This window comes from Pinus tabuliformis, chromosome 3_1 (genome assembly GCF_031772625.1).
Source record: "Pinus tabuliformis cultivar Carrire ecotype Pingquan chromosome 3_1, CPIR1, whole genome shotgun sequence".
NCBI classification, from domain to species: Eukaryota; Viridiplantae; Streptophyta; class Pinopsida; order Pinales; family Pinaceae; genus Pinus; species Pinus tabuliformis.
The window spans coordinates 4,854,149-4,926,237 of NC_142301.1; the positions used below are offsets into that span (position 1 = coordinate 4,854,149).

At 37.2% G+C, this 72,089-nt stretch overlaps 1 pseudogene across 1 annotated transcript; it reads right to left on the reverse strand.

Annotated features, from left to right (window-relative positions):
* Positions 1-20,428: 20,428 nt before the first annotated feature.
* On the reverse strand, positions 20,429-49,456 carry LOC149185491 (F-box/kelch-repeat protein SKIP4 pseudogene; annotated as a pseudogene). Its single transcript, XR_016255628.1, has 2 exons — positions 49,037-49,456; positions 20,429-21,664 (listed from the first exon to the last, which is right to left on the reverse strand). The product of XR_016255628.1 is annotated as an F-box/kelch-repeat protein SKIP4 pseudogene (transcript).
* Between the last annotated feature and the right edge of the window lie 22,633 nt (positions 49,457-72,089).

Consider the following 72,089-nt stretch of genomic DNA (forward strand, 5'->3'; position numbering starts at 1 on the left):
GAAACAACGAAAGTCAATACAGAATAGCATATTTGCTAATAAACATAAAGAATTATTACAAAGGTTCAATTATACATCTGAAACATTGGCTGAAAAATAATATTTTAGGAAAATACAAGACGTTCATGTTTATGATTTTTCAATATGCATTCAAACTTGGTTTAAAATAGATTTCAGCCAAAAACAAATCAACAATGTGTCCAAAAGTAAGTGTGTATGCAAAAAATGCATAAAGGCATTAGACAATGACAAAGTTATCAAATTTGTAGTTCCAGAGCGAATTAGCCATAATAAAAAAAAAAAAAAATCATAGTGAAAGAACTTTATGAATTGGAGCAAACACTATATCATTACAATTACCATTTTTGCAAATATGAGAACTTGGACAGCATTTTAGAACACCGCAATTGGCATTCACTGGTGGACTAATCAATGTCCCTGCCGACATATCTCGAATTCAAATTGCACTTCCTCGTGACATAAATGAATCTAGTATCGTAGTCATGACAATTAAAAGACATTTAGTTTTTAAAAGCATACTTGTTAGAAAAATATATGTTCATAAACTCATGAAGGCACTGAGACAGTTGTGTAAAACTCCACTCTATAGACTAGAGAATGTTAGAATAAATGAAGATTGGAAACAAGTCTTTAATTAAAACAATGATGCATATATATGTGGGACACAGACAAATACAAAAAGCAATGATGATAATGATTATTGTGATCAAGAGTTGGTAACAAAAACATTATTACATGGAATTAGAGATTAGATAGTATTTATGATCTTCGTAATAATCAAATAAGCATTGGTCTAGGTGAAGGCTATAGGTACTTCAGAGGTACTACCGAGTATGGATTATGGTACAGGAGGACAGAGGGAGTGAAGCTCAAAGGCTTCACCGATGCAGATTGGGTAGGGAGTCCATTAAACAGGAAAAGTACTTCATGCGTTATCTTCAGTGCTGGTTCTGCAGCTATTTCTTGGTATAGCAGGAAACAAAGGTATGTGGCACTCAGCTCAGCAGAGATTGAATACATGGCTACAAAATTCAAGCAACATGTGAGGCCATATGGATGAGGAAAATACTTGTGGGTGTTTTCAGTCAGGAGATGAATCTGACAGTGATATATTGTGATAATCAGAGTTGCATTAAGCTCTCTGAGAATCTAGTATTTCATGACAGGTCCAAGCAGATTGATATACGGTATCATCATTTGCGGGAATGTGTGCAATGGAGAATTATGTTACTACAGTAAATCCCAACTGAGGAGCAATATGTTGACATCTTGACAAAGGCATTGTCAAGAGGTAAATTCGAATTCCACAAGTGCAGGATAGGGGTGGTGAAAAAACCCTTTCTTGCTAAGAGGGAGTATTAGAAAGTGTAGCAAGAAAGGATCAATTTGACTTTAGCCTTAGTCAAATTGAGTAAATCGAACTTCCACATCAGAGGGACAACTATGAGACAGTTAACTAGTGTGACATGGCTCTTGTCACTCAGTTAGATCAACAAATTCAAGTTAGTGGGCTTGGATTTTAGTTATGCATGTGTTGATTCCTAAATTTTAGCAATCTAGTTCAATTATTTTTAGTTGTGCTCAGTTAACTGACCTCTAACAATTAATAGAGTCAGTTGTGCAGTGAGACAGCGGTCTAACTCAGAGATCTATCAGTTAACCGATCAATCAGCCGAAAATAGCCCATACATGCATGGAATTTTAATTTCCCATCTAGAGTGGAGGAGACAAGGCTAGTGTAACATTAATTGTATACTAGTTGAGTGTACAGTTTTTGCATGTAGTCAGGGGATCAATTTCTTGGGAATTTTGCAAGGAAATAGGGAATTCCCTATTGTTTAGGAGCTTAACTTAGCTCAGAATTGCGTAAGGAAATAGGATGTTGGAGGAGGCAGAAATTGGCTAAGTGTTGACTAGAGGTACTCATTCAACAGAGAGAACAATCTTGCTTTTGCAGGTGGTGTTCAGAGTTGGAGCATGCAATTGTAATAGTTTCTCTATTAAATTGATTAATGAAAAAAGACATTAAGGGGGTTTTTTCCCAATTGGGTTCCCTTGTAAATCATTGAGTACTTGTGGTTTTGATTGTTTCATGTCTATGCATGTTGTTCTAAACTGTGATTTCCATTCCGTGGGTTAGTAGAGTAGAAATTGTGTCTCCTAATTTTAGTTCGATTTCTTGAGTAGTTGCAATTTCTATCAAATCTCTACAAAAATAGTTGCTTTATCCACCAAAGAGGTAGAGTACATTGATGTCTCACATGCTTGAAAAGAGACAATTTGGTTGAAGGGTCTACTATGTGAATTTGGAAGAATGCAAAGTAGTGTAATTGTATTTTGCAATAGTCAAAGTGCTATACTTGGAAACAAATCCAGGTTATCATAGTAAGACTAATCGTATTGATATTAAGTACCATTTCGTAAGATAGTGTATTGATGGAAGTGGTGTAGATCTCAAAAAGGTCCACACTCAAGAAAACTATGCAGACATGTTTACAAAACCAGTATTGTTAGAGAAATTGTGATGGTGTTTGGATTCTCTTAGCTTACAAAAGAGGTGATGAAAGGACATTGGAAAGGTCAAGCTATGAGGAAAATTATTGTCAAGGTGGAGATTGTTAGAGTGTGACAACAATTAAAAGAAAATTTAAAAAATGTAATTTACTTAAGTAAATTTTTGTTACAATTATTATAATGGTGTTGGAATTTTGATATAAAATATGGACCTCAAAATTAAAAATGTGATAACAAAATCAACTTTAAGAAAACCAATAAGATTCAATATGATGATGTCATCCCTAGAGGAGAAAAAAATTGAAGGGAAAAGAAAAAACTACTTTTTTTAGTCATATTTTAAACGTATTTCCATGTAGGTTTACTCAAATTTCAAGTGTGTACACTTGTTGGATGTAGAATAATATTTTTCATCCAATGAGTATTGTCTACATACTTTTGAGTGGATCCACACTGAGAAAAAATACAAGATACATGAAAAAACGTATTTGAAACACATTTTTTCATGTATCTTGAATTTTTATCAGTGTGGATCTACTCAAAAGTATGTAGAGTGGGTACTTGTTGGATGCGAAATCTAATTCTACATCCAACAAGTGTACACACTTGTAATTTGAGTAAACCTACAAGGAGATAAGTCAAAAATACAATAAAAAAAATGTAGCTTTCTTTCTTTTATGTGTGTGTATATATATATATATATATATAATTCTTATTTTATTATTTTCCTTAGGAGACCCATTATAGACCTCAAAATTCCCCTAATAGATGGTTATCATAACCAAATTTAGTGATGCCTACTTCATTTAGGAAGCTCGAGAGGCTGAAGAGGTTGTAAGCCTTATTATAAAATAGTGTCTTAATAGGAAAATCATTGCCTTTCCCATGGTTGTTTCTTTGAGTGATCATCAGAATTTTGCCATGTAAAATCTTGTCTGTATCGTTTATTTATGTCATTATTTCTATTTTGAATAATTGTACATACTCTAATACCAACGGTGTGCTTGTTGTATCACTTACCATGGCATGCCCTCTAACATAGCTAGCAATGTATGAAAGATATTGTCAAGTACTTTTAGAGGTTGTTGTGGTGTGTTATGTCATGCCCTCTAACATAATCAATAATGTATGAAGGCTATTGTAAGGTATTGTTAGGAATCTTGCCAATAATAAGTAACATATGGCATAGCAAATGATAGTGACTAAATATTTGCAAGTGATCATAGGCTATGATCTATGCAATATCCAACAGTATGATAAATATTATTTAATACTAGACTTACGAATGTATGATGCATGTTGTTCAACACTAAACTTAGGAGGCTTGTCAATAATAATGAGTATTCAATTATAATGACTAAATACTTGGTAATTGATCGAGGTTATTTTCTATATAAATGGTACTCCCATATGGAGAATTTAAGTTTAATTGGTACTCTAGTTAGTTTAAGTTTGCAACTTCATCCCCATCAACAAGCATGTGTGTTGGAAGAATTTGTCACTGATGTCAAAGGTTGAATGTGCTAACATTTGTTTGATGTTTTGTGTGAAAAAAATAAAGTAAATTTGGGTACAAGGACCCTCTATATTTATGGCCCTTGTCAAACCATTTCGTTTGATAGGTGGCACATGTTGTGGATCCTTCTAGTTGGAGAGATATTAATTTTTGAAGTTTGATGCCCCAAGATGGGCTTTGCACCAACACATTTTCCCCAAGGGTTTTGGCCTTAACATTCATTGTTTCCCTAAAAAGAAGATCAAAATTTATAAATTAAGAAGCTTAAATTCATGGGTCCAATTTTTCCTTAAAAGGATATTATAAGAAAGGAAAATTTTATTTTTTTTGAGTGTCCTAAAGCCTCCTTGTTCAAATCAGCTCTAGGAACAGTCATGTCTTTTCAAGGAAATTCTTATTTTTCTAGTTCATATCAGCCCCAACTTAGGCCTCCCTCGAACACACACACACACACACACACACACACACATATATATGTTCTAGCTGTGGTCAAATGGATGCAAGATTTCAGTTGATCTGAGGTAATAAACCAGTAGGAGTAATTTGATGCCTTGAGCTTTATTAAATACTAGAAGAAGAATATCGAGTTGCTAGGATTCTTATGTTTCATCTTTCTGTTGGATATTTTGTTGGAAAAATATGAAGATTTTGATCTAAAGTTTCATGGTCATTTTATGGGGAAAAACGAGATTTGTTCGAGGCCTAATTCGGCCTTGTTCTAAGAGTTGTTTTGGAATGAAAATCGTCCTTGTTTAGGGAAAGATTTTGAGGCTAAGTGTGGCCTAGTATAAGGCCTTTGGTGGCTTGGTATAAGGCCCACTGTAGCCCTCCCTAAGGCTGAATTTCGAACTCCCTCTAAGGTTCAATTTTAAACCCTTTTGAGGTCTCTTTTTCACATATTTGAATCTTTATGACAACCTCAATCAAGAAAAAATTGTAGCAGACTTGATATTTGGAGCAGAATTGATATTTGTAGCAAACTTGATATTTGTAGCAGACCCCTTCTTGGAGCAGACCTTGATAATTGTAGCAGATCTTTGGTGCTTGTTTCGGAGCATATCTTTGAAACCTTTGTTGTGAAGGATGGAGTAAGGGCACATGTTGTATTAATGATTTGAGGTATGAATTGTATTTGATTGTATGTTGGATATGGCAAAGGGACAATATTGAGCTTGTTTGAATATTGTTGTATTTGGGTCATGGTCCCTAGTACAAGAGCCCAAGAAGTATTTTTTTTTTTTTTTTTTACTCTAAAGGGTGTCATGGTGGGGCTAGGGAAGGAATTTGTACATTCCTTCAAGAATTTATCGCCTCCTTTCAGTGGGAGTTGGTAAATCTTGGGATTATAGCCCTTCTAGTCATAGCTAGTAAATCTGGAAGAGTAACTTCCCTTGTAATATAAATATATTGTTCTTATATATCTTGTTTTACTTTGATGTGATGTGATTGGTTAATTTTTTTTGTGCTTAAATTGTTGAAATATATGAAATATTGATTCCACCCCCTCAGCGTTTCCAACAATGTGTTCATACGTTCTAGTGAACTCATCAAGTCCCTGCTCTACCTTTATTAATTCCATATCCCTATAAATAAAATTCTCCCTTGACAAGTCCACCACCTATTTCTTGACAACTTTTAAGCCACCATGAGCCGTTCACATGTCGAGGAAGCTTTTGGTGGGTCATAGGGAGTCCACTCTCCCTTCACCGACTAGATAAACTCCTCCTCCCCAATCCAACTAGTGTTGAACTTAAAGGGGGTTCCTTAGTGTGGATCATTCACTCCTAGTTCCAAGGCAATAGGAGAATAATCTGAATATTGTTTTGAACTAACCTAGGATATATACTTACTCACCTTCTAGAGCACCAAATCCAAGACCACAAAATGGTCCAACCTCTTGAAGGCAGATTATTCCCCCTACCAATTGTTCTCCCAAGTTGGCCTTACCATTATTGATTCAACATCAACCATCCCACCCAATTCCAACTTATTCTGGAAATATACTGGAAGTCAATTTGACTGAGCCAAGAGACCCCATACCTCTCAAGGGCTCAGAGTAAAATTCATGTCACCCCCCATAATTAGATTATCCACCTTCAAGACTTGTAGACCAAAAATTTTACCTAGAAAATCCCCCTTCCATCATAAGGGTCATAAATTTTGGGAAGCATGAATGTATGATCTAGACTCAAGAATAATTTTGTGTAAATGTTAGATTCAATAGCAAAAACATTTGTTAAGGAGAGCTTAGAACTCCATCCTGTAATCAAACTAGTAGACAAGCTATTGGAATCAACATAAGCAAATTATCAAGAAGTGTAAATGTTTTTTAAACCAAAAATCAAAAGACCCCTTTTCCATAGTTTCTTGAACATAACATCTGAATTGTATAACTCAATTTGATGCTTCAAGGTCAGATTCTTGGTGAAATTATGCTCGGGGAATAATCTCTAAGAGGCTCGAAGAAAAAAAATTATTTCCCTTCGTTAATCAATTTCACAACCTTAATTTGATCCTTTTTAAGTGTAGATATTCTACCCACAGTCAAGGCCCCAAGGTTTTAAGGGAATCTTCCTCTAGCCCTTTGACTAAGAGAAGCAAGTTTGTGAGTTCTTTTATCATGGCCAAAGGAACAGTGACAACTCCCTCTCCCCAAAGACGAAGAGCAAGATTTGTCTATTCCATCTTGAGATGGATCCAAAATTCAAAATGAAGTATCTTAGTCCTCTGAAAGTTTAATTGTTTAAACGGACGAAATAGGATCACCTAGGGGTTCCTACCCAGGGATTTCCATGACATTGGTCGTCAAAACACTGCTCTCCCTAACTATTTCATCACCCCTCATATTGCTCAGAACAACAATAAAAAGAATAGGAATAAAAAAGGAGTCTAACTTACTTGAATGTTATGTAATGCCAAGAACAGACATGACCTTCTCTTTAGGCCCTAGGAGAAAAAGTTGAGCTTCCCACAACCAACCTACAAATGCTTTCATTAGAGTCTTAAAACATCAACATGCCCTCAAATAAGGAGATATAAATGTCCCCTATAAGCAAGTTATCATCTTCACCATTCTGAAAAGTATGCAAGACCTCCTTCTCCTACCATGCCACCATGTTGACCTCCTGGCATCCCAAAGTAGTAGCCACATCCCTCCAATCCCAAATAGGAATTACTCTACACTTGACCCCAAGCATAAACAACTTCATTTTACACCACACTTTCCTCATCATCGACATCCCATGGCCCTTTCCAACATGACTGTAATCATGACAATGAACACACCTGAAGGGGACATTCAAGTGGTCTAGCCTTTGCCCACATCATCTTTCAACTCGTACCAAATCTACCAATTCATATAACCCTCACCTAATATCCATATCCACCAACACTTTTACGACAAAGTGCGACAAACAACCCACATAGTTATCATCAATCAATCATAATGGTCTTCCACAAATGGTCTCCAATTCCCTTATCACTAAACCTGACCAAAACTCCATGGGAAGATTTGTTAATTTGACCCAGACGAGTGTACTTTCAACAAAGTCCTCTTGTGGGTTAAAAGGGGGGTCCATGGCTTTAATAGCAATAATGTAATGTCCACAAAGCACAACTTCTTCATAATCTTCTTAACTTCATCCAAAGATTGAAAAATAAAATCGAGCCAACCTCTCGAGATTAAGTGGAAAATCAACATGTACCCTAAGAGTGGAAGTCAATTCTCTCCTAGTCATCGCCTTACCAACTCCACCTCTGACATTCTTCGAAAGAATTTGCCCACGATTTTTCCCTCAAATCTACAACTTGATCCATCATAATATCTTCCCCAACCACCAATACTACTCCACTACCTCTACATTAACAGTAAATGTAGATTCTAAGCAAACACACATTAACAAATAAACCTACAAATCATATGATGATAATAAAATCAGTTCAATTAACATATATGTTGAAATAGAAATCTTTGAAAAATCAGTTCAATTAATTAAGACCTAATAGAGGCGTCATATTAACTTGGAGAATCGTGCTTTCAGGGCCACATGGAGCAGCAACGTAAGCTTGGAGCTGACATCGGACAGATGGATTAGCAAAGATTTGATTAATGGGGAAATTCAAATGTGCAAAACCATAATCTCTGCTCCAGAGTACAAATTTGGTAGAGGAAAATGCTTTGAAACTCAAAGGTTCTATGCTCAGTTCCTAATGGACCCGATCCAAGTGGTTTTGGTGAATGTAGCAGCCTTCAATGTGACAGGTTCCCAGAATGCGGTCGGGATGGGAGACTCACCAAGTCTATATATGGAGCGCTTAGGAGCCTATGATACCAATGAGAAGGTAGATCAATTCCTCATTGCGTTGAGTCGTCAATTACAGAGATTACAAGCATAAATGGAAAGAGTTGACGGTGAAGTCGATGAGGAGCTCAGTGTTCACATGGCCAGGATAGCAGGAGCATTGGATTTCTTAATCACCCTGACTTCTCGCAATGTGGAGCTGAAACTGATAGAAGCCAGAGCGAGCAATGAGTTTCTCTCTGATCGGCTGGGGTTGCTAGAGTTAAAGTTGGAACGCTAGGGTCGACAATTTAGGGAGAAGGGTGGAAGAAAATGGTATGGCGCGCGTTCAGGAAAACGACGCAAATCAGGAGTTAGTTGTGAACACGAAGAAAATGGAGGATAGCACTAGTGTCGATGATCCAGGAGAGAGCCACGAGCAGGCCATCGTGGATGATGACGGAGACCAAGTCGCTTCGCTACGGAGGACCTGTAATGTCTTTCAAATTCTAATATGGTTATATGTTTTGTCGTTATGTAGTGTTCAATGGAGTTTTTTTTGGAGATTTTATAAAAGGAATGTTTTTAGTACAGTAGTATGTAGTCTCAAGGAAATCTCTGGTGTAATGGGCGGGAATTATGGACAGCAATTGAAAATCTCATGGCACACGCTGTAAAAGATTATTGCCTTCAAACCATATTATTATAATGCCAAATATACCCGTTTCTTTTTTAAAAAATCAACTCTATTATATAAACATAAATGAATTTTATTGTACATTTTACTATTAAAAATAAACAAATATATACACAAACATTTTAAATAGATAGCCAATTGAAATTGAATGTTCCTTGTGTGCCTTGTTGTTTAAGAGCCCCTTGAAGACTGGATCAACTTTAATTTATTATATATAAATTCTAAAATTTAATTTAAACACAAAAATATATAAAAACTTTATTACATATAAAATTGTATTATTACAAGTTTTAATTTCAAGTGTTTTATTTTTATTTTAAATTACATATAATTGTGCCAATTCCGTTTGGGGTAGTTCAAGTGGCGATGGTCATAGAATGAAGTTTCACTGAACCGGAGATTTTGGGTTCAAACCTTGTATTACCCTCCCCCGTTGTGGGGTGAATAATGGACATGTAAAATCGAAAATAAGGGAGCCTGCCAAGCTTAACTAAAAAAAAATTGTGCCAAAAGGCGCTCTCCATCCCAATATGAAAGAGATGTTGTACTGTCATGTTCTATCATGTTATGTATATTGACTTATATATATATATATAAAAAGGATAAAATAATTAAAATAAAATTGAGATAAAATAATCAATTTATCGTTAGCAATTTTTGGGCTTCAGTTTTTGACAACCCATGGTTTTGCCAATGGTGTGTGTGTGTATATATATATACACACTCTATCAACCTAAATCTATCTTAACTCTGCATCTACCAAACATCGAGAAGGATCAAATCTTTGCCAAGTTTTGACAAGCCATGGTTTTGTTAATGGTATTCTTATGTAAGTTGAAACATATATATATATATAGTCAATTTACCATTGGCAGTTTTTGGCTCCAGGTTTTGCCAATTCATAGTTTTTCCAATGGTATTTTTATGTAAGTTGAAATATATATATATATATACATATATATACATATATATTCTACAAGTGTAGATCCATCTTAACTCCGGATCTACTAAGAGCCAAGAGGGATCAAATTTGATCCAAAATTAAAAAGTGAAGGTTTCATGAAATGATTTGCAAGCTAGTTTATGTCTTTTAGGGAATGGATCGTGATTGCAAAAGCACATAAACTTAAGTTAATTTTGCAGAGATTAAACAGTTAAAAATGGAAAAATATGTAGCATCAAACACAACAAATTGATAATGGAGTTCACCCCTCCTGCACTACATCTTTGTGTCCATATTCTAATGGTGGTTTTTTTATTTATATGCTCAAATCCTCAATACATCATCATACAAGTTTCAATCTACAAAAATAACATTGTCATTGCATCTAGAATACCCAAAAAGCCCTGTCTGGGCTCTTCTTGAGCTCAAAAAGGTATGCAAGATAGGCCTCCTTGAAGTTTTACTGCAAAAATGCTCTACGAACCAGTCTCTCTCTGCAAATCTAGCAACAAAAGTGACATAGCTCGTTTGGTTGGTGTGTTCGATCCGCAACAATCAATGGTGGTTTGTTTTTTTTTATATTAAATTTTAAAACAAAATTTTTAATAGGCCCTTTGACCCTATTGAGCCTTACGCCCCTGGTTTCTCGCGATACCACGTGGCCTCAAGCCATAGGGACAAGTAATATGCCACGCACCCAAGGCCCTCTGATCATTCTCCCGATAGTCACATCGTTTAACATAATCGTGGGTTGTTGACCCAACCTCCCTACCCATCTCCAATACCTTTGTCGGGTCCTATGCAATCATGTGGAATTGTGGGTCGGGGCCTCCTCGATGCTCTCACCTCCATCAGGGGTGGTCACGTAATGAGTCGTGTAACCAAGTGTCGATCCAAGCAAGCTATCTCGTTGGCCCGGTGTTAATGCAAAACGACATACGGTTGGACTTTAAATATAACCTGTCGACAATAAGCAACAAGCAGTACTCATGGCCCATTGGTTGGGCCAGTACTCAACCCTGCAAGTTGACTTTTTTATTATTTGCCAAAAGCTTCAAAATGCAAGAACTTCCTCATACGATGTCGAATTGAGGCGATTCAAGCGTCATTGGAATCAAAACGACGAGACCTACAATTTGGCGTCAGTATCAGAATGTTTTGATCACTTTCATTTTTTAACATATTTTTTATCCCGTAAATCACTCCTCCCCACTGGAAGCTTTTGGGCCACCAAAAGTCCGTTTTTATTCAGCGAGTAAATGAGGGTATAACTCCCTCACTTTCCCGATCTCTATCCACCTTGATTTTCTTGGATTGGTATTTTTGAGCCCCACACAGAGATACTCCACATTGTCTTTACATGAAGTTATTATCCTCCTATCAAAAACAAAATCTTCCTGCAACTCATTTAAATATTCTGGAGCAAATTCTTCTATAGATGGAAAATGAACCTTCTCTTCTTGATCAACGATCATAGGAGGCTCATACAATCTCAAGTTTTCCACATTCACAACAGAATAAATTTGCATGTAAGGTGGAAAATCTAATCGAAGAGCGTCGTTACCAATCTTCTCTAAAATTTTGAAAGGACAATATCTGATTGACTTGAGCTTTTTACCTTTACCTTGTAATATTTCCTTGCTGATGTACAATCAAACTTGATCTCCCACTTGGAAATCATGATCAACGTGATGGTTATCATGTCTTGCTTTGTACTTGGTTTGGCTTTTCTCTAGTTGTTATTGTACCCTTTGATGCACTAATTGGATTTGTTCAATGAAATGTTTGGCTTTGTCCACGTCACTATGTTCATCTACTGCAATGTCTTTATCAAAGAGAAATACAAAGGAGACTTTGGAAAATAACCCAAAAAAACTTCAAATCGAGATACTTGTGTAGATGAATGCTCGGCACGATTGTAGGTATGTTGGATGTAATGCAAATGCTCATCCAAAAGTTTAGGATGCTTACCACAATATCCTCGAAGGAGATGCACTACTATTTTGTTCAATACTTCTGTTTGAGCGTAGGTTTGTTGATGAAATATCGTGCTCTTCTTCAACTTTGTGTCCATGAATTCCCATAAACTTGACCAAAACTTCTCGATAAATCGAGAATCTCGATCAGAAATAATCAAAGTACGTAACCCAAAATGAACCCATACATTTTGGAAGAAAATCTTTGCAGTTTTTTTAGATGTAACATGTTTCTTAAGGCATCAACACACATTTTTTGAACAATCCACTACAACATATAAATAATCATGACATTTCCTAGACATTGGTAGTCCCCCAACAAAATCCATAAAATTCTTTCCCAATGACGAGAAGGGATAGGAAGTGGAGTGTACAAACTCAATTTCCTATTGCTTGGCTTGTTAGTAGCACACATAAAACATCCTTTTACATATCTTGATACATTTTCATTCATATGAGGCCAATAACAATACCTCTGTAATTGAGCAATTGTTTTACTTACACCAAAGTGACCAGAAATAAGAGAAGTATGGGCATCCCTTATTACATTAACTTTTTCACCCTATGGAACACATAAATTGCTAAGATGATACAATAACTTGTTATGGACATGATAATCCAACTCTTCAACATGATTGCCTTGATTCAAAGTTGCATAAACATCCTTAAAATCTTCATCTTGCGCTGATATTGTTCAATATAACTTTCATGCATGATTGAGTTATGTTTAAGAATAACGGATGCACTAACAATAGACCTTGATAACATATCTGTAACTTTGTTGTATATACCTTTCTTATACCTGATTACCAAATGAAATTGTTGCGGGACTCCCATCCATCTAAAATGTCTAGCTTGTTGTAGCTTGGTTTGCGATTGTAAATATTACAAAGGTTAATGGTCAGTGTGAATAATCGTTTCTTTACCCATCAAATAGTGCTTCCATTTTTTCACACTTTGTACCAAAGCATACAACTCATTATCATAAGTTGGATAGTTAATCACTGCATTGGAAAAGGTTTTAGAATGATAACATATCGGTTTATCATGTTGCATCAAAATTGCTCCCATAGCATATTTGCTTGCATCGGTTTGAATTTCAAATGGCTGCTTAAGATCTGGAAGTGCTAAAACTGGTATTGTATTGATTTTCTCTTTCAAAATATCAAAGGATTTTTGTTGCTTGCCTCCCCACTGAAAGACTTGCTTCACACTTGTCAAAGCATGTAATGGCGCTGCAATGAATGAGAAGTTAGCGATAAATTTTCTCCAATATTGGATGGCTCCCAAAAAGCTCCTAACTTCTATTACATTATTGGGTTTAGGCCAATTCACAGTAACATCAACTTTGGAGGGATCAATCTTCGATTCACCACCTCCTACAATATGACCAAAATAAACCAAAGAGGTCTTCCCAAATTCATATTTAGACATCTTCAAATAGAACTTTTCCTTTTTCAAGACATCTAGAACTTGCTTTACATGTTTGACATGATCTTCATGAATCTTACTGAAAATCAGAATATCGTCTAAGTAGACTATGACAAAATCATCAAGGAATGGTTGCAATACATCATTCATAACTCCCACGAATGTGGCAGGTGCATTCCAAAGCCCAAACGGCATAACTAACCATTCAAACAGACCTTGTTTTGACTTGAAAGCAGTTTTCCAAATATTATCTTCAGCGATCCTTATCTGATGATAATTGCTTCTCAAGTCTAACTTAGTAAAATAAACAACATCCTTTAACTGATCTAGGAAATCATCAATGTGAAGAAGAGGATAGAAATTATTTACCATGATCTTGTTCAAAGCTCGAAAGTCCACACACGTGCGCCATGTACCATCTTTATTCGAAACCAAAACAATAGGAGACCCACAAGGAGAAGTACTATGTCTGATGACCCCTTTGTCAAGTAGCTCTTGAATTTTCTTCTTAATCTCTGCATTTTCCAAAACTGACATTCTATACATGCGAATATTTGGAAGTGGTACATCCTGCTGCAATTGAATCTCATGTTGGATTCCTCTTTTTGTAGGTAACCTTCAGGTTCCTGAAACATCTTGTCATAAGTGTTAATTCATGCTTGAGTTTAGAATCACATCCTGAGAAAGTTTTAGATTCATCAGTATCTTTCACTTTAGTTGAATTGAGGCTTCTGTGATCCATAATATTTATAAGTAGGACTTCGGCGTAAATCACATAAAGAGAGACATTTGTCGACGCGTTTCGAACCAACTAGTGTGGTTCATCGTCAGGACAAGTTGAAAAAACAGATCCAGCTTAGCAAGTTAAATATACTGAGCAGAGCCTCCAACGGCTAATCATCAACAACACAAAATCCTTACTAGCATTCACAAGCCTTTTCATTTAACCTACACTAACAAGAGATAAATTCATCTTCTTGTGGTGTGCTCTAACAATATAGTCAACTCCATCTTTGAAAATATGATATTTGTTCTCATGATCATAGGATATGGGTTTTCAGTCATATAAATATGGACTCTCTAAGACAATCCCACAAATATCAAGTGGTACAACATCAAGCTCTACCTCATCTATAAAATTAGCCGTGATAGAAAATTTGAGTTTACATTTTCTTGTCACTTGCAATTTGGCATCATCACATACCCATCCCAAAGGATAAGGTTTTGCATGAGGTGTAGTCTCCAAAATTAAGTTTTTTGACAATTGCTTCACAAATAAGATTGACTTGAGATCCACTATCAAATAATGTGTCAACTTTTGTATGTTTTGTAATGACCCTAATATGGAAAAGATCACTTATTTCTTTATCATTTTGAGATTCAACAAGCTTGCTAGAAGAACTAATACTTGCATGAGAAGTTATACCTTTCATTCCCATGGTTGTGATTTTGGTTTAATCCCCTGAATCAGATCCTAGATCTTGTTGAGTTGTAGCAGCAATCTTTTGTTTCCCCTTGTTATTGAAATTCTTTGGTCTCAATTCTGGATGTAATTTCCAGCAGTGGTCTTCATCATGGCCATCTTTTGAACAATGTTTACAAGTAAGTTTTTCTCCCTCTTTCTTGACAATAACATTCTTCTTACCTTTTCCTTTAAATTTCCCCTTTCTTGTCTCCAGATTAAAGGCTTTCTTGTTGGACTCTTGAGAAACATTCTTGCCTCTTGATTCTAAATGAGTTGCATGAACACATACTTCATCTAGATTGGTGGGATTAAACATAAGTATATTATGTTCCAAATAACTATGTAATCCACCTATATACTTGAGGAGAGTATCTTGTGAGGTCAAATCAACACCTAAGATTAAAGCTCTTCTTCTAAATTCTTGTGTGTAACTTTGGACATTTTTACCTTTAGCTTGTCTAAATTTTTGCCAATCCATAATTGATTTTTTACATGTAAGCTAATGGATAAAATTGTCTTCTTAATGCAGCTATAAAATCATTCTAAGAAGAGATAATTTTACCACTTTTCTTCAAATCTTCTTGAGTTTTTGCCTCCCACCAAATGAGGGTTCCGCCTTACAAGCGAAGAGAAGCATGTTAGATCTTTGTAACATCATCATCAATCTTTTGAATCCTGCAATAGAATTCAATTTGACAAATCTAATTGTCCAAATTTTCAGCATTTACTTCCCCATTGTACATTGGCAATTCAAACTTGACATCAAGCTTAATCAAAGGAGACTTAGCATGTCCTCTTGGAGATGTAGGAGGAGTAGGTCTATGTGATGAAGGAGGTGAAGATGGAGGAGGAGGTGGAAGCTTGCTCCTATTACCACCACCTTTTGGTTGATTAGAACTTTCTGCTTACAACTGTGTTGTTCTCTCATTATACAACACTTTCACCATTTCAGTCATATCAAAGAAAGCCTTTCTAAAAGCTCTCTCATCCTCAAATATCAGTGATTGTCATTGTCCTTCTTCATGTGCCATTACTTGTGGAGTGTGTGGCCTCCTTGAGCCGATTTCAGGGTTAGGTTCTTCAAGTACTCCTTCTCCTCTTCTCAATTTAAACCTTGTAAGCATTCAAAAACCTTGCAAATTCTATCAAACCTTCACAAAAACCATGTTCCGATACCAAACTGATCCGAAATTAATAAGTGAAGGTTTCATGAAAAGATTTGCAAACTAGTTTATGGCTTTTAGGCAATGGATCGTGATTGCAAAAGCATAAAAACTTAAGTTTTGCAAAAACTAAAAAGTTAAAAATCGACAAACATGCAGTATCAAACATAGCAAATTGATAACAAAGTTCACCCCTCCTCGGCTACGTCACCGGGTCCAGCTTCCAATGGTAGCATTTTTATTTATATGCTCAAATGCTCAATAAATCATCATACAAGTTTCAATATGCAAAAATAACATTGTCATTGCATCCAAAATGCCCAAAACCCCTTTCTAGGCTCCCCTTGAGCTCAAAAAAGTTAAAAGTTGAGCAAGATAGGCCTCCTTGAAGTTTCACTCCAAAAACTGCTCTACAAACTAATCTCTCTCTGCAAATCTGGAAACAAAAGTGACATAGCTTGTTTGGTTGGTGCGTTGGAATGGTATCTCGCAAGTCGCGTGTTCGATCCACAACAATTGGCATTGTTTTGTTTTCTTTTTATATTAAACTTTAAAACAAAATTTTTAATAGGTCCTTCGGCCCTGTCGAGCCTTACGTCCCTGGTTTCCTACGATACTACATGGCCTCAAACCATGGGCACGGGCGGTATGCCATGCACCCCAAGCCCTCCAATCATTCTGCGGAAGGTCGCATCGTTCAACATGGCCTTAGACCATGGGCACGGGCGGTATGCCATGCGCCCCAAGCCCTCCAATCATTTTGCCGAAGGTCGCATCGTTCAACATAGCCATGCTCTGTTGAACCAACCTTTACGCCCATCTCCAATACCTCCATCGAGTCCTATGCAATCATATGGAACCATGGGTTAAGGCCTCCCCAACGCTCTCACCTCCACCGGGAATGGTCACGTCGTGAGCCATGTAACCAAGAGATAGGTCAGGTGGGCTAGCCCATCAGCCCGGCATTAATGCCAAACAACATACGGTTAAACTTTAAATATAACCCTCCGACAATGAATAAGAATTGGTCCCTGTGGACCATTGGTTTGGTGGTAGACTTGTGCATTGGAAGTCAATGGTTCGAGTCTTGCGGAGGCTTAATCCGATCCATAACAAATTTTTGACGAACCATAAAAGGCCACATGCCCTTCCCCGATTGGTCCATGTGGCACTCTCTGATTGGGCCACGTGGCACAATGAGATTAGTCCAAATTCAACCAATCAAAAGCACCCAATTGTTGCCTCTTGTGCATGCCACATGTCATTTTTTGATTGTGTCATGTACTACTCAGTGATCTTGCTAACATCAGCAACACGTCAATGTACAAACTGCCATGTGGCATATGTACTCTGCACAATCAACCCTGCAAGTTGATTTTTTTTTATCTGCTAAAAACTTCATAATGCGATAACTTCTTCATACGATGTTGGATTGATGCGATTCAAACGTCGTTGGCATCAGAACGACAAGATCTACGATTTGGCGTTGATTTCAAGAGCTTTTAAGCACTTTCATTTTTCAGCGATTTTTGATCCCATGGATCAAAATCTCTACACAACCCATGGCTTTGCTCATGGTATTCTTATGTAAGTTGAAACACACACACACACATATATAGATAGATAGTCAATTTACCACTGGTAGTTTTTGGGCTTCAGATTTTGGCTACCCATGCTTTTGACAATGGTATTCTTATGTAAGTTTATATATATATTATATCAGCCTAGATCCATTTAAACTCTACATCTACCAAGCACTAAGAGGACCAAGAGAGATTTGATCCATCTCGATGCTTGGTAAATCCCCAGTTAATATGGATCTAAACAAGTTATTATAATGAACCATATATAAAAAAAAAAAATGGATATAAGCAACTTTGATACTAATTTCACATGTTTGATTTATAGTTTGGTCTTTTTGTATCCTTATTTTTATTTTTCATGTTATCGTATAGAGATTTGATTATTCTCAGTGTTGTTGAAAATTGGTAGCTGTAGTTGGTATTTTGATTAGCAAATCAAAAGAAAATTTGTATTTTTCACACTTGGACAAGTCAGCCCCACTCATTGAATGGGTTTGACCCTATGGTCAAAACCCTCCTAACTCACATATAAATAGAAGTTCATTGACCTCATTTGGAACACACATCAACTCATCAATTCGATATGATACAAGGAGATTCATCCACACGTGTGAAGGAGAAAAAAAGAAGAATATTTTTGTGTTGACCAACTTGCTTATCTAATGTTTGTCTAACATTGACTTGGGGTTTCCTACTTCTATTTCACTGAAATTTTCACTATTTTTGGAAGCCATGACTTTTTGTGGTTTGTTGGCTAAGGTTAACTGAAACTTTGCTCTTGTTTTGGTTTGTTAACCGAGGGTTGACCATAGGTCAACCTCTGTGCTTTGACCAATCTTTTGACTATGGCTCGTTGACTGTAATTTGACTGAATTTCGGCCCCTTTTGTTCAACTACCTCATGCTGAAATTTGGCCCCTTTGTTGCAAACTTTGACTTGGACAGTGTTAACTTTTCTCCCTCATTTGACTAGCTTGACTTAGCATTTATTGAGATCAGATGTTTGGAATCTTGTTTCTTATGTACATTTTTTGATGAACTAAATTTTCTCTCACAAGGAAAGATTGTTGGGTTTTCCCTTTGTGGGTTTTGCCTTGGTCACTAACCTAAATTTCCGTGCCTCCTGTCTTATTGTATACTGTGATCTCTATTGCTCTATTGAAGAAGTTAATCGTTGAAATTTTTCATGTATAACTGCTTAATGATTGGAATGCTCTAAAGAAGTCTGATTGTATCATTAAAAGTAGTTATCAATTTGAAAATTTGTACTAGTCATGATTGCACTAGAAATTCAACAAGTGTTTGGTAGATTTGGACTTAAGATGGATTTCGACTTGTTATTATAATGAACCGTTTATTAAAAAAGATATAAACAACTTTGGTACTAATTTCACTTATTTGATTTATACTATGCTCTTTCTTTTCGTATTCTTATTTTTCTTTTCTTTTTGTATCCTTATTTTTCATGTTATCATATATCATTGGAAAATCAAGACAACTATAAATGTTGCAAGGACACATATCCAAGAACTTTCCCCTTGTGCTATCTCGTAAGCTCTCCCATCATATAGTAGAAGGTTTAATGTAAAACCATTAAGCTCGAATATTGTCTGGAGGTATCTTTCTTGAAGGTGATATTGGGTTTACAATAACCACTAACCTTACAAGCCATATATCCACATACAAAGCCAATCTCCATAAACAGTCCTATAAATGTCACAAGGTAGCTGAGAGGGAATTGCATAATCTAGAGGCCATGTTACCGTTCCTGTTTAATCTATGTTTAGAGGGAAGTGTATAGACTAGAGGCCATGTTACCGTATACATATTTAATTTCTATTAATATCTTATCAATGCTAAACCGTGCCAAGATATGAAGATTGTAGTTTTCTGTGACAATGGCAGATAGGAAAACAATGCCATCCCACCTGATAATAAATGGCTGAGCATTGAGTTGGTCTCCGACAATTGTTAACATGCCAGCTCTCTTAAGTGACCTCAAAGAAAAACTCAACAATTTACAGAATGATTATCAAAAAAAAGGGTGGTATCACATCATTGGTCACACCTCAAAACACGAGCAAACATTCGAGAACTGACATGAACACTGAACAATATATTGTTGAAGGATCTCACCTATGAAATCTTGCAGCTGCAAAGCTGCACATTTACGTTTCTATCATTAAAGGATGGCAAATGGGAAGCAATGAATCCCATGTCATTCCACATGATAATACATGGATGAGCAATTTAAATGTTTCAAAGTATTTTTAACATGCCAGCTCTTTTCAGTAACTGAAATGATGAACTCAACCAACCTAAAAGCGTTCATTGAAAAAAAAGGGTGCTATCACATCTTCAGTCACATCTCAATTGACAAAAATTGGAGAACTGATGCAAAGACCTACAAATTTAATTTTTAAAGCATCTCAGGTATGAAAAATTGCAGTTATAAAGATCCAGAATTTTTTACTTCACAGAGCTAGTTAACAGAATGTTGATGGAAGATGTGTTTCATATGGAAAGCCGAAAAGGGCACCCAGCAAGAGATCGTCTGCTAAACAAGTAGTAGCTCTCTAGCATCAAGATTCAAAATTCAAATACAATACACAATTCTATACAATAAATAATTACATAAATTATGTACAGAAATAATTGTGAGCTTTTGTTTTTGTTTTTTTCCCAATTGAAAACTTCGTGGGAAAACCCAGGGGATGCTTACCAACTCTTGCAGATGACATCCCTAGTAAACCCACCAGCCTAGACTGGGATTCGAACTGGGCACCTGACAACACAGAACTAGCCAAATGCCCAGCAATATTGCTAACATCCAGTTGAGCTAACCCCTTGGGCTACGTAGACAGTAATCAGTTGGAAGTTGCAACAATATAAATTGACTCTTTGGCATGCAGCAGTTGTAGTGTATAACAATTTTGGCATTTCTCAAATTGCAATGGTTTTGCAACTAATAATTATATCATCCACAGAGCCCAATCCAGGAATAGAAGTTGTCATCAATGTTCCCCTGACCCTTCCTACTTTCTCCAAGTCTAGCATCAGAGTCTGCAGACCCCTCCCTATAACAAAAAGCATGGTCCCGATAGCTGTAATCTTACATGGTGTTTTTATCAAATAAGTAGATATTCTCCCAAGAGATACCCAGCTTTGATTTTCCTTATCTAATATCATCAGTTTAATACCTGCAGTCTGATCTAACATGTACACGTCATCTCCCACCACTACTGCAGGACCATACCAATTCATAGTCATTTCATTATCAACAGGAGACCATACATCATTGGATGTGTCATATACAGCTGCATAAATATCTGGGAATACATTTGTACTGACGTGCCTGATATATATTCTACCATCACAAGCCAATGATTCCCCAAGGTCTGGAAAAATATTCAAGTCTTCATGGGATGTCCATTCATTTGCTTCTGAATCATATGTTTCCCATGAAGACAGTGCCCCTGAGTTAGATCCTATTCCCCCAATTGCATAGAGGTTCCCATCAATGGATCCACTCACAAAATGGCACCTTGCTGTCCGCATGTTTGCAACTTTCTGCCACTTGTTTAGTAAAGGATCATAGCAGATGACCTCATTGGTCGCATCTTCAGTCCAACCACAGCCACCAAGCAGGTAGAGTTTCCTTCCCAGAACTTCACACGTCATCCCATATCTCTTTGAACATGGATAGGGCAGAGCAGGGAGCTTCTTCCACTTTCGTCTTCCAGGATCAAGCACATAGCAATGAACACATTCAGAGCTATCTCTACATAGTGCATAAATCCAACCATCTGCAATTCCCAACCTTTGACGATAGAAATACAGTTCACTGGATAAAAAATCCCTCCATTTCTTAGAAACACATTTTAGAAGCTGATGATCTCTACGAGGCACCCTTGCTAGGCAGAGAATTCCAATGTCACGAGGAAGACCAGGAATCAATTCAGAATCACTATGCCTAAAATCAGAATCAAATTGAACTCTTGTGTTCTCAACTTGTGATGCATTATCTGAGTCTGGCTGCTTGCAATATTCCATATAGATGTGTTCTGACATGACTACTGCAATAACAATATGTAATGTGAGATGATATCATCTGACATAAATGGAGTTTAAATAAAAACCAAGCCCTGGGTCTTTAAAATGTTCTTTAAAGAGATCGCAAAAAGAATTGACCCGAATTTTTTATAATTAAAATGAAAACAAGTATGCAATCATGAAACTAGTGCTCCTAGAAACAAACTCACATTGAAAACTAATGGATACCTGAAAAAACTGGAAACATGCTGGCTAAATTTTGTTACATGTTTTTTTGTGGTATACTTTAATAGACATAATTATGGCAGAAACAACAATCAAAGTGCGGTCTAGTTTAGTGGCAACAAGTCTGATGTGAGGAATCTATAGAACTTGACTGGTAAAATATAGAATTCTTCACATGTTCCCCACAAACAGCAAAGAGCTACCCCACGATATTGCAGGTGCATTTTGGGAGTTTCCAGGGGCAGGTTAGTCACATGACTGTTTTAAGTGAATATTCTCAGCATTGTGTGACAGAGTTGTCTAGTTCATTTAAGCATGCTTGAAAGGCCTTTTACGGAATATCATTTTAATATTGCTGGAACTGAAATGAGAATCAGTGTGGTGCTGTGGAGTTAAGAGGTCAGTCATATTTCATGCAGATTGCTAGTGGCAAGGACACTTTATTAGAGATGTCAGTGCCCCATTTTAGACTTGACCTAGCACTTTAAACAGCCACCAGTCCAGGCACTGTTCCAGCCTATTTTTACTCTCAAGACTCAGAAAAAGAAGGCATGTCTATAGCAGAATTAATTACAGATTTCGTACTCTAAATTAGCAGAAGTTTATTAACAAAGTTTGCAGATCGTCTCATCATAAAACAGCAGTTGAAAAGGAGCATTTGCCAGCTCTATTCTATCTCTAATATACCGCATGCCCGAACAATGGAGTGGCTTATGTCAACATCTGGAAATATATGGAAGTCACTCATCATTGTCAAATTCAAAGATGGCTATAGAATTGTTTACAAATTGACTCTGTATCGGACAGGATCTAAGTCAAGAATTCCAGCCCAGTCAACACTGTAATGTGGTGTTCTTTATTAGAAAAATAGAAGATCCAGAACAGAAATAACAGAATATAACAACATCTAGAGCTGAAATGACAAATTATAACAGCAACATGCAATTTTATAAGAACTGGAATACCACAACAGCAATACCTTTATTTGAAAAGCAATATTCACTTGCCTCTTCAAGGGAGCAACCTCCAGATGAGCAGAGCTCCAATTACAATAGGCTTCACGAGACAGCTCATTACATTGCTTCTACTTCTTCATATAGCTTCTATCAGGAACTTTATAGTAGGTGGAACAAGCAGTAAACCTCCTTACAATTATTGCTTTCACACTATCTATTACATAGGCCTTATTTAGTAAAATGGCCTCAATACATTGCAACCTATCTACTTAGGGGGGATATAGTAGGACTCTAACATGCCCTCCCCCTTATAAAGCAAATTCATCATTGTGCAATCCGGTGGAAAAGCTATAACCCTACCAATCCTGAAAACTGTTTAATCCATTGAATTCTGAATGGGAAATAAAATTCTAATTTCTCCAAATGAAGTCCAACGAGGTTGGAACCACTCTCAACCATCCTGAAACAATTAATAGTAACGTTAAAAATTTAAATAAGATATAGGAGAATGTTACTCTTACTTTAAGAATTTGATATTACTATTAATTACCAAGGACATAGAATGCTCAAAGCTCTATCCCCTGTCTTTTTTCTATCTTCATGAGTTGTTCAACAAAAAATCTAGAAACGGCACCCAAGCATCCCACTTCTAGGGGAGTGGACCCAATACATTAAAGGACCTTATAGGGGCCATAAAACTTAGGAGAAACTTCTGGTGGTGGTTGTCTTTGAACAAGTTATGCTTGGAAGGTTGCAAACAGAGTAACACTTAATCCCATTCTTCAAAATGGTGTTTGGAACAATGTTGATCACCTGTTGCTTCATCTTGTTCTAAGGCATTACCAGATTATCATTGTGAGTGTGGAGAATGTCAGCACAAATGATGAGGGTTTGTCTTCATCTTGTTCTAAGGCATTACCAGATTATCATTGTGAGTGTGGAGAATGTCAGCACAAATGATGAGGGTTTGTCTACCTATTGCATGTGAAGACTTCTAGTAAGTAAAATAGCACTAACGAGGGCTTTTAGCCACAGGCAACCTCAAAGGGAGTCATTCAAGTGGCATCCTGATAAGTAGCATTAAACCACCATTTTGCTAGAGGTAACCGCTGGACCTATTGGGATCATGACTCTAAAGTAAAGCAGTGCAAATACACTTCAAGCACTTGTTGATAGCTTCAACCTGACCATCAATTTGGGGGTGATATGATTCATTGAAGTGCCCTGGAGTCAACAACTCTTGCTCGAAATTGCTAGTGAAGGTGAGGACATGATCAATCACAATAGATTGCAGCATCTTAGTCATACCATGGAGTTTAAAGATATTATCCATGACTACTTCAGCTATTTTATAGGCTCTAAGGTGTTGCAGAGCAAAAAATGAGGATATTTGGAAAGGTGATCAACCATAACCATGATTACGTATTTATTGCCAAATTTGGGTAACCCCATAATGAAGTTCGTTGAAATATTAATCCATACAACATAAGTCACCACATTTGGTGATTGTTTACCTCGAAATTCAAAATTTGTCGGATTTAAAGGCAATTTGAATAAATTCAACCTAGATTCAAAGAATTTCAAGCGGAATCCAAACTCAAGCTTTAACTGCAAGGAAAACTAATTTGATGAAAAATCAAGAGTTCGTTGAAGTTCAGCCTTAAAATTCGAAAGAGAAAAGAAAAAATTAAACCCTAGCTGCCCGCTCCACCTAGTTTTCACACCATGATTTTTGTTTCCTCCAAGGCTCAAGCTACAGTCCACGTGATGTATTTCCAATTTTCCCGAACCTTCTAACAATGGCAACTCAACCTAGATTCAAAGAATTTCAAGCGGAATCCAAACTCAAGCTTTAACTGCAAGGAAAACTAATTTGATGAAAAATCAAGGGTTCGTTGAAGTTCAGCCTTAAAATTCGAAAGAGAAAAGAAAAAATTAAACCCTAGCTGCCCGCTCCACCTAGTTTTCACACCATGATTTTTGTTTCCTCCAAAGGCTCAAGCTACAGTCCACGTGATGTATTTCCAATTTTCCCGAACCTTCTAACAATGGCAACTCCTCCACTCAACACAATTCTAGGCCCCAGCTTCCTTCGCCTCCTCTGCGTAGCCACAAACACCTCCATCCGCTGTTAATGCACGCATTTCCAGTTTCCAATTTTTCTCTATGCAATTTGTAGCCCCATGCTCCTCTACCCAACAAGTTTCCTCTGTGCAACTGCAAACTCTTCCGCCCAATGTCGATGCCAATGCCCTTGCAAGTTGCTTCCAACATGCTGTTGTGGTTTCTATCATGTGTTTAATTACATATATTTTCATTTTATTACAAATATTTTTAAATTTTGTAGTAATGTCAAATTCAATACCAAATTTTATCATGAAAATTCACTGCCAATTTTTTGTCAAAATTCAAGGCCGTTGAACTCAAATTCTAACTCGAGTGAGGTAACTTACCATACAACTAGCACAGTTGGTAAAGGTTGCAATTCACCTGAAGGTTTTGTTAATTTTTGGGTAGCTACGGACGGTATTCCCCAACTACAAGTCGGCCCATGAAAAGGAGGGAAAATTAAAATTTTAATAATTGAATTAAAATGGTCAGGGTGACTCCAAGAGTCCAAAGTACCAATTGTCCCAGCACAAGGAGACATGCCCCTTGGGCACCACTAGACCACTATAAATACAAACTCAGCCTCCCTCATTTGGATGCAATTCGAATCATCACACAATCTGATCTTTTGTTCACATATGCGAAGGAGAGAGATAGAAAAAGAAGACCGAAGTTTGACTAGAAGTTTGACCAATGCTTGACCAGCACTGACTGACCTTGTTGTTGATTGTTTGACCACAGTTCTGGGCAGTTTGACCGAATTATGGGCAGAGTTAACTGAGGTTTTGGGCAGTTGCAGGAGGCCGAATTTCAGCTTGTTGACTGAGGTTGACTGAAATTCTAGGCAGCAGCAGGAAGGTCGTATTTTGGCCTATTTGACCAGTTTTGACTTATATTGATTATGCGGTCTTTTGACCAAGTTTGCCTAGAAAAATCAGATTGTACTTTGTTGAATTGAACAATTTCTCCTAAGAAAATGATGTTGAGTTTTTCCCGAGATTAGGTTTTCCCAGGGTAAATTTGTGTCTCTTTTGTGTGTGGTTGTCTCTTTATGATCCTATTATCATTATTGCATTATTGTTGAGATTTTCTATGTATGATTGCTTAATGACATATGTGACATAAGTTAACTTGATTAAGAAATCATTGGAAAGTAATTATCAGATTAGAAGATCAATTTCTCTTATGAAAAATCAACAGGGTTCACAGTCTCACCCTTGTGTTGTTGGCATATATTACATTCTACCACAAAGGTACAAATGTCCTTCTTGCCTTCCTAAGAAAATGAGCATTTGATCATTTCATATCTTTTATAAAACCCTGGATAACCTGGTGTAGGAGAGGAATTTAGTTTAGATAGCATCTATGACTTAAATGTTGATTGCTTGGTCAAATAAAAATGCCTTTTATAGCAAAGCTCTTCATTTTGCTAAGTGTATCCATTTGAACTTGTTGAATCATGTTAGTGATCTTATCAACCATTCATGGTGGACATTATTCAACCAATTTGCCATGAAGAATAGTGAAAGGAAAGACCCTTCCTCTTCATACTTCCAAGAGAGAACATATACTACGGTCTACCACATTCTCCTTTCCCTTCTTATAAATTATCTCATATTCATATCTCGACATTTTGGCGACCCATTTTTGTTGCTCGAGGGAAGAAATCCTTTGCTCAAGGAAGTATTTCATGTTGTAATGATCGGTTTTAATATGGAAATATTCCCCGCATAAGTATGAACACGAAATATCCATAGCATGCAATATAGCCATCATTTCCTTTTCATAAGCTAATATTCCCAAGTGCCTCTCAAATCGTTGTTTGCTACTAAAAGCCAACGGTCATCCCTCTTGCATGAAGATTGCCTGATGCTTTTACCAAGGCATCACATTCCAAGACAAAGATCTTATCAAACTCAAGCAAAGAAAGTTTTGGGGTTGTACACATAGCATTCTTCAATTCCTAGAAAGCCTATTCAACAGTGGCATTACAACTGAAAGAATTTTTTTTAGCAAGGATGTGAGGGAGTTGCAATTTTACCATAGTTCCTTACAAACTTTCTTAAATAACTAGTGAGACCAAGAAAACCTCTTAAACTTTTAAGAGTTTTGGGGCAAGGCCAATCCTTCATTCCTTCAATTTTTTTGGATCCACACATACATCACCATGAGTAACAATATGGCCCAAATATTCCACTTCAAATACAACAAAGGCACAGTTGGACCTCTTAATAAAGAATTGATGATCAACAAGTAGTTATAAGACCTAATCCACATGGGTGACATGGGCTTGCCAATTTGTTTTGAAGATCATGGTGTCATAAAAAAAAGGACAAAATGACACAGAAAGGGTTTCAAGAATTCATTTATGAGACTCTAGAAGGAGGCAGAGATGCATTGCAAAGACCTAAGTGTTGAAATTGTAACTAATGTTGGTCTTCATAATGTAATGTAAAACTATCATTGATGTATTCATTATATTCATTATATTCATTATTATATTTATTTTGGGTCAGAGCATGTTCTTCATGCTTATGGAGTCAAAAAGAGTCAAAAAGAATTTATTATGAGTCAAAGAAAAATGTACTTGAGTCATGTCCCATTTGGACATTTGTAAGAAAAGAATTTTGAATTTTATGTTGAGTCAATAAGTCCACAAAATGACAAGCCGGCCTTCCTTGGAACAAGTCAACTTGGACCTCCAAGAGACCCCTACTCGACCTCCTGGACAACTATATATAAGAAGCAAGTTCAACCATCTTGGAGATCAATAATACACATGCAAAAAGTACATATGAACCAATGTTACCAGACTCAGAATCGGCAATAAATCGGCAAGGCAAAAGAGCGAAGAGTTTTAACTGGATCGCGAAAAAGTCAGGAAAAAACTAGTAAATTCAATAAATAAAGATATGCACATATATTGAATTTGAAAAAAAAAAAACAATTTTCATTGATATTCAATAAAGCCATGTCCAAACAATGCATAATATCAATAGATGTCCAAAATATCATGAATGAATAAGTATCTCATATATGTTATGAGTCCAAACATGATCCAAAGTATTGAGCAGTGACTCCTAACCAGTGACTACATAGAACCAGAAGCATCTGCTTCTAAAAGTTTATAAAATACTACATACTAATCAGTAGAAAAGTGGTAACTGAAATCTCTTGATTGCTGCTGAAATGATACGATAATGGTTTGCTATTGAAATCTATGACAGAGCACACGCTGAAGCCAACGCTAGAGCACACCGCACACTACGTCTTTATTACACTACACCTCTATTACGCGAAGTAAACTGAAATTGAAACCATGCCTCTATTACCCTCTCGGCGTATGAGTTGCCGGCTCTGAGCAATGAGAAGTGAGTTATGGACTGACATCTAATTTTTAACCTAACTAAACCACACGGAAAACAATGTGGCAACGCTAAAAGTTAAAACCTGTGCTCGCCAATTCGAGGGCTGAAAATCATCTCAGTCGCCTAAATCGCAATTAATCGATGAGTCGTGAGTCAAACTCGCGTTGACCATGAGTCAAACTCGGTCAACGCGAGTTTGACTAGCCTAGAGTTGAATCGGATCGTTTGAGGGAAGAGCAGAGTTTGACTCGCGATTAATCGCGAGTGATCGGAGATTCATGTTTCACTGATCTGAACCATGTGAAGGAAGACAAGAAGCAAAAGTAAAAGTAAAAGGAGACAGAAATGAAGTCAAAGAAGAGAGAAGAATATTTTTGCTTGGCAAAAATTTTTTGTGCTACTGCAAGCCCGAAATCTCAGGAGTTGACCAAATTTGGGACAGTTTGACCATCGTTGACTTCAGCATTGGAAGTGACTTGAAGGAGGGTTTGACTTGGCATTTTTGGTGGCAGTTTTGGTCTTGGTCTTGGATATCTCATTTTGATCTGATTCTATAAGAGAAGGATTGTTGGGTTTCCCCCTTGTGAGGTTTTGCTTGGCTTGGAGCCTAATTTTTGTGTCTCTTGTCTCTTTGCTTTTCTTGAAATACTGGACATTTGTATAATTTCTTGTTGAAGAACACTTAAGAAGTAATAAGAAGACATTAAACATTCACTAGTAAATATCAAGGAAGATCAAAGAAGCAGTTGAAGTTTGCCTCTTAAAACAGGTCAAATCTCTCTCTGGGCTAGTATGTCGAATTTTTGTGACATGTCCCTCTATGGTACGCGTTTCTGTGGAATATTTCTCTTTGTGATGTGAAGTTCCTATGACATAATTCTAATGCGAATTTTAGAGGCAACTTCTCCTATGGTGATGCAAGTCTCAGAAATATAGAAGTCATAATTAATCTCCGCTAGCCTTTGCTCAAGTGGTTAAGAAGGTCGAAGTTTGCATTTGATATTTTTTGAAATTTATACAAATCTTATGTCGAATGCGAGATCCCTAATGTACTATGGTATGCGAATTTTTTGTGAAACTATGGCACTATACATCTACAGTATGCAAGTTTCTTAAAAGAACTTTTCTGTAACATCTTGTGGACAAACTAGAGACATAATTTATGAGAGCAATTGTTGCTTGGTGAAGAGTCAATTTGACACTTAAGCAATAGGTCTACAACGCGTACCTGTGGCTTTATACCCTTGCAACTTGAATCAAGTCCTATGGCATTTCTCTGAGGTTCATGCGAGTCACCTATAGCAATATATATCATGATATCCAAGATCAAATCCTTGAGGGACTACGCAAGTTAAAGAACAGTAATATACATCCTTAAATGATGATTCAAAGAAATTTGAAGTTTGTACTATATCATGCCTCGTTCAAAGTGACATTCAAATTTGTAACCAATCTAAACATCTTTGTCACAAATCAGTAGAAAGCATTAGAATTTTATGAAAGTTTGAGCAAGACGAGATTATTGCGAAGATTAAGCTTGAGAAGAAGACCATGTATGACATCTAAATTTGTAACTAGACTGGGCATGGAAGGTATCTTCTTGATGGTGTCATGATAGGTATCTTCTTGAAGGTGTCATGATCAATGATGATCATGACACCAAATAACAATAACAATTGTCCAAGATCCGAACCATACAAGGCATCCGAAAATTTATGAGTTGTCAAGTACAAATGATAAATTTCTCCAAGTTTTGTGCCTCCATATTATGCAAATCTTACGATAGTATACGTCTCTATCTCTTATACAACCATAGTATTCAAAATCAGTCAGTTTGAAGCGTAAACTGGTCGGTTCATTAGACCGAGCTATCCAACCGGTAGAAAAATCGATGTCAATCCTTGCAAGATAGGGTTTTTGGGTCTAACTGACCAGTTTTCTCATAAACCAGTTGCTTCCGTTATAAACCAACTGGTTTATTGCCAGGTCGGACGCAGACCCTACAGAATGCAATTTTGCGAGTTTTGAAGCGGTTTTGAGGGAAACTTGGGGTTATTTCCCTCCAAAAACAGCCCCTACAAGAAAATCATTCCTCCCGTCTCATTTGCCTCACACATCTCAACCCTAACAACATTGGCAATCAATGGTAATGTTAAATTCTTTACTCAAATTTTTAACATTACCATGAAATGACTCAGGATGTTTGAGAGTAATTTCGACCTCATTGGATTGCATATGGAGAAACTAGAATTTTAGATTTCACTCAAAATTCAACAGACTGAATGATTTTCAGGATTTCATGGTTTGGGAGTTTGCAATGTTTCCATTTGTTTCTATCATATGTGAAGGTATGAGATAGGCATTTGATCAAGAGCATGAAGCCCTTTAAGTACCATGATGTTGGTGGCATTGATTGTTGAACTTTTTTGATGTTGGTGGTATTGATTATTGAACTCCTCTACCATGGCATTGACAAAAATGTACCCTTCACTCAAAGGAAAATAATTGGTGAGGCATGCTACATTTTTTCTACCACGTTATAAGGTTGAGGAGATGAACCTTTCACTCAAACCAAAATCATTGGTTAGACATGTTAAACTTTTTCAATTTCTATCATATTATAAGGTTGAGCAATCCAAGTCTGAAGACTTTGAGCTAGATGATGTTTATGTATCTCTTATTGATGATCCCATTTCTAGTAGTACTAAATCAACGATAAGTTTCATGAGTGATCATGTTGATCAGTGATTTGAAGTTTTGAGGTCTAGTTTTGCTGCTATTACTACCACTATACTGAGATTGCAGAGGAGTTTTAAGGGTCCTCAAACTCTGAGCCAGATTATTTATGTAGCTCATGTAGATGATCCAATGTCTAGTAGTGGTGATGAGTTTGATCATGATGAGGAGTGATCATGTTGATCACTAATATGTAGACTTGTAGTAGGCCAGTGGCCCCATAGCTTGTAGCATTGCTTTTGGACTCTAGAGACCGTTTAGAGCCTCATTGATCATGTATTTTGTTGTTGATATGTACTGCACTCAATACCACTTTGATATATTCACCTTTACATGGTATATAGATGAGCAAACTTTGCAAATTTTGTCTCTATTAGTTTGGAATCGTGGTTTTAGATCTTAAAATTAGTTTTTTTCATTACAAATTAATTATTTCATGCATTTTTTTAAAGATCGGTTCATTGAGATCTTATCAGTCCAAGTTTGATCGGTTCCGGTTTGATAGGTGGATCGGTTTAGTCACCGGTTTTGGTTTTGAATACTACGTATACAACATTTGTGATTATATGTGAACACATTGGTTCGTGGTTATATGTACCTAAGGAATGTTACTCCTTGACATATGTGAAGGAAAAAAGTTTGAAGACCTAAGGATACAAGTTGACTTCGTTACAATAGTCTAAGGATATAGGTTGACCTCTGAAGTTGACCTTGTTAAAGTAAAGGACAAATTTGTGACATTTTGTTTTGCAAGATCACCTCAATGGTATATAGTGGAAGGGGCCTAAACTATGAGAACCATCTCTGTAATTTTGTCAACTCTCTGAAAGTACTATGAAGATTATGGAAAGACTAAAACCTCCTCTATAGATGATGTATGTGCAAACTATGTGAACCAAGACAAACAACATTGCCAACAGCTCAAAGAAATCTTTGTGGTTCGATGGTAATCATTGTTGGAGATAGATGACACATTTCAACTGAAGAAAAAGTCAAAGGATTAGATCTTTGTAAGGATGGATAAGGTAAGATTGAAAAAGGTATGTATAAACTTTGTTCATTTGCAATCAATAACCTATGTCAATTATAGTGCATATAATGCTAAGATAATGATCTAATGATCTCTTGAAAGATAACAATGCATCATAAAAAGGGCCTGTGTTGATATATTTTAGAGATCATTGATATGTTGGCATTTGAAGTCTTTCCTTGCATATACAGACTAGGATTCTGAAGTCAAGTAATGAAATGAATTCCATCTCACATATAGAGAGCTTCCTAATGACATTTCTAAGGTTTGCAACTAACTCATTAGTATGCTTGTAGAATTTGTAATTCTTAAATGGTAGATCTTGAAGACTTTGGAGAATCTAGGGTTTGTAAACCCTAGCAAAAGTTTGAATTAGAAAACCCTAGGGACAAAACCGTAACTAATTGTTTCTGCTATAAGAAGAAGATCTAGCTCTTGAAGATGACAGTAATGACATCATGCTAATGTGAGAACAAGGTTGGTGAACAGGTCCAAGACTAAGAGGGAACTAACCTTCCTCAATAGATAAGTACTCTATATCTCCTTTCCTTGATTACCATTGTTGTTATTTTTTCTATGCACTTTGCTTTTTGTTCTTTCATAGTCTTCTAACAAAGTTTGCAGTTCAAAACAAGAACTATCTAAGCTTTACTAGCAAATGGAAGAATTGAAAGAACATAGCAAAGAACAAAGATTTTCTGAATCTTAATAGACACAAATGAACAAGGAGAAAGCAGTTTGAAGTATGCATCAAAGAAGTCAATTAGATGGCAGCATGAAAGCAAGACTTAATAAAAGGGAAGTTCACTACCTCAGCTGGAAAGAGGAAGTTGTAAGATCTTGGATGGATACAATACTACTTGAAGTTTGGCAAAGAAGCTCATGATCCAAAGGACAGATGACATATCAATGGCAATACCCTTTAGCAAGAAGTTGAAGAGTTCTAATATTGTTGATACATCATTGTACCAACAATTGATTGGTTCCCTGATATATTCAATTCAAGAACACATCGATTGGGTTAACAGTATTGATGTTGATAAAGATACTACTGATGGTTGGGAACTGGTATGATTTCTTAGAAGAGCATGAAGCAGAACTCTGTTGCAATGTGTACGAAGAAGATGTGAAGGCTTGTACAATCAGCGGTGAAGAAGTTTGGCTCTATAAGGTGTTTGATGAACTACTTGATGACATGTTGGATTTGATTATGATATTGATCAAAGTTGCATGAAGATCGTCAAAGAACCAGGAAGGTCAAAGTGATTTATAATTTGAGAGTGTGATACAGATAAGAGCCGAGAAGCTACAACAGATCTCCACAGAAGAACAGGTAGTTGATCTAAGGGAAGTAAGAGTACTTTTGACACAAGCTTGGGCTTGTAGTTATCTCCTCCTTATTTAAGAAGGAGTGAGGATCTCCTCCTTGGTTGAGAGGGAGTGAGGGTGGACACCATGTTCTCCATGTGTCACGTATTATGGCCAGGACTAACAGTCGTAAGCCTAATGCATGAACACTGATAAGGAGAATGGTGTATTGGAAAAGCATCAGGGACCGACATTCTTGAAGATTTGTACTGTGACCAGGACTAACTGTCGTAAGTCAAGTACATTGATCTAAGATAAGAATGGTCCTGAGGACTGACATTTCTTTGTGTCAAGTATTGTGACAATGGTTTGGGAAATGGCCATGTGAGGACATACCTTAGTGAACACCCGGGTGTGGTATGTGCCTCAGAGAGGCGGTGGTGTCCAAATTTATGCCTCCCAACATTGTGCTCTGATCTAGTGGAGAGATAGAGCTTACTTGTCAAGGCATTGGTAGTTTGACATCGTTGGTTATGATGATGTAAACATCATTGATGCTTATCAATTCAAATCCTTATATGAATATTTCAACTTGAGAATATCTTGCTGAGTCATTATGAATACCTCCCTAGTTAAGAGGGAGTGTTGAAATTGTAACTAGTGTTCGTCTTCATAATGTAATGTAAAACTATCATTAATGTATTCATTATTATATTTATTTTTGGTCATAACATGTTCTTCATGCTTATAGAGTCGAAAAAAGTCAAAAAGAATTTATTATGAGTCAAAGAAAAATTACTCGAGTCATGTCCCATTTGGAAATTTGTAAGAAAAGAATTTTGAATTTTATGTTGAGTCAATAAGTCCACAAAATGACAAGTCAGCCTAGGCCTCCAAGAGACACATATTCGACCTCTTAGACAAATATATATAAGAAGCAAGTTCGACCCTCTTGGAGATCAATAATACACAGACAAGAAGTACATTTGAACCATGCAAAGGAAGACAAGAAGCAGAAGTAAAAGGAGAGAGAAATGAAGTCAAAGAAGAGAGAAGAATATTTTTGCTTGGCCAAAATTTTTTGTGTACTACAGGCCCAAAATTTCAAGAGTTGACCAGATTTGGGACAGTTTGACCATCGTTGACTTTGACATTGGAGGTGACTTGAAGGAGAGTTTGACCTGGCAATTTTTGTGGCAATTTTGGTCTTGCTCTTGGATATCTCATTTTGATCTGATTCTATAAGAGAAGGTTTGTGGGGTTTTGCCCTGGCTTGGAGCCTAAATTTTGTGTCTCACGTCTCTTTTCTTTTCTTGAAACATTGAACATTTGTATAATTGCTTGATGAAGAACACTTAAGAAGTAATAAGAAGCAATTAAACATTCACAAGTAATTATCAAGACAGAGAAATCAAGCCTAACCTCACTACACTCGATTTCTCAAAACAAAGAGCATCACAAAAAACTTGTACTGCCTTCATGACTACGAAAAGCAAATTTAGGAATACTCCCCTCCATGTGAATTTAGTGAAAGCCCAATTGAAGATCAAGTTTCACGAATAATTGAGCACCCTTGAGCTCATCCAAAAGGTCATCAATGACAAGATGGAAAACTCATCCTTGATTGTCAATTTATTCAAAGCTCGAAAGTTAGAACACGTGCCAAGCGCTTTCTTTCTTGATAAGCATGATGACTAGTGAAAAATAAGGGCTAGTACTAAGGTGGATGACATAAGAGACTAGCTACTCCCAAACTATCTTTTATATTCCACTTTTTTGGGCAAATGGATGATGATACAGTCATACATTTGGTGGAAGGCTAATTTCTATGAGTGAAATCGAACAATCATGCTCATCTCAGGGGGGTTGTAGTCTTTGGGGAGGTTTAAAGACAAATTAGTGTTTGGCCAAGACTAATTGGATGTCATAATGAATGGGTTGAGAAGGTGTTGCAAAGGCTTGAATGGAATGGAACTTAGCAACAATGCATAAATTCCCCTTTTTAAGATATTTTTCCATATGGTGGGATCTAATGTTCGAGAGACTGTTGACTATCATTCCTCCTTTAAAAGTATAACAATGTCCCTCTTGCTAGAAACTCATGTAACTCAAAACCTATGGAGATGGGGCCTAACGTCCATAACCATTTAGCACCCTTGACAATGTCATAGCCAACCATTTCAATAGCAAACATGTGAGTTTTTAAGGAATAACCACACACTTGAAGTCTCACAATTTTACAATGACCACCACATCTCATAAAACCTCCATTAGCAATCATGATTTGAAGTTGTTCACAACATGGATGTAGCAATGGATTTCTTGGGCAAAACAACGATGAATGAAGTCAAGGATGCTACTGCTATCAATTAAGACAATGACTTTGCCATGTTTGATGTTTCCAATGAATTTAAGGTTTGGGGAGCATAAAGTGCAATCAAAGCATGCAAGGAGACTATGGTTCCACATACTAGGGATCAAACAAGGAAATGGCTTCAACCATGTTGCAGACATGGTGTTGGAAAAAATATCATCAAGGGTTTGAAAAAAAATTATTAGCAACATCAGGAAAATATCACAAAATATTGGTGAAATTAAAATATATATATATATATATATATATATATTCAAAAAAACAAAAAAAAATCAACTTTGTGTATGTCTATTCACGGCCAAGGCGATATTTCATGTGTCTCGCAATAATATCACAATACTTATGATATTATTGTAATATTTTCAAGAACAAAAATATCACGTCATTTACCAATGACAATATCATTTTGGGGTGAAAATCATGACAATGTGATATTATCGCAATGTTTGCAACAATAGCTTCAACTAATAGATGAAGAGCCTCTAAAGGTATAGGTTCAACTTCATCATCAAAAATGTCCTCCAAAATGGCCATAAAGAGTTTTTGTTCCTTCCATTTATGGCGCAGGAAAATATTTCTCATCACAATTTCAGCGAAGAACTTTAAATTGCAACTCCACAATTTCAACGTGAGTTAACATGTGGATCTCACAAGGTAGGGAGGACACAGAGGGATTGGTAGGAGGGGAAATAGCGAGACAAGGATGAGGAATAGATGGAATCTTTTTTATTTGAAAATTCACCACCTTTGGGTTTCTCGGGCTCTTTTAGAAGGTTCCAACAAAGTAGTAAAATGATCCATTAAGATTTGTGCATGTATATCTTCCTTCAAACCACTAAGAAAGAAATCCCTTTAAAAAGTATTAGACACACCTCCAGTGCAGATGGCCAACTACTCAAAAGCTAACATGAAATCTTTGATTGTGCCAAATTGCTCAAGGTTAGTCGAGCATCCCAAATAAAGAGTGTTGTTTCAAAGCGTACACAAAGGTTAGAGACAAATTGTGTCCAAGCAATATAAACTTCATGCGAGTTCTTATGTTATTGCCACAATTGCCAACATTTAGGATCCAAATATAAAACATCCATGCAAAGTTTCATCAAGCCATTTGTGATGCCATGCAAGGAAAAGTAATGTTCGACCTAAGTGACCCATCTTGTGGGGTCAAATGCATCAAATATGTTGAGATCAACTTTAGGAAGTTTGTGCCACATGTGAGTCGTGGAATCACAAACAAGTGAGTTGGAGTGATGCCCAATAAGATTGGATAATTTAGCCCCTTCATTGTGGGACGATTGGTTCGACCATTGATAATGCTTGGATTGTGAACTGAGGATTCGAGTTTGCATAGCCATGAGTTTGGACATATGGTTGAATACTGACTCCAGCTTGGCTAGCTTGTCATCACTGACATCAAGATTTTGTTGAGCAAAGGAATGGTTGTGGTATATCTTGTGTTGCAATTCATCACACTAAGCTTCTAGAGAGGAGACTTTGGTGGAGCCATGAGTTTGGACATATGGTTGAGTAGTGACTCTAGCTTGGTTAGCTTGTCATGGATGACATCAATATTTTGTTGAGCAGAGGAGTAATTGTGGTATATCTTGTGTTGCAATTCATCACACTGAGTTTCTAGAGAGGAGACTTTGGTGGATAACTTTACACCTTAAGCGGTAGCCATAGAGAAGTGGATCGCAAGAGAAATAAGTTATTGGAGAATGGTACCAATGCAATCAGAACTACATCCTAGGTCTCTTGAGATAAATACCTAGTAGTGATGTAGGCAAGTCTACCAAAAGACTTACTAGAGAGTGGTACCACAATGCTCAACTCGATGCAAGTATTCTAATGAGATAGGTCTCAAATATCATCAAAGATCCCAAAGTTTCAAGGCTATAGAGCTAAAAAAACAACAACGGAAACGTTCAATGATTATAAGGAAAAGAAGATGCCTCATGTTAAGGAGCGCTAAAGTGAAAAAGAACAAGTGGCATGTTAAAACCTATGTTCCACCAAGACTCTACAATGGGGGGAGGTGAGTGCGGGGATACACACACGGGGGGTGGGATGTGGGAGTATCCTCAAATTTTATGGAAATTTAGGGGGGACAAGGGGACGTGAAATACACTGATCCATATTAATCATTCATATTGATACATACATCATACTCATCATTCATCCATACACCACGAGATTCAATAATGAAATGCATTGATCCATATTCATCATTCATCATTCTGGAATCTACATTGGTTTAAAAATTAAATTCATCATTCATCATTCTCGATTCTAATTTGATTTAAAATTTAAATTCATCATTCATCATTCTAGAATCTAATTAGTACTAAGCAAAATGGACTATAGTAGATACTAAATTTTGAAGACTAGAATACTAAATTGATATAACTAAAACTCAAAAGGGGTGCTTTTGGGCATCCCCCCTCAAAAGGGGCCCTTTTGGGTGTCCCCCTTTTAATGGGGGATGCCCAGAAGCATCCAATTTGGGGAAACGCGTCCCCCACAATGGGGAAATGTTCCCCCATGCGTCACCCCAAAAGGGGGACGTGGGGAAACATTTCCTAGGGTATCCCACTGTCCCAGGTGCGTGGGAAGCGTGGGGTGCATGCACCCCACCCTGGGGGACGCATCCCCATGGAACATTGATTAAAACTCCCATGACAAAGTCAACATTCATTGTTATGACGAATTAGTTGTGCATTTATTGATATTATATGTGATAAATGGAGACCTAGTTAAACAAGCATGCCAGGTATGGGGTTTAATAATCAATAATGGCAACATTCCATGATTATAAGGAAAAGAGAAAGCCTCATGTTGAGGATCGCTAAAGTGAAAGTGGACGAGTGGCATGTTAAAACTCTCATGACAAAGTCAACATTCATTATTAGGAGTTAGTTGGGTACTTATTGATATTATATGAGATAAATGGAGACCTAGTTAAAGAAGCATGCCTCAAATAAACACTTAAACCCTTTTTTTTTAAGTTCGTTATTCATTCAAGGATGGGCCTATCCTGGAGAGCACCTTACATAAGGAATCTATTCATTATCTCAATAAGTAAAGGGTCGAACCATCCATCAAATAAGAGCATCATAGTTGGCACAAGCTTTGAGAAAATCTTAGATAGAGGACACCTTTGATTAAGGAGGCATCAAACATGTTTTACAAGGATATTAAAGACAAAGTATTCTAATGAGATAGGTCTCAAATATCATCAAAGATCCCAAAGTTTCAAGGCTATAGAGCTAAAAAATCAACAATGGAAACATTCAATGATTATAAGGAAAAGAAGATGCCTCATGTTAAGGAGCGCTAAAGTGAAAAAGAACAAGTGGCATGTTAAAACCTATGTTCCACCAAGACTCTACAATGGGGGGGGTGAGTGCGAGGAGACACACACGGGGGGTGGGGTGTGGGAGTATCCTCATATTTTATGGAAATTTAGGGGGGACAAGGGGACGTGAAATACACCGATCCATATTAATCATTCATATTGATACATACATCATACTCATCATTCATCCATACACCACGAGATTCAATAATGAAATGCATTGATCCATATTCATCATTCATCATTCTGGAATCTACATTGGTTTAAAAATTAAATTCATCATTCATCATTCTCAATTCTAATTTGATTTAAAATTTAAATTCATCATTCATCATTCTAGAATCTAATTAGTACTAAGCAAAATGGACTATAGTAGATACTAAATTTTGAAGACTAGAATAGTAAATTGATATAACTAAAACTCAAAAGGGGTGCTTTTGGGCATCCCCCCTCAAAAGGGGCCCTTTTGGGTGTCCCCCTTTTAATGGGGGATGCCTAGAAGCATCCCTTTTGGGGAAACGCATCCCCCACAATGGGGAAATGTTCCCCCCTACGTCACCCCAAAAGGGGGACATGGGGAAACGTTTCCTAGGGTATCCCATCGTCGAGGTGCGTGGGAAGCGTGGGGTGCATGCACCCCACCCTGGGGGATGCATCCCCATGGAACATTGATTAAAACTCCCATGACAAAGTCAACATTCATTGTTATGACGAATTAGTTGTGCATTTATTGATATTATATGTGATAAATGGAGACCTAGTTAAACAAGCATGCCAAGTATGGGGTTAAATAATCAATAATGGCAACATTCCATTATTATAAGGAAAAGAGAAAGCCTCATTTTGAGGATCGCTAAAGTGAAAGTGGGCGAGTGGCATGTTAAAACTCTCATGACAAAGTCAACATTCATTATTAGGAGTTAGTTGAGTACTTATTGATATTATATGAGATAAATTGAGACCTAGTTAAAGAAGCATGCCTCAAATAAACACTTAAACCCTTTTTTTTAAGTTCGTTATTCATTCAAGGATGGGCCTATCCTGGAGAGCACCTTACATATGGCATCTATTCATTATCTCAAAAAGTAAAGGGTCAAACCATCCATCAAATAAGAGCATCATAGTTGACACAAGCTTTGAGAAAATCTTAGATAGAGGACACCTTTGATCAAGGAGGCATCAAACATGTTTTACAAGGATATTAAAGACCAAAGGTGAGGAAGACCCTTCTCTTTAAGAGAATTTGGAATTGGTATATTTCCCATTGGTGAAATTATGGATCTAAAAATAGCTAGCACTTTAATATTTCTTCTTGGAGGAATTTGTGGATCTAGTAGCCATATATTATTATTTTATTTTAAAGAAATTGAGCTAGAAAATATATTTAAGGATTATCTCTCTCCATTATTTTCATGGTTGGATTTTTAAGGAAATTCTCCAAGCCTAGTTAAACATCTAGTAGGACAAGAAAATCAAGGGGCGGTTTCCATCATTCTTCTTTTTTTCTCTTGGATAACTAGGGTTTTATGCTAGAGTAGCCATTGCCTCTTATTGTTGGAAACAATCTTTAGAGGGTTGTTCTACACAATGAGAAGTGACTAGGGTAGAGATTTTGAACCCTCCTTGAATCCTTAATGTAACTTTGAACATTGAAGGAATCTTTTGCTAAGATTTTGGATTGGAGATTTGGACATGTTAATGACGCATTTAATCTTAGTGGATTGTTACTAAAGGCGTGATGTGTTGTTGGTTGTCCATTCTTTAGAAATTTGTCCTACTTTGTCCTTTTCTTTTGGAATCTCATGTTATGGTTATTCCTTTAGGGTTGGACATTATTTATTGGTTGTAAATGCATGGCTGTGATGATGCATTTCCTGTCAAGACTCTCACTCTATTATAACCTAAAAATTCAATTGGAGTAATTATGGCACATTGTTATATCGCTTAATTTTTCCTTCACCGTACTCTTAAACCCTCTTTGTTTCTGGATCCTTGACCACATAACTCTTGGATTGGCACCAGTACCGATCCACCATCCAATTTACTCCTAAAGGTTCAGCCTACACTTAGGGATACCCTCCTTGTGTCAAAGGAGAGCCAGCGTAAAGAGAGATGAAGATCTGTTGTGGTGACAGTGGGCAGTGATGCAGGACCATCTGACCCCCCTTAATCAAAAGAGGAATCCAAATCGGAGAATGAGAGGAGACGTGGATCATCAGAGCTAAACCGGAGAAATTCTGTTAAAACAGAGCTAAAATGATGGAAGCGATAAGTCTCTTGAAGACTTAATTAAATGTAATCTGCCATATGCATGTATGCGTATAGAGAGTTTAGGGGTTTGTTGAGTGATTGTGGGAAGAAATCGTGCATCTTAAATGATCCACGACTGTTGTAATCTCTTATAAAAAGAGTCTGTGTGTGAGGGGGATAGTGATATAGATAGAGATTTATGTAAACCCGAGTGAGCAGAATGTAATCGAGAGAGAACTCGTTCTAAGGCTGAAATGCCTTAGCCTGTATTCAATATTGTATAATGAATAGATTGTGTGTTCTGTGGATTTCCGCGTGCTTGTGTATTTCAGTTATGTTGTATATATCCGTGAATGGTTTAAATCTCGTTTATAAGTGTGTTGATTGACCATCGATCACTGAAAGGATCGATGGCAATCTAAAATATCATAGTTAATTGTTGCCTGAGTGTTGTGCGTGTCGTAACAGAGTATGGCAGAGGAAGTGGCTTCAAAGCGTAATTCCATTGAATAACACAGAACTGGATCTAAATCCGGACTTGAAATTTCATAGATGGAACCTATACCCTTATCGGGTCCGTAAGACTGATCGGATCGGCGCATTGAAGTGGAAGGGGTCTGGCCTTGAGGATTTGCGAAATGCGATCACTGATTTAATCACAACCGTCGGATCGCGAGCCTGATCGATGGTCAAGATGTGATCGCAAATCACAATCGGAGGAGTTAAGGGCTGGCGAATATGGTGTGCCGACATCCGAAATGCCGATATGCGACATAGCGATACGTTGATAGCCGATAAGCGGAGATCGGAGTTCCGGCTTATGTGTTCGTAGCGGGTTCTCCCATTGTTTCCTATGTATTTGCGTTAAAGTGGTGCGGTCCCAGTTTTTAAGAAAAATCCCGATAGTTAAATGGTCCAAGTTTTTAAAGGTTTAAAGCCAAATAACGCTTCCAATAGGTTTTGTGGGCCGTAACCAACAGGCCTCAGGATAGAAAATGTTAAAGAAAGGGGAAATTGGCTATACCCCAAATTCACCTTCATCAAGTGGTATCAGAGCAGGGAAAGGATTTCCTGCGAAAAGGAAGAAGAGTGCAAGCAGAAGGAGAAGAGGTACAGTTGTGTTGAAGACTGGAGAGTTATGGTCTTTACTGTCGTACAGCGAACGGCAGCGGAAGGTGAGAAGACTTGCAGCAAGCCTAGAGCATGGAGTGCTCAATTGGTTCCAGAGAAGAGAACCAGAAGGATGCCAAAAGACTAAGCTCAGAGGAGAAAGCTTGGTGAGGTATCGTGTAGCAGAGGAAGACTGTTACTGCAGAGGTTTGGTTGCAGCTCACAAAAGATCATAAAGGCAATTCCACAGGGATGTGGGTAGAATTGCTAAGGATAAGGAGAAGCATATGACCAGGAGGTCATAAATTTTTGTGCCTCGAGAGTCTGATGCAGGAGCATCTAACCCCCCTTAATCAAAAGAGGAATCCAAAGCGGAGAACGAGAGGAGACGTGGACCATCAAAGCTAAACCGGAGAAATTCTGTTAAAACAGGGCTAAAATGATGGAAGCGATAAGTCTCTCGAAGACTTAATTAAATGTAATCTGCCATATGCATGTATGTGTATAGAGAGTTTAGGGGTTTGTTGAGTGATTGTGGGAAGAAATCGTGCATCTTAAATGATCCACGACTGTTGTAATCTCTTATAAAAAGAGAGTCTGTGTGTGTGAGGGGGATAGTGATATAGATAGAGATTTATGTAAACCCGAGTGAGCAGAATGTAATCGAGAGAGAACTCGTTCTAAGGCTGAAATGCCTTAGCCTGTATTCAATATTGTATAATGAATAGATTGTGTGTTCTGTGGATTTCCGCGTGCCTGTGTATTTCAGTTATGTTGTATATATCCATGAATGGGTTAAATCTCGTTTATAAGTGTGTTGATTGACCATCGATCACTGAAAAGATCGATGGCGATCTAAAATATCATAGTTAATTGTTGCCCGAGTGTTGTGCGTGTCGTAATAGAGTATGGCAAAGGAAGTGGCTTCAAAGCGTAATTCCATTGAATAACACAGAACTGGATCCGAATCCGAACTTGAAATTTCATAAATGGAACCTATACCCTTATCGGGTCCGTAACACTGATCGGATCAGCACATTGAAGTAGAAGGGATCTGGCCTTGAGGATTTGCGAAATGCGATCACGCGATTTAATCACAACCGTCAAATCACGAGCCTGACTGAGGGTCAAGATGTGATCGCAAATCCAATCAGAGGAGTTAAGGACTAGCGAATATGGTGTGCCGACATCCAAAATGCCGATATGAGACATAGCGATACGCAAATAGTCGATAAGCGTAGATCAGAGCTCGGAGCGATTGGAGATCGGAAGTGCTGCAGAATGGAAAGCGAAAGAGCGGACCCGACGATATTTATGAATGCGGGTGTATAGTTTTTGAGTTCCAGCTTATGTGTTCGTAGCGGGTTCTCCCGTTGTTTCCTGTGTATTTGCGTTAAAGTGGTGTGGTCCCAGTTTTTAAGAAAAATCCCAATAGTTAAATGGTCCGGGGTTTTAAAGGTTTAAAGTCGAATAACGCTTCCAATAGGTTTTGTGGGCCATAACCCACAGGCCTCAGGATCAAATTTATAAATGAAACGGATTTTGGCTATACCCCGAAATCACCTTTCATCAGGCAGCCTTCTTGGTTCCCTAGGGTTGCATTAATATTTTAGAATCTTCTCACTAGAAACAAGAATTTGGCATTTTTTCATTCTACTTCTATCATAAGCACAATTACACAATTATGTTGTTCATCAATTTGACACAATAATGAAATCTTTTTAAATGTTGAAAAAGGAAATAAATGTTCATTGAAGAATAAAAATAAGCAAGGTTTCAAAAAGGGAAATATGTTGATGAGGGTAAGGATTGGTATTTCCAAAATCGAATAATCACACACACGACCAAATAAGATGTGTTTCCCACTCTAAACTTTTCTCCACATTCTAATTTCAAAAAATTTAAAGCCTATTTTTTTATTTTCTTACCTTATCCCCTTCATTATTCCCTAAGATTTTGTGTATAGGGTGATTTAACACTGAAGAAGCATGTCAAGCCAACCACCAAGGTTCAATTCCCCTTGGACACATGAATACTTGGTTGTGGAAAGGTACAAGTGCAAAGTGTTTAAGACAAAATAATAGCCACCCCCTGTCTTGATAGTATAGTCAAACTATTAAAACTGGCAACTAGGGCCAAACTCCACATGGGTCATCTTCCTTATGACAGCTGATATTTTTCTTGGATTCCTCTCTCCGAGAGGTGTAGGATTGATCTAAAGATCATCTGATTCCAACATGTACAAATGAAGTTATGAATTTATTTTGATTATGGACAAATTGTCAAGGTCAGCGAGCAAACTTATGTAGGCTCAAAAGCCCAACAGTCACATCTATTCATCCTCAACGTTTGCTATAAATACATGATGCCTTAGCCTCATTTGGACACACTCATCCTCACACATCTCTCTCTCCTCATTGATTGGGTACGCATTTCTGGGCAGCATTCTCTCTCCACATGTGCGAAGGAAAGAAGGAGAAATTTTTGTTTTGGGCATTGACCAAATTTCTGGGATAGTTTGACCATGCGTTGACCAGCAACATTGACTCCTTTGATTGCGTTTTTGTGAGGGCTATCTCTGTTTGGGCAGGCCGCATTTCTAGGCATAGAAATCAAAGCTAAACGTTGACTTTGACTAGCGTTGACTACAGTTAGGGTTGACCGCAAGTGGCCTGTTTGACTAGATTTTGACTAGGTTGTTTTTGGGTTGTTTTGAGGGCTAATTCATCTTGTTGTTTGGAGACCGAAGTTGACTGAAGTTGACCAATTTGTTGAGGGTCAAATCTGCCCTGTTGACCAGTGTTGACTTTTCTGGTTAGGGCTCTTTTGCTACTGTCATAAATTATCAGATTTGTAAATTGTACTATCTCTCTCTCTGTTGAACTATTGAAGACTATAAGAAGAATTGATCAAGGGTTTCCCCACATTGGGGTTTGTCCCTGGTTGGTGCCACATCTTGTGTCCTCTTGTCTTGGCTTGTCTTCTACTGTTTATGTTTATGTTCTATCTGCATTTTACTATCATGTTGATGTGATTGCTAAACTGGATATTGATATTGGGCTAATTAAGAAATTGAAGTAAAATTGCTCTAAAGCATAGAACATACCATTGTTGCCTAAAATTAACACAAACGGAAGTCTTTGTGTTGCTTGTTTCACTCTTGTGGGTTGTTTAGCCTACACAACTGAACAAGCTATAATGTTTCTCTCAATCCAGGATTAAAAGCTCTTCAATGCACTCATTATAGTGTTATAACATGTTTTATATGGTTCTAAAGTATGGGGCACATGATCTTGCATCAAGAGGGTCTGGACAATCGTGCTTCAACATCTTATTTGATGCAAACAAATTGTTACTTAACGCGCTGTACAAAGAGAGTTGACTATATCTCCCCTTTGTCTCAAGACCACCTCAGGCTTATCATCTGTCTCCACGGACTACAACATCCAGCATACTCCTCCTCAAGCATTAATAACTATTTTTCGCACTTTGCTTCTCAAATAAATTTGCATACTTGGTGCAATTGAGTCGGTGGCCTTGTTGAGACACAATAACTCTTGCAATAAATAAACATTTCATTTGGTTGTTTCCCTTCATACTCAATCAGAAATCTCTCTTTGATGCCCCTCCTTGTGTCCTCCCACTAAAAGAGAAAATTGAATCTGCAATAAGGAAAGATTTTCGCAGGAACTGCATGCGAGTCTTTTAGATTGCACCACTCAGGCCTCTCAAACCTGAGTTGGCATTTTGTTTAAAGCATTTCCTCCAGATCTTCGATCGAGCCAACTGCCTTCAATTCCATTTGTTACATCGGCTTTATTTTCCTCTTGCACAGCTTCAAGCGTGCTCACACTAGTTGAGAGTGGAACAGATTTGCAAGATTTTCCCTATCACATAAAGCGCAGACAAAGGAGCACTTTATCTTTAGGTGGCCAATATATTATAAGGTTCGAGAAACGTTTCATTATCTCCACAAGGGCTTGAGAAAAACCCTGGGGCCTGTATATACTAAGCCCATCAGGAACTATTCATTGGCCTGCACTGCCTAGGAACCGACCTTATAGGAGTCTGACCCAATCAGAAGTGGAACTATTCATTGGTCTGCACCACCTAGGAACAGGCCTTATAGGAGTCTGACCCAATCAAAAGTGGAACTATTCATTGGCATGCACCACGTAGGCATCGACCTTATAGGAGTCATACTCAATCAGAAGTGTCATCACTATTAGAAACTTGCTAGGAGATGTATTACTAGATTCTTCTAAAGTACTAGTGGTTACTTAAGTTTGAATATTACAAGTTCATCAACGATACTCGACTATAAATAAGAGTGATGTTTATAATATATATCAATTTACAACTAAAATAATGATTTTTTCTAATAAAAGGAAGCAAAGTCAGCATACACTCTTCTTTGAAGGCAATATTTTTGAAAAAGTAAATGAGTACAAGTACCTTGGGATTGATTTCAACAACAAGCTTAATTAGGAGGACTGCAGAAAGAAGATAATTTTAGGAGGGTAGAAAACATTATATGCTCTTCAAAATAGATGTAGAGAGGCAAAGCTATGGGATTGGAAAACGACTAAGGTGCTTATGGGCTCCTAGTTTGCTTGGTGATGCTCTATGGGTGTGAATTGTGGGCTAGCAGCACTTCCGTTTCAAAATGGAAACAAATTGAGAAAATCCAAAAACGCTTGATCATAAGCAAGTTCAAAATAAAAAGTTCAATTCCTTATGAGATAATGTTGAGTGAAACAGGGGCAGCTCGCATCGAAGCAATTACTATGATGCATCTCATAAGATATCTAAAAAGAATTGAGCAAATGGGAGTAGGTAGATGGCTTAAAGTTGTCTTCAATGAAGGCATGAGTGAAAGAAAGAAAACATGGATGAGACAAAACAACAAATGGATGCATAAATGGAATATCTACCTCAATGCATGTCGCACAAATAGCAAGGAGTTAAAGAATTTTGTTATGGAGAAGTTCTGCAAGCGTATATGGAGAAAAGAGTTGGGTAGAAAGAAGATGTACTATGTTGAGGAATTCAACCATACTTGTAATCTCCAACAAAAAGAGTACATTGGAGCTAACATTCCGTGGAGAGCAAAGATTCTTATTGCTCAATTAGGAACTAAATCGCATCAACTAAACATTAAATTACAAAACGCGAGAAGCATAGAAGCTAGCGTTTCTCATACACATTAAAATCTCATTCAATCATTCATTAAGTCCAAAAGAAAATTTTAAAGGTTAACCATTTACATAAAATCCTAGCAAATTCTAATATTTTTATAAAAAAATAATCTAACAATGACATTTAAAAATTTATAACCAAAAAAAAAATATCGATCATTTTCTGTGCATACCCAGGTCAATCACCGAGAGGATATTAATTGCATTATGTGTTGACATCTGGATTCTAAACTACTAATTCAGATGACAAGCAAGGCTAGCTCTAGGTTGGTGCACCTTCTTCTCAAGTGCATTGTCTCTTTATTGGGCCTTCTTCAACGTTTAGCCCATTTGCCTTCAATGAAGGCATGAGTAAAAGAAAGAAAACATGGATGAGACAAAACAACAAATGGATGCATAAATGGAATATCTACCTCAATGCATGTCCCACAAATAGCAAGGAGTTAAAGAATTTTGTGATGGAGAAGTTCTGCAAGCGTATATGGGGAAAAGAGTTGGGTAGAAAGAAGATGTACTATGTTGAGGAATTCAACCATACTTTTAATCTCCAACAAAAAGAGTACATTGGAGCTAACATTCCATGGAGAGCAAAGATTCTTATTGCTCAATTAGGAACTAAATCGCATCAACTAAAGATTAAATTACAAAACGTGAGAAGCATAGAAGCTAGCGTTTCTCATACACATTAAAATCTCATTCATTCATTCATTCATTAAGTCCAAAAGTCATTCATTAAGTCCAAAAGAAAATTTTAAAGGCTAACCATTTATATAAAATCCTAGCAAATTCTAATATTTTTATAAAAAAACAATCTAACAATGACATTTAAAAATTTATAACCAAAAAAAAATGTCGATGATTTTCTGTGCATACCCAGGTCAATTACCGAGAGGATATTAATTGCACTACGTGTTGACATCTAGATTCTAAACTACTGATTCAGATGGCAAGCAAGGCTAGCTCCAGGTCGGTGCACCTTCTTCTCAGGTGCATTGTCTCTTTATTGGGCCTTCTTCAACGTTTAGCCCGTTTTTATGGTCCTCTTTTCCTTTTAACTCTTTTCCTTTTGAATAGTTATAAATGCTTGTTCTACATTAAAGTCACTCTGACTTAATTTGGTCTTTTGTGGATATATATAGAGAAATGCAGTAATCCCAAATCCCAAATGAGAAAAAGCTTGAAATTTGCCATGTGATCAGACATTACCGTTCAGATTTAAAGAAAAAATTGACCTTATGTTTGCTGACTAAAAACTAGAAGATGTATCTGTACATCTCAATCCCCTCTATAACACACACACATATATATATGATTGAAACTAATGCAGTATTAAAAAACTATTGATAATTCGAACCCTAGAAAATGCGAACCCTTACCTGCACATCAACCCAGCGGCGGAATCAGATATTGCGCTCCACGGGCTCTGATAAACTAGGGCTTCATTCGATGGCGGCTATGCATGAATGCCCGTCGGATAGGTGAGTATAGACCAGGCTATAAAGGGTCCCTTTGGATAAATCAGGCAGCCAAACTGGAAGATTAGCTCTCGGCTTTCTCCGATTTAACGTTGAATAAAGTCCAGAAAAGGGTGTATGACGCAAGGAAAACAATATAGACCTTAAAATGAGCTTCTTCTTCCAGCCCGCAACACCCCGCAATGGGGATCGTTCTCTCTGAGACCAAACGAACCGTGAATAACCTGGGGCTGTTATATCAGAGAATTGTTGCCATCGAAATGGCTCAGAGAATCCTTGCGTTAAAATAGCTCAGATTTCGTATCGTGAAAGAAATTATAAAACGGAAAATGCGCACAAATAAGATGCCTTTAAGCCTACATCTGGTCCTTCCATTAATAAAACATTAAACTTTTCTGTCTATAGGTAATAGATTAATTTACATAATTCACTTAGTCGTGCTTTCAACGACATAAATACCCCATTAATTATAAGAATAATATAATAATCTTTTAGCATAATTAGAAATGAAATTGAAATTTCAAATATCAAGTATAATTAACTTGGTCGTATATATATATTTTCATAGCTAAATCAATTTCATTATTATATTATTGAATATTTAGACATTTGAGCAATGGGGTATGGTTAATTGTAATAATGATGTATATAAGTACTATGGTGTTAGTGCGATGGTACAACTATAGTCAATTTGTCATACAAATATTATAACGTAATTTGTCATACAATTTGTCAATTTATACATGGTTTATAAATTGATATAAAAATTTATAATTTAAAAGACAATTAACTTTATTTTTTAATTACTTTTAATTTTAAGTAATATAATATATCTATGTAATAATATTTAAATGTATTCTATATTATGTGATAATTTATGGGTTTGGAGTATGTCTTAAAACTGTTTCTGTTTGGCTAAGAGCTCATTTTCCTCGGACGTAAGGAAACAGGTTAACGATCCAAGATCCAGAGGCATTTGGTAGAAATGAAAGTCTACACCCTTACAGACCACCCAGCGGGTTGTTCCAGGTGGCGTGGTTTTCCTTGAATAACGATGATGAGTCAGCCTGCATTCGCGGTTAGCAGCTAGAGATGGTTGTCTTCACTGTTAGTTTGACAACTGAGTTATGATGGTTTTCCCACCGTATAAAAAAAATGATGTGATAATTCATGTGATAATTATTAGAAGTTTTGTTTTGGGTATAAAGTTGACATGGTATATTTTTTTTTAATTTTACATGTTTTTTTTTTGTATAAGGTGACAAGTTGATGTGATGAGATCCTTCTTCAATGTTTTGTTGGTATAAGGTTCAAAGTTGATGTGATGAGATGTTTCTTCAATGTTTATGTTTTTGGTCTTCCATGTATTTTGTATCATGTGATAAAAAATTATTAGAAGTTTTATCTTGGGTATAAAGTTGTATGTTACATGATGGTATCCTTCTTTAAAGTCTATGTGCTTTGTTGGTATAAGGTTCTAAGTTGATGTGATGAGATCCTTCTTCAATGTTTATGTGTTCGTTTGGTTTTAAAGTATAAGGCCTTAAATTAATGTGATATTATCCTTCTTTAATATATATGCCTTTTGTAAAACTTGTATTCGTAATTAGTATGTTTGTAATGTTTTTGTTTGAACTGTAAATGAGGGACTTACAACCCACTTGCTTCATTAAAATAGATAGTTTGTGGAATTAACTCTTATGATCTTTGTCTCTCTAACTTGTGGATATATCTATGTTCTTTGAATGGTTACAAGGCCTTTATTCTTGATTTAGTACTTAGTGCAACTACTCTTGAAGATTAGAGGCATGGCATGCACTCTAGTCTAACTTGTGCACATCAACCAGCTAACAACATGATAGTAATCATGTTAATAAAAGCCAAGACTTAGCAATACACAATCACTAATAATTTTGTCTTCAATGCAATTCCCTAACACATTGATATCCCATTTAATTAAATCTATTAAGATGATCAAGGTTGAGACCATGCTTCTTTAATCATTGTATGGGCATGAAGGCTCCACTTAGGGTTGGGTTTAAGGTTTTGTCACTAATTTGGTACCATAGGCTAGTAATAACCATCAACAAGTTTTAGTGACTTTCCTTTTATTGTCAACAATAGGCCAACCCTTGTTGTGCTAAGATAATAATTCACAATCACTGGACTTGTTTCTAAATAAAATGAACAATGTGGCCAGCATGTAATGCCATGTTTGAACAATCGAGAACTCGGCTCAAGGAACCAATACAAGGAATTGCTCATCAAATTTGTGTGTCTATTCTTCAAAGTAACAACAGTGTCATGAGTCAAGCTTTCTTTAATAAATAGAATTTACCACAAATTTCCAATCCAAGGGAATGGCATATCTCACTATCTTGGTTTTAATCTTGTTGATGGCTTCAGTCCAGAGTGAGGCTCGGTTTTCCCCCAGAGTTAAAGGCAGTCCCAGGTATTGAATTTTGTCCCAGGAGGCATAGCCCGGAAAGTCCAGAATTCTAGCAATTCGGAGTGTGGTTTGCTCCTCTGTGTTCCAACTGTACACTGCACTTTTTATTTTATTAATAAGCACTCCTGAAATGATACAGAAGCTATGCAAGGTCCCATTGAATTCCTTTGCTATTCGAGTGGAATCTCCTCCCAACAGAAGAGAATCATCTGCAAACAAGGCATGGTTGATTGGTTCTAATCCAGTCGTCGGTCGGATGCCCGGGAGAGTACCTTTATTTCTTTCCGCTATCAGTTTCCTGCTCAAGGTGTCTGCCATTATTATGTACAAAAAGGGAGATAGCGGGCATCCTTGCCTTATCCCCCTTGAAGCTTGGAAATAAGAGGTAGGTCGGCCATTAACCAGCGGGGCGATCCATGGTTTGTCAGTGCAGGCCTTGATCAGGTTCACAAAAGCTGGGCTGAATCCAAAGGAAAGTAGAACTTTGTAAAGGAATGAAAGTTTTACCCGATCAAAGGTGTTGGTCATATCCAACTTGATCAACATCCCTTGCTCCTTCCTCTGATGACTGGAATGCATGGATTCTTGAACAAGTATCACATTATCTAAAATATGTCTTCTTGCTACGAACCCTCCTTGACTAGGAGAAATGAGCTTAGATAACAGAGGTTTAATTATGTTTGCGAGCAATTTAGCAAGAATTTTGTAAGAGACATTACATAGTGAAATGGGTCTAAATCTATCAAAGGTAGTCGGATTCACTTCTTTGGGTATTAGGGTGAGAAAGGTGGATTTGGTACTGCCTCCCACTTTAGCCTTTGCCATTCTTAGTAGGTCAGATTTGATGATTGTCCAACAAGCTCTGTAGAAGTGTGCCGAGAAACCATCTGGGCCTGGGGCTTTGTCAGGTTCCATGTCCCAAATTACATTACTGATTTTTTCCTCAGTGAAGGGCTTCATAAGATTTGAGTTATTCTCCTCGTTGACCAAGGAAGGGATCTGGGAGAGGAAGTCATTGGAAATCACCTCGTCTCCAGTTCCATCCTCTATGTATAATGGCTGAAAGTGAGTTTCAACAGCTTCTTTAACTTGGGCAAAACCTTTGGCGACTGTCCCATCTGCTGAGGTGATTTCTGAGATGTGATTCCAGGAGAGGCGTGCTCTGAACTGCCTATGGAAGAAGGCTGTGTTTCGGTCACCTGCTTTCAACCATAGGCTTCTGGACTTAAGCCTCCAGGATTCTTCTTCTTTTCTGAAAGAGCTGAAAGAAGCAAGTTGGGCTACTTGTTCTTTCTCCAATTCATGTGTGGTTACGTCTTTGTCCTCCATCTCCAACTGTAAATCTGCTAACTGTTGGATAGTTTCTTTTCTATGTGTGGTGAAGGTGTTGGGAGGCGTTTTGACCCACTCTTTCAGAGCTGCTTTGGTTGCTTTTATTTTTTGCTCCCAAACATAACTGGGTGACCCGATGACTGTGATAGACCAGGCCTTGTCAACGACTTCCATAAACCCTTCCTGCTCTATCCACAAAGGGCTAAAGCGAAACGGTATAGGTCCCAGGTTTTCTTCCTCATCCAATTGTAAGAGGATGGGTTTATGGTCCGAGGTGAGCTTTGGTAGGATTCTCGTTGATACTATTCTCTTATCCATCAAAAGAGTGCTCTACACTAGGAATCTGTCAAGCCTGGCTGAGATGTGAGGTGCCCCTGTTCTATTGTTGGTCCAAGTGTATCTCCCCTTGTTGGGTTTAAGATCAAGAAGATCCCACTACTGAATTATGTCCTCCACAAATAGCAATGGATCTTTGTTATTGTTACCCCCTCTTTTTTCTTTTGGGTCAAGAACGATGTTTAGATCTCCTGCTATTACAATGTTCATGGGAGAATAACATTCTACAAAATCTATAAGTGTTTGCCAACACTCTTTTTTCTCAAGGTAAAGAACAGGAACATAAAGATTAAACAGGGCAAGAGTGAGCTTACTTGCTTTATGTCGAAGTTCGGTGTAAATCTAATGTTGAGTCTCGAAGGAATTCTCCAGCTGGAATAGTTCCTCCATCCAGACCGTGGCAAGTCCTCCTAAGGTTCCCCTTGCACTTACAACCATCCCAGCTTTGGTCTTCTAGTTTGTTATGCTTAACTCAAGAAGGGCTTCCCCTTCTATTTTTGTCTCTTGGAGCATGAGGATCTTTGGGGTTTCTATTTTCATGAGATCTTTAACAGCTGCAGCCTTCATGTGGTTCCCCAAGCCTCTACAGTTCCAAGAGACTATACGCATTATTTATTTGGGGTAGTGGAAGAGAGGCCTCCCTTTGGTGGTCATGCTCTGGTGTTTTGACTTATGGACATTTCTAGAGTGGACTGACTTGCATTTTTTGCCTCTCTGCTTCTTCCTCTCTTGCTTCCTTGAGGGATTTCCTCCCTGCCCGCTTCGAGGGCCTTTCAATTGTCTCCTCTTCTAATGAGCCTGTCAATTCCAAGGGCTTCTTTCTTATCATGTTTGCATAAGAGGATGGTGGAGAGCCTCTTTCTGGGGAGTCGTTTTGGGCCGGGGAGGCCCCTGCGTTTCCTTCCTCGATTAATGAGGGGTTTGCCTGCTATTCTGCATCACTTTCCATAACAGGGGTTTCTTCCTGTGTGCTGAGAGCTGTGAAGGAATTTGAGGGGAGGTCTATTCTAGGGGGTGCTGCCCCTTCCGGCTGTAGTTTTGTGGATGGTACACTGGTTCCTGCTTGTGCCCCTTTCCCTCTCGGTTTGTTGTGCTTCTTTGATGAGGCTGTTTTCTGCACCATTGTCCATTGGTCTCCTTTCATTTTCTCTGTTTCTTGTTCGGTTTTCTTTTTACAGTTTCTTGCAAAGTGCCCGTATCCATGGCAATGTCTGCACTTGAAGGGCAGTTGCTCGTAATCCAATTCTTTCACAAGAGACCATTCTGCCACTGTTAGATTTATAGCTTCTGGAAGCCCAACTTCCAGATCAACCTCGACACAAATTCTGGCACAAGAGTATTGTCCCTTCCTGTTTGCTCTGTCTATGTACTTTCCAAGGGTGTTCCAATGGTTTCTAAAGTCTTCGGGCTCCAACAATGCAAGGGTAAATGAGGGAGGTGCACCTAGACAGGAACAGCCGAGGGCACATCTTAGGCTGGATCAAAGTCTGGGGTCCATTTGTTTAGGTACAGGCCCTGGGGTCCCATGAAGTATGGCCCGTTTCTAAAGATGAGGTTCTTGTCTTCAATATAGTCAAAAATGAAAACGAAATAACCCTTACCGACGAAATGGCATTTTATTCCTTCTGAGACCAGTGGTCTCTAGTTGCATTGCACCCATGATTCGATGGCTCTTGGTGATGGCCATAACCCAGTGAACTGGCCGATGAGTCCTCTTTCTGCAATATTCAGGGCAGCACGACAGGGTTCTTCAGCTAGAAGAGCAACGGTCGAGATTGTTTCCATCTTCTTGACGAACTTCTGCTGGGAGGTTGAAATTGGGTGCTTGCTGCATTCGCCCACCAGCTGTTTGAAGGCCAGGAGCTCAGGGGGGAGGGAGGAAGGAGGCTCAGAGCCTCCCTCTGGAGCCATGGCTATGAGGAGGGTTTGCAGGGGGGCGCTCTCAGAGGTAGCAGCGGCGCGTGCAAATTCGTAACTCTGGGCTATTTGTTAATTAAGTTGAATTAGCCAATTTTAAGACCCAATGTTCGACTCTCTTGGAAGCTAAGAAAATTGTGGGGTTTTCTGGTAGTCCTTGGGACGTGGCAGGTGGCTATTTTTGGTACAGTTTGAAGTTTGCAGTGGTTTTTTTATGCCTAGTCTATTTTCATTTGAACTTAACTCTTTTGCTCTTATGCTTATGTCTCATTCCCTTAGAGGTTTGGTGTTGTTTATGCCCCAGGTGTTGTCTTAGGGAGCCCTATACTTTTGGAATATTGAAAATCATAATAGGAAATTCAACACAGTGTTGGTGTAACCACCCCTCCCATATCTACCCAATTTCATCGGCTTGCTAGGGCAAACATGAGAGGAGGAGATACTATGACAAGACTCGGCCTCCTAGGTCCCATTAAGGAAGTGGGGCCAACCATGGAAGACAAACTGACAACTCATAACATTCTACAGGGGCTACAGGTCACTCAAAGGCTGAGTAACCACCCTAGGTGGCCAAAACCTGAGTTGGACACCCTTTTCTCTGACCTGGGTCCCAAACTGCTCCCAAAATAAGACCCGCATGAGTTTGGAAGCCTACAAACACATGCACAAGCATGTATCCATGTGGTTGCAACTTAAATGTCCAATTCAAAGCATGCGGTCCCAGATTTTAAGCTTAAATTCTAGGTCAGCCTCTAGACCATTGCCTAGAACTTAGTGAGACTTTCTAGAATTAATAATGACATCGGGACAAAGTTATTCATACAAATTTTGATCAAGGACTTGACCTAACCAAGCCTAACCATGACACTCATTTCATCAAACATCTTGAGGACATGTAATCTACAGATCATGAATGCATATTTAAACATAGGGGTCTGTTACTTATCTGAGAATCATCAAGAAGGTCTAATGTCCTCTCATAATAGCTTCAATAACATTTATTAGCTCATGCATTCATTAACAAATAAAAAAAGATTAAGAGCCATAACCAATATACATCATATAACTAGCATATAACCAAAAAAAGAACAACATATACACCATGTTAGAATAACCATCAAAGCCACATAATAACAAGTACAATTACTCATGAAAATACAAGAGGAAAAGAGCTCTTATTAATATATGTAAAATCCAACCAAGTTAGGTACTTCCACATACCACCTGACGAAAGATTGGGCTAAACCAAACCTCTCTTTCAACTAATCACCCCCATGCCATTTTCCAAGAATGAATTTGGGATCTCATGGAATAAACCAAACAAAACCAAACCAAGACTTCCAGAAGCCAAACCACCTCAACCCTCAACCAGTGATTCCACCTCACGGTCAGACATCGTCAACACCAACCATATCAGTCTCTACCTAAACTATCTAGGGCTCTAGATCAATTGTCCCAAATACAACTCCAGGAACTAGTAACTCAACCCACAGCCTTCCAGGGCTCCAGAGCATTTTTCCAACCATGGCTCTAGGACTAGTAACTCAACCCAAGTTTTTCTAGAGCTCTAGAGAATTTGTTCCAACCAACGGCTCCAAGAACTAGTAACTCAACCTGCAAATATAAGGAACCTGAGCACCAATAAAAAACAACAAGTTGAAGAACCCACAACACCATGGCTATCCAGGAAATGGCAAGGCTAGGAAAAACCACTATCAATCTAGGTAATCCTCCATGCCAATGACAGATCGTAACCAAACAACCACATGCATATACCATGCATGCCAAAACTAGCAAGGAAATCATACATTCAACTCGATACCTACAAGGTAATCCCAATTTAGCTGCTAATCCCATTGTCCCCTTATGCTTTCCTGCTTTCCTTTGCCTTCTTTCTCCAAGTCCAATGAAAACTAGAGTGCTCCAAGCTTGCTCCAACAATGCTCCAAGATTTCTCTAAGTGTTCAAGAGTATGAGAGAGATATAATAGAGAGAGAGCTCCACAATAGAATTGTCAAAAATTGTGAATTGATCCTCATAAGCCTTTTTATCATTGAGGCCTATATTTTCTTCATTTTTCCTTAATTTTTCCTTCAATTTTCCTCACATGCAATTTTGTGACCTTTTATCTCCCTTATCTCTTATTTTCCATTATTTTCAAAAATAAAATGTCAATTAATGCCACTTTGCCTTTGCCAATGCCTTTGCCAATTTCCATAGCCATTAATTAATCACCATTGATCCACATCATTATGTTTTTTCCCAACTTTCAACTTGGAATATGTGTCCCATGACCTTGGTTTTATTTTTATTTACATAGGAAATCAACTAGGGGTTGTTATAGTTGGTTGGTAAGAATTTATTCCTTGAAGTGCAATGGAATCGATCCCTCGATTCTAGATTCCGTCTTAGAACCTATTTCTCAAAATTTGTTAATTGGATTCAAAGTTTGCCTCATGGGGGAGATGAAACTAATATGGAGGTTATCCTTCAACCTGTCGAGCATGATATTTCTATGATATGGGACAATATACTGTCTCTGCAATCCAAGATTCAACTAATGGAAGACAAAATTAACTCTCTTAGATCCCAGATTGAGTCAATAATTTTGAATTTGAATGAAAACAGGGTTCAATCAAGAGACTTAGAAATCAAAGTGGAGGAATAATTCCTCATGGTTTAATGTAACATTTTGATGCTTTGTAAATTTTAGTTTTTGTTAGGTTAGTATTGGCGAACGTACAAGTGAAATATTGTAGAGATTGTTAGGGTCCCATGTCTAGGAATATTGGTCATGTTAGTCTTTCAATTTATCTAAAGTCAATTTGTAAATATTAGTCATGATGACGTGACTATTATGGTTTAAAGAGGTTTAGATTTAGATTAAGTGTCATGTAAATTTGTTTATTTTTCTAAAGGTCCAAATGTCTAAAGTCATGAGGTCTCCTTTTTAAAGGGTAATCATAGGTAAGTTTTGGTCACCATGGAAATAGTACAAAAATCATGTTATACAAATCCTTAGTTATTATGAGTTAGTTACCATCCTTAAGCATTATAAGTGGGTCACCTAAGTCTATAGGCTATGTCTACATCAACGCAATAATGAGATGATTTTGGCACATATTTGGAGGCTCTTTAAAGTCAGTTTGAATGTCATTTCAAAGACAACTCGTGATATTAACGAGGAATAACGGTCAAAAGGACAATCCTCCCCTTTTCCCAAAGCATTGTGTTTTCAGAAGGTGTTGCACATTCATGATTATCTTTTCCTATAACAATCAACGCTCTCATTTCCACTCTAGACCATTTTGCATGTCTATTTGAACTTTCATCTTAATTCCAAAACACTCAGTCTCTTCACCATTTTCATCGGAGGCTCTGGTTTGGATGTTTTATTTGCTATGAAAGGGAGGCGGGGGCATTGCAATGTTATGAAACAAGCTCTCAAAAATATAGAAAAGATAGATCAATGACTTAGAAATCAGCCTCTTCGAGGGGGAAACCTCCTTTACATTACACAAATGAACAATTCTTGGATGATACAAATGACAAAACCTCCTTTCTATATATAGGAGTCGAAGGGGTCACAATATAATCGAAGCCAACATAGCAATAACAATATAAGGGCAAAAAAATAACAATAGTGGGCTTCTATAGGGCACAATAATAACAATATGGGGACAATAGGGGCACACCATTAACAATAAGGGCTACAATGACAATAGTAATGGGGGAATCACTAGTATTATAGGGACCTAACATGCCCCTCTCCTTCAAAAAAGTGTTGTCCTCAATGCTAGAGTAGTTTTGGATGCTTCTGTATAAATTTTTCATCCTCCCATGTGGAATCTTCAGGGGGTAAGTTCTTCCACTTGATGAGATACTCTAAAATTGATCGATTTCGTAGCTGTCGAGTTCTTGTTTCTGTGACTGCTTTAGGTTCCCATATGATTTTTCCTTCCTCATCAAGTTCTGGCAATATTGCTTGAACTGGGAGCTTGTCACCTATAACCTTTTTTAAGCATGAAACATGGAAAACTAGGTGCACTCGGGAAGCTGCAGGAAGCTCGAATTTGTATGCCACAGTACCTCTCTTTTGCAACACCTTGTACGGACCATAATACTTTGGTGATAATTTATTATCCTTCTTAGCTTACTTGAGGGACATTTGTTTATATGGTTGTAGCCGTAGGAATACCCAATCACCCACATCAAAACTTCTTTCGTTGCAGTGTTGATCTGCATGTTGTTTCATCCTATTATGCGCCAAAGTGAGGTTATCCTTTAAGAGTTGGAGAACTTGTTGTTGATGCTCGATGTGATCTTCCACTACTTGAACCTTAGAATTTTCTCTTAAATATGATGTGATGGACGGTGGATGATATCCATAAAGTGCCATAAATGGGGTCATTTTTGCTGCAGTATGGAAGGAAGTGTTATACCACCATTCAACAAGAGGCAACCATTTGACCCATTGTGTTTGTTTATCAGATGCAAAGCAACGAAGATATCCTTGTTTTGTGTTGTACAACAACCCCCCATTTAATAAAAATTTTCTTTAAAAATCATAATATGAAATGGGTCCCTTTTAAACTTAGATGTGTGAATAAATTGGTATTAACTCATCATTAGAAAAACCCTCATCAAAAGGTCCAATGGAAATGATATATTATAAATCTTTTGAACAATAATACAATAGGTCCTTTAAATAATTATAAAATTCTTTATTATTATGATAAAGCGATCGCAAGATCGCATATCGTAATAATAAGAAAAACATATATAAAAGACCCATTGACTCACTCCGATCCGAAAAAGGAAATCGCTATTGGATATCGGGGAAAGGAAAAAACACATAGTATAGAGAAAACGCCTCCCCCATTTCCCCGATGCGATAAAAGGTATCGCCATCGGAAATCGGCCGTAACAACCCAATACATGAATTGTGACACTTTCAAATCCTCCGATGCGATGAAGCGTATCGCCATCGGCGATCGATGATTTTGCAATGACATAAGTAGCATAACCCGAACCCATCCCCGATTGTGATGCATTAAATCAAGGCGCGTGTTTCGAAACATATTTAAAAGGATTGCATGCATTGTATCACCTTTTGGTGATCGAAGGATATTTTGGACTATTATTAAAACCTTCCCATTCACGTTACCAATCATCAATTGCGATTTAATTCTGATTATGCGCCAAAAATCTAAGCCACGCTTGAATGGATCATTCATCATATAAACGTTATGATGGGTATTTAAAAAACTCCTTTACCATGATTGACAAGTTAAACAGCCAATTAATGAAGCAGTTATGCCGAGATTTTCCCTTAGATTGTATCTGCGGCAGTTTCACTATAAGCCTTTTCGCTAAATGATATAATTCTTTCATATTGGCTCATACTACCTATTCTCTGTATCACGCTGATTTCATTCCTTGTGCAGAATTCCACCGAAATAACAAGTTTTAAACAAATGGGAAAGAAATCCAGGAAATCTGCGGCAGCAGCGGCCCCTACAGCAACAGTGCATCCAACCAGTGATCCAGGACCAAGTAAAAAAGGTTTAATTTCAGACACTACATGTCTCGGCCTTGAAAATACAAGTTGGCAAAGTATCTACAATTTAATTAAAGCAGAGGAGCCTGAGGAAGTGTCGGAAGAAGCTACTGCAGACTCAACTAATAAATCTGAAGCTTCCCTGAAAGATTTAGCTGACTCATATTTACACAGGATAGCAACACGGGAGAAAATTCTTCCATACACTGATGTAGTCAGATGGGTGGTTGAAGAAATTCTAGTTTCAAATAAAACGTTTTGCACAGTTGACGGAATAATTTTTGGTTCATTTCAGCCTGATGACTTAAGGAAGATGTAGCACTTGCCTGAACCTGAAAAGAAATACAACAAAGACTTTTTGGAGAAATTCGCAGCAGAGAACGAAACTGAGTCGGTCCCAATCAAGCAATGGAGGCAGAATCCCGCAAAGCACAAACATGAATCATCGGGTAAGTACTCCATGGATTCATTGTCATCTCCTTACTGTTATGTTGGGGCAATGATGTGTAGGATATGGGGAATGCATGATTCGGCAAAGTTTACTATTGAAATGGTTCCTTTAATGGAAGCGGCGGTTAATAGTTATGTGATGGATTGGGCAAACATATTGTCTGATAAATTAGCCACTGCAATTCTTGACTTCAGAACAAATGCACGTAAAACCACCAGAACCATTTCCTCTTTTTATTATAGTGCTTATATTATGAATACTCTTTGCTTTAATTCTGAATACCTGGTACTCGGGTGGAGATGAACTGCACAAGACCCCAAGCCAATCCACATTTATCATCAGATGTTATGGAAGGCACACTATAAAGACCACTTGTACCAAATTTGTAATGGTTTCATGTTACCTATCTATTATGCCATTTTTGATAAGCCTACCCCAAGGATTTCTGAGGAGGCAGCGATTGACTTGACTGCTGTAGGGAATTGGTTTGGGGAAGAAAAGTTCACATATATAAGGGTTTATGGTAGCCTCGCAAGACCCCATGTCCTTCCTTTGTATATACCTGATAAGCTGTTGGCTCGAGAGTTGGCCTACCAAATAACCATAGCAGGAACATCCAAAACTCTTAGGACTTCTAAAAAATAGTCATGGCCTACATTTCCTTTGAGGTGCGGTGTTTACACTCTACATGATTACAAACATGCGGAGAAGGAGACAGAAAAAATAAACATGCTCAATCTGGCAACCACCCCTAATAGGCAATACGACCCAAGGAAAGTTGCCTATAACGTGTTTGAACAAGCCAAACTTACAAAGTTTGACCATGAAAAAGATCAATTTGACGACCTGTTTTCTTCATCAGAATCATTATTTCAGGTAAAAACATTGCCTAAAATGAAATATAAAGATGAAGGACTGGTAGAATTCAATAAGCTCAGAGAACAGAGGTTGCAAACTCTACCTCTGGACTTATTAGCTACTACCCCAACAACTCAGTCAAGCGAGCATGAACAACGAATTATTGACAAACCTCCTGCTACAGAGAAAATTCCCGAAAAGGGAAAAGAGCCAGAACAAGAGACAGAGCAAGAGAAAGAGAAGAAACAAGGCAGTGAATATATTGATATAGATACTCAGATTGATCCCAAACTCCTCAAAGAATGGCAACAATTTGACTCTATTATAAGCAATCCTGAGACTTCATAGGGGTTCGGCACACCTCAAGTAACAGTTGGTCAAGAAACAACAACAACTACGGTTCCAATTGAAGGGACCAACGGCCTATCCATCAGCAAAGATGCAGAAATAATTCCTAAAGATTCATCCGATCAGATTGTTTTGAAGATAGAAGACATACCACCATTAGATGTCTTTTACGGTCCCAAACACAGAGCTGTGGTGAAAAGACAAAGAAAAAGGAGGAGACTTGATCAATCTTCCCTTTTACCAAAACAAACAGAGATGGCTAATGTAGTGTGGAAGGAAGAATTTAACCCTTCTGATGACCTTACAAAACTTTCTTAGTATGCCGGAGCTTATTCTGCAGCCACCATGGATAAAGCCTCGGAAGTAAGCAATCTACTTAAGGAAAGAGATCAAACAATTGTTTCATTGTAGTCATAGGTGTCCGAAGCACAACGAAAAATAGAACAGTTAGAACAACAACTATCAACACAACAGCATATAAATAATCAATTAAATGAGCAATTTCTCAAGGAGAAGCAGAGGATAGACTTAAGCGCAGTACATAAACAAAAGGAATTATCCGAAGCATTGGCTAGGTTGAAGACAATGAACGAACAAATGAGTAAGACTAAAGATGAGCAAATTGCTCAACTGTCACATCAAGTAGAAAGTTCAAAAGTCTTCCTCAACCAGCAGAGTTCAGGTTCGAAGCTCTCCAAATCAATAAAGCATTGATTACACAATTAAAACTGCTATGTCATAATATTTCTCTGGTTGAGCGACTTTGTGAGATTACTGCATCAATAGTTGACAAATCAGTGGATGCCAGACAGGATTTAGAACAGGCCGATGAGACTTTAACCAACTTTCTTGCTTGGCAAGACACCAGTGAAGGGCAAGCTGCAAATCTACCTAAAATTCTAGAGTCACACAAAGAAATCCTGTTTCTAGAATGGCAGTCACAATTGATGAAAGCAGAGAGAGAAACCTCACGATGCAGATTATCAACTAGTAATTTAATTGAGTTAATCAATGACACTCTTTATCTATCTAACATGATTTCACAGTGCTCTCCAGGTAAATTGACGTCAGCCAAAGCATTGGAACAAACATGCAATCAAGAATTGGAGAAGAATGGAAGATTAATCGCCGGCATCCAAAGTTTAACTTGGGATACCTTTTGGTTTTTCTTAATTAAACCATACAGTCAGAGGGCCGCACTCAAATGTTTAACTGATGCCATCAGTTGCATGATTCCCGAAATCCATGATGCCACATACTCAGCTCAACTATATTCTTGTCTGAGTCGCCCTCCAGAATTGCAACCAATGCTTACTATCTGCCAGCTCAAGCCAAAGGGAGATCATCCGAAACAATGAATCATGTTGCCGACTACAAACAAGCCGATTTTGAGGAGATACTCATAACTTAGTTGTACCAATTAATATCATTTTTATTTTGTAATTAGTTAGCCTAATTAGTATTTATAGGCCCTTTCATGCATTTAGAAAGGGTCCTCAGTTTTTGTATGAACTCAAATCTGTAAGTCACACTATTGTGCTTCTGATATATTTTTTTATGAAGACTGGGCCAGTATTCTAAATTTTAACGAAGAAAGCTTTGATGAGATGTGCACTATTGCCATTATTATGGAAGTGTTTCTAAGTTAGAAGAAGGAATTTGAATGCGATTGATATTGGGAGTGATCCAAATAAACATATGGTACTATTATCTATGCTCTTGCCTCATTCTTGCATGTGAATAAGCATTTATTTAATCTTACTATCATTGGATATATGTATGTGTTTTAACAACAATCCTTATACTTATCACTATTGAATGTCTAAGGAGTGTTATTCTTTCAATCATATTTATGTCTATGATATATATGAAGAATAGTGTAATAATGTTTTCTTGATTACTTTGTTCAACTACTTGAACAAATTAATTATCATATGAATAAATGTCTTTGTTTACCAATAGAGTCATCTATATGCCTATTTGTATATAAAGATCATCAAAAGTTACACTAAAGCAGAAATTTCCCGGGATAGGATATTTGTTCATAATTTTACTTTTAGATTAAATCATTCATCCATTATCATTAGATATTAGAGAATCAACCACTTATCAATCCTATTTACCAATCATTGGGAAACTAGTCCCATTATTTCCAGTCAGAGCCACCACACCAAAGGGAAAAGGAGCTGCCTTTAAGGTCTGGACGGGGTGGTTTTCCCCGATGTTGTTGCAACGATTTTCGAGGCATCAACATTTTTGGCGCTAGAAGGAGGGCATGAACTGTGAATGGTGAGAAAATCCAAACCTATAACCCATTCTGAGAGTAAATCTCTCTCCACCTCACCTCGAACCTCCCATTTGCATACTGGAACACCAGTATTCAAACGAGAAGAAGAGGAGTCAACCACAACTGCTCAAACCCATCATACTTCAGAACGATTAAGTCTTGAGTCCCCTGAAGTACAGTCTCTTATCCAGAAACTTCAAGGCTTTTCAATATCACCACAGAAATCTGAGGTATCTCAAGGCAGTGAGACTTCGCAATTCAATCTACCTCACCCTCTCACCAGACTTCAAAGCGGAAAGCTCGGTATTGAACCTACTGAGTTGCCTTTACCCAAAAGGAAAAGGGCAAAAAAGAACACTGAAGGATCTGACAGTGAGACTTTCTCATCATCATCCTCCATCTCATCTTCTCCAGTGCGAAGTCAGCCATCCACCCCTCCATTACACATTGTTGTTCAACAGGGATCAGGAACTTCAACATCTCAACCTCAGACCTCAATATCAACTCCTTCCCAAACATCTAGAACTTCATCGGCAATATCATCTGCTATTAGTTTTACAATGGCTCAGAATCCATGGAGTAGTCCTGGTGCGGTCAATATGCCTGCACCACTACACCAATTGCCAGATTCTCCTGAAAAATGGTTGCCGAAATTTAATCCAGATACAGGGACACCAGCCGAGGAGCATATTAACAATTTCATGTTATCAGTTAATTTGAAAGGAGTAACAGAGGAAGATGTTGTCGTTAGGCTTTTCCCTTATACCTTACAAGGATCAGCTGGGTCCTGGTATTTTTCCTTGCCCTCTGGATCCATTACTAGTTGGAACATTTTCCAAGAACAATTTCTGACTAAGTATGGCGATGATAGATCTTTAGCAACATTAATTAATGATCTCTCCAATCTTAGGATAGAATCTAAAGAATTAAGGAATTTAACTCACGATTCAATAAACTCTTGAATAAGATTCCAACCGCCTCTAAACCAAGTGAGCAAATCAGAAGCGAATGGTATATAACAACCCTACCTTCAAATATAACTATTTTTGTAGATAGAGCTGCAAAACCAACTTTAGTTGAGAACATGAAAGAGGCGCTTGTTGTAGAGAAACACATTATTGCTTTAGAAAAGAAAGCTGCTCTTGAAGATAGAAAATCCAAAAAGTTTCTTTTAAGGATGATTCAAAGAAGAAAACCCCTAAAGATCCATATGATATGGAGGGTCTATAGAAAGTCCTTAAGACTATGTCAAATGAAATGGTTGAAATCAAAAAACAAGTAGCTGAAACTTCAACAAAAAGGCCATTTAGGAATTTTAAGGAACCTGAATCAAAACCACCAAATGCCATATCTAATGCAAACTTAGATCTCGAAGAGGAAGAAGAAGATGAAACAGTCTTGCCATCCAAGGAACCAGAAGAAGAGGAGACTATTGAATGCCATGGGATGTGGGATTTTATTTTACCCAACTCCAATACGGAAAATGAACAAGAAGCTTTTCCTGTGACTACCAGAAGTAAGGGTACTTTTGAACCTGTTCAGGAAACTTCAAAGAAAAGGAATGCAAATACCACTACTACCAAAGAAAAGGTTTCCACAAAGAAAGCTGCAGCAATACCATCCCAAAATCAGCCATCATCTTCAAATTCACCTTCAACATCTAAGACATTAGTAGTTACTGATTCTATGGACTACAATATTATCGAAGACATGAAGAAGACTAAGGCAAATATTACTATGTTTGAACTAAGCAAACTCAAACATCAACAGAAATTACTTCTTAAGGAGCTAAATGCGATACCTTCTTAACCTCTCCCTAATGCTGTATTGTCCAAAGCTACTAATTATTCAGGTCAACCACCTCCTGGTAGGGTAGAAGCTACTGATGCAGTTTTAATTGGAAATAGATCAAATTCTCATACTCCTCCTTTCCTATTGACCTATGAGATCTATAATAGAAATCTACACGATTGTTTGATTGACTCAGGGATTTCCTCTAATATAATGCCAGCTTCAGTTTGTTCCAAACTGAACATTGAACCCCAAAAGTCAGCAATTCATATTGTATAGTTGGATAGAACTAAGGTCCAGGTTTTAGGGGAAATCAACTCAGTGACTATCAGGTTATCAGCTGATCCAAGAGTGGTTCAGAGAATTGATATTTTAATTGCTGATATACCTGAATTCTATGGGTTGATTTTAAGTAGAGATTGGTTTGAAAAACTCCATGGTTATATTTCCACCGATTGGTCCCATATGTGGTTACCTTATAAAGGAAAACCAAATCAGATCAAAATTGATCGGGAGAAACAAATGACCCATACTGTTGCTGAATTCGAACAGGAAAATCAACCAATAGCATTCAATAACAATATTTTGGGGAATTACTCATCTGAATCATTCTTTGGCAATTTCACTGCCCAACCATCTCCTTTCCCAGTTAATAACTTCACATCTCAAATCGAAAACTTCTCACAAACAGATAGATCAAGATGTGTTAATATCGCTGAGGAAACTGTAAATAAAATTGTTGATAATTCTTTATTTTGGTCACTATACTTTTATGGGTCTAAATCTAGTGAAGGTGCAGGAGCAGGATGTATTTTAGTTAGTCATGAGGGAGAAAAAACTATGTTGTCATGTAGATTGGAATTTGAATGCACAAACAATACAGCTGAGTATGAGGCCTTAGTTCAAGGACTTTACAAAGCAACTGGTCTTAAAGTTCAATATCTGAAGGTGTTTGGTGATTAAGAAATTGTTATCAAACAAGTTAGAAATTCGATTCATTGCCTTTGTGGTCATCTCAAACACTATCAGTCTTTGGTACAGGAACTCATATCTCAATTTTTAGCATTCAACATTTCTCCCATCCCTAGATCCCAGAATGCAGCAGCCGACTTGCTAGCTAACGTTGCCTCCAAACTCCTACCATCCGAAGATTACAGCCTAGACAGATTTTCAGTAGAATTAATTTTTAGACCATCAATTCCCGGTAATGTCACCAATTGGCGAGTGTTCAATCACGATGAAGAAATTTTAAATTTCTTGACTTCACATAAGTCCTATGATGATCAAATCATTGATGAAAGTGATCATGACCTTCAAATGAATAAAAAACAAGAAGAAAACTCAATACCTAAACCAGTGGTCAAACTTGAAGATCTTTATGATATTAAAGACAGGTTTAAACAGGGGACCAATTCAAACTCCAGAGTTCTACTTTAAGATTTGAATTGATAAACCTAGGTACTGAGGAAAACCCTCAAAACATCAATTTGGGATTAGGACTTTCTGTAGAAGAAAGAACAACATTCATTAGATTGTTACGAAAAAACAAAAATGTCTTCGCTTGGAAATATGATGATTTAAAAACATACGATGCATCGATCATTTAGCATACTATTCAAATGATTTTTGAACAAAAACCAGTGCAACAGAAGTTAAGGAAAATTCATCCTAATCTAGAGAGTTAAATAAAGGCTGAGCTAAACAAACTCTTAAAGGCTAAGATAATTTTTCCTGTCAGACATTCAAACTGGGTGTCCAATATGGTGCCAGTAAGAAAGAAAAATGACGACATCAAGATTTGCATCGATTTCAGAAATCTTAATAAGGCAAGCCAAAAGGATAACTTCCCTTTACCTACCATGGAACAGACACTCCATTCAGTAGCTGGTTCTGAGTTAATGTCCTTTTTAGACGGTTTTTTAGGATATAACCAAATTTTGGTCCATCCCGATGACAGGCTTAAAACTACCTTCAGAACCAAGTGGGGAACTTATGCTTACCAAAAAATGCCTTTTGGACTTATCAATGCAAGAGCTACATTCCAGAGAGCAATGGATATAGCATTCAAAGGATTGATCAATAAATCAGTAGTTGTCTATTTAGATGATATTACTGTATTTTCCAAGAAAAGGTCTAATCATTTACATGATTTAAAACAAATCTTTGAATGCTGCAGAAGGTATGGTATCTCGCTTAACCCCAAAAAGTCCTTTTTTGCTCTTAATCAAGGAAAGATTTTGGGCGTCATTATTTCAAAGGATGGTATCTATATTGATCCAGATAGAATTAAAGAGATTTCTGATATTCCATTCCCTCATAATAAAAAATCCATGCAGTCATTTTTGGGTCAAATTAACTTTGTCAAAATATTTGTTCCAGATTTTTCCCAGATTATTTTACCATTGCAAATGCTAATTAAGAAAAATTCGGTGTTTAAATGGGGACCCGCAGAAAAAGAGGCATTTGATTCTATCAAACAATCAATCATCAATGCCCCTGCTTTAAGCACTCCCAATTTTTCAAGTCATTTCATACTATATACCCTTGCACCCGCTTCGTCTTATGCAACAACACTGACTCAAATTAATGATCAGAACTTGGAAGCACCAATCTCATTTTACAGCTCAAATATTCAAGGTGCTGAACTAAATTATTTGGAAGTTGAAAAACAAGCCCTTTGCTGTGTACAAAGCCATTAAACACTACAGGCCCTTTCTCTTAAAAGCTCACACAAAAGTTATAGTTCCTTTTTCAGCAGTAAGACAATTACTAGTTCAAAGGAAATTAGGAGAAAAGAGAGCAAATTGGGTCACAGCACTACAAGAATATGACTTAGAAATCAAACCAGCAAAGATTGTCAAAGGCCAAGGTTTTTGCAGGTTGTTAGCAGGAGCATCCAATATTCAAGAACCTGAAGGTACAAAAGATACTGAAGAAATTAATCAGATAAGTATCACAGATCCTAAATCACAATATGCAGATCTGATTTTTTATTTAAAAAATGGATACACTCCTTCTAATCTTTCCTATAAAAACAAACGTGCCATCAGATTGAAGGCGAAAAACTTCATAATTGTAGATGATGTATTGTTTAGGCAAAATTATGATTCAATTTTATTAAGATGCTTAGAAAAACCTGAAGCACAAAAAGTTTTGTAGGAGCTACATGATGGACCAGCAGGAGGAAATTTTGGAGCTGATACAACAGCTCACAAAATCATTCATGTTGGATATTATTGGCCCACCTTGTTCAGAGATACTCATGAATATGTAAGGAAATGCCAAAGTTGTCAAACATCTAGTGGAAGACAAAGAAAGCCAGCTTTCCCTTTGCAACCTGTAAACATTGAACAACCTTTTGAGCAATGGGGATTGGACATCATTGGAGAAATCACTCCACATTCATCCAAACAGCATAAGTATATCCTTACCGCCACTGATTACTTTACTAAGTGGGTTGAAGCAATTCCTTTGAAGACAACGAACTCTAAGGCAATCATAGAATTCATAGATCAATTCATTATTACCAGGTTTGGTGTCCCAAACGCTCTTGTTTTTGATAATGCATCTTATTTCTCTGGAAATTCTATATTTGAATTTGCTATCAAAAGGGGATTTAAATTGAAGTATTCTGCAAATTACTACCCTCAGGGTAATGGTTTGGCAGAATCCACCAATAAAAATCTTATTAAGATTATTAAGAGAACTATTGAGCAGAATCATAAAAACTGGCATAAATCTCTGATATTTGCACTATGGGCTGACAGAATAACACAAAAGGCCTCCATAGGCACTTCACCATTTAATCTAGTATATGGAAAGGAAGCTGTCATACCAGCAAATTTAATACTTCCATCCCTAGCTTTAGTGTAGTTTATTGAAGAAAGTCCCTCATCTTCTATTCAACTAAGACATGATCAAATTTTGAAACTAGAAGAAGAAAGGGAAAAGGCCAGGATTATACATGTAAAACATAAGCAAATTATCAAGTCATCTTTTGATAGAACTTCAACCAGTTCAAAACAGTTACAAGTTGGTGATCTAGTTTTGAAATGGGACAAAGCCCATGAAGATAAAGGAAACACACTAAGTTCCAGAAAATGTGGCTTGGACCATTTCAAATCAATGAGAAGATAGACCCTTCTACTTTCATATTGCAAGATCTATCAGGAAAGAGAGATTCTCTTCTTGTTAACGAACTTATCTTGAAAAAATTCTTCAATTGAAGAGGTAAACCCTTCTCCCTTTGTAAATATTCAATTTTCAGCAAAATTTGTGTACATAACTTATTTTTTAGAATTTTGAAAAATAAATTTGTAAGAAGCTTTCCATTGGTTTTTACTATATTGAAAAGTTACTCAAAAAAAATAGTTTTGATATTTACTTTTGAGAAATGGAAGCCTTAAACGAAAGGAAAATTTCTAGGAAATTAGGTATATTTAGATTTTGAAACCCCATTTTATTTTTGTGAAATTTTCTCAAGATTTAGAAGTATTGTAAATCATTTTAATGTTTTTAAGCAACCTGAAAACGATTATCAATACAAAATAGAAACTGATTCAATCTTAGCATCTTCAACTCTTACCCTGTCATCCATCTTCTCTTAAGGAGAAAATTGTTCATCCCATTCATCAAAGTTTATAATTACTCAGAGTGTAATTCTAAAATATGTATGATATAAAAGATAAGAGGTCTTATTACAAGCCTGCTTACCATGATCATTAGGGGAATAGTTCAACTGACATTACCAATACTGCATATCAAAACAGGGTAATGGCTTATAATTATAAGACAAGGGGTCTCATCACGAGCCAACTTGTTCAGTTAAATTACAACCAGTGAATGGCATTGTCAAACAATTGGCCACCAAACCAGGACAATGGCTTTTTATCTTACAAAATAAGGAAAAAGGAAAAAAGTGATACAAAATATGGAGACATATTTATGGATTCATTCTTTTTAATTATACTCTGAAATGGATGGGATAATGAATGATCAAATGGTTAAAAGGTATCCCTGTCGAGACTATAGACGTTTGCTGGCAGCAGAGGCTCTACCTATGACAGAGGAGTCATTATAAAGCTAAGTTGGAAAAGTTTTTGCTTTATCATTATCAACCAATTAAGGCTAATTTAAAACATAGAATGTATTTAATTTTAACACGAGAAGAAAATAACAGAAATAGTTATCATTATATTCAGAATTTATGATTGCCTAGTTATATTAGAATTTTTCACTAGTCAAGATTTCCAGATTAAGAAAGTTTAAGTATTTTAACATTTCTCAGAGATAACTGTTTCTCCCAGTGAATCGCCAATTGTTGTGCTGTACAACAACCCCCCATTTCATAATTTTTTTCTTTAAAAATCATAATATGAAATGGGTCCCTTTTAAACTTAGATGTGTGAATAAATTGGTATTAACTCATCATTAGAAAAACCCTCATCAAAAGGTCCAATGGCAATGATATATTATAAACCTTTTGAACAATAATATAATAGGTCCTTTAAATAATTATAAAATTCTTTATTATTACAATAAAGCGATCGCAAGATCGCATATCATAATAATAAGAAAAACATATATAAAAGACCCATCGACTCACTCCGATCCGAAAAAAGGAAA